We start from the raw sequence: 72,089 nt of genomic DNA on the forward strand, positions 1-72,089 counted from the left end.
GGAAATAGCTACACCGCTATCTGTATGAACATGGAAATAACTACAGAACTATATGTATGAACATGGAAATATCTACACCGCTATCTGTATGAACATGGATATATCTACACAGCCATCTGGATGAACATGGAAATATCTACACCGCTATCTGTAAGAACATGGAAATATCTACACCGCTGTCTGTGTAAACATGCATATATCTTCACAGCTCTCTGTATAAACATGGAAATATCTACACCGCTATCTGTATGAACATGGAAATATCTACACCGCTATCTGTTTGAACATGGAAATATCTAAACCACAATCTGCATGAAAAAGGAAATATCTTCAAAGCTATCTGTATATACTGGAAATATCTACACAGCTAACTCTTTACACATGGAAATAACTACACCGCTATCTGTATGAACATGGAAATATCTACACCGCCATCTGTATGAACATGGAAATATCTACACCGCTACCTGTATAAACATGGAAATATCTACACCGCTATCTGTATGAACATGGAAATATCTACACCGCTATCTGTATGAACTTGGAAATATCTTCTCCGCCATCTGTATGAACATGGATATATCTACAAAGACGTATGGATGAACATGGAAATATCTACACCGCCATCTGTATGAACATGGAAATATCTGCACGGCCATCTGTATGAACATATAAATATCTAAACTGCCATCTGTATCAAGATGGAGATATCTACACCGCTATCTGTATAAACATGGAAATATCTACACCGCTATCAGTATAAACATGGAAATGTCTACACCGCTATCTGTACAAACTTGGAAATATCTACACCACTACCTGTATAAACATGGAAATATCAGCACCGCTATCTATATGAACAGGGAAATATCAGCCCCTCTATCTGTATGAACATGGAAATATCTACACCACTATCTGTATGAACATGGAAATATCTACACCGCGATCTGTATGAACATGGAAATATCTTCACCGCCATCTGTATGAACATGGATATATCTACACAGCCATCTGGATGAACATGGAAATATCTACACCGCTATCTGTATGAACATGGAAATAGCTACACTGCTATCTGTATGAACATGGAAATATCTACACCACTATCTGTATGAACATGGAAATTTCTACACCGCTATCTGTTTGAACATGGAAATATCTACACCGCTATATGCATGAAAATGGAAATATCTACACAGCTATCTGCATATACAGGGAAATACCTACAAAGCTATCTCTTTACACATGGAAATAGCTACACCACTATCTCTATAAACATGGAAATATCTACACCGCCATCTGTATGAACATGGAAATATCTACACCGCCATCTGTATTAAGATGGAGATATCTACACCGCTATCTGTATAAACTTGGAAATATCTACACCGCTATCTGTATAAACATGAAAATATCTACACCGCTATCTGTATAAACATATAAATATCTACACCGCTATGTGTATAAACATGGAAATATCAGCACCGCTATCTGTATGAACATGGAAATATCTTCACCGCTATCTGTACGAACATGGAAATATCTACACCGCTATCTGTATGAACATGGAAATAGCTGCACAGCTATCTGTATGAACATGGAAATATCTACAGCACTATCTGTATGAACATGGAATTATCTACACCGCTATCTGTATGAACATGGATATATCTACACAGCCATCTGGATGAACATGGAAATATCTACACTGCTATCTGTATAAACATGGAAATATCTACACCGCTATCAGTGTAAACATGCATACATCTTCGCCACTATCTGTATAAACATGGATATATCTACAAAGCTATCTGTATGAACATGGAAATATCTACACCACTATCTGTATGAACATGGAAATATCTACACCGCTATCTGTATGAACATGGAAATATCTTCACCGCCATCTGTATGAACATGAATATATCTACACAGCCATCTGGATGAACATGGAAATATCTACACCGCTATCTGTATGAAGATGGAAATATCTACATTGCTATCCTTGTAAACATGCATACATCTTCACCGCTATCTGTATAAACATGGAAATATCTACACCGCTATCTGTATGAACATGGAAATATCTTCACCGCTATCTGTATGAACATGGAAATATCTACACCGCTATCTGTACGAACATGGAGATATCTACACCGCTATCTGTGTAAACATGCATACATCTTCACCGCTATCTGTATAAACATGGAAATATCTACACCGCTATCTGTATGAACATGGAAATATCTACACCGCTATCTGTGTAAACATGCATACATCTTCACCGCTATCTGTATAAACATGGAAATATCTACACCGCTATCTGTTTGAACATGGAAATATCTAAACCGCTATCTGCATGAAAATGGAAATATCTACACAGCTATCTGCATATACATGGAAATATCTACACAGCTATCTTTTTGCACATGGAAATAACTACACCGCTATCTGTATGAACATGGAAATATCTACACCGCTATCTGTATGAACATGGAAATATCTGCACGGCCATCAGTATGAACATATAAATATATACACTGCCATCTGTATTAAGATGGAGATATCTACACCGCTATCTGTATAAACATGGAAATATCTAAACCGCTATCTGTATGAACATGGAAATATCTACACCGCTACCTGTATAAACATGGAAATATCAGCACCGCTATCTGTATGAACATGGAAATATCAGCCCCTCTATCTGTATGAAGATGGAAATATCTACACCACTATCTGTATAAACATGGAAATATCTACACCGCTATCTGTATAAACATGGAAATATCTACACCGCTATCTGTGTAAACATGCATACATCTTCACCGCTATCTGTATAAACATGGAAATATCAGCACCGCTATCTGTATGAACATGGAAATATCTACACCGCTATCTGTTTGAACATGGAAATATCTAAACCGCCATCTGCAAGAAAATGGAAATATCTACCCAGCTATCTGCATATACATGGAAATATCTACACAGCTATCTCTTTGCACATGGAAATAACTACTCCGCTATCTGTATGAACATGGAAATATCTACACCGCTATCTGTATGAACATGGAAATATCTTCACCGCCACCAGTATGAACATGGATATATCTACACAGCCATATGGATGAACATGGAAATATCTACACCGCTATCTGCATGAACATGGAGATAGCTACACCGCTATCTGTATGAACATGGAAATATCTACACCGCTATCTGTATGAACATGGAAATATCTACACCGCTATCTGTATGAACTTGGAAATATCTTCACCGCCATCTGTATGAACATGGATATATCAACACAGCCATATGGATGAACATGGAAATATATACACCGCTATCTGTATGAACATGGAAATAGCTACTCCGCCATCTCTATGAACATGGAAATATCTGCACCGCCATCTGTATGAACGTATAAATATCTACACCGCCATCCGTATTAAGATGGAGATATCTACACTGCTATCTGTATAAACCTGGAAATATCTACACCGCTATCTGTATAAACATGGAAATATCCACACCGCTATCTGTATAAACATGGAAATATCCACACCGCTGCCTGTATAAACATGGAAATATCAGCACCGCTATCTGTATGAACAAGGAAATATCTACACCGCTATCTGTACGAACATGGAAATATCTACACAGCTATCTGAATGAACATGGAAATAGATACACCGCTATCTGTATGAACATGGAAATATCTACACCACTATCTGTATGAACATGGAAATATCTACACCGCTATCTGTATGAACATGGATATATCTACACTGCCATCTGGATGAACATGGAAATATCTACACCGATATCTGCGTAAACATGCATCCATCTTCACCGCTATCTGTATAAACATGGAAATATCTACACCGCTATCTGTATGAACATGGAAATATCTACACCGCTATCTGTTTGAACATGGAAATATCTAAACCGCTATCTGCATGAAAATGGAAATATCTACACAGCTATCTGCATATACATGGAAATATCTACACAGCTATCTCTTTGCACATGGAAATAACTACACCGCTATCTGTATGAACATGGAAATATCTACACCGCTATCTGCATGAACATGGAAATGTCTGCACGGCCATCTGTATGAACATATAAATATCTACACCGCCATATCTATTAAGATGGAGATATCTACACCGCTATCTGTATAAACCTGGAAATATCTACACTGCTATCTGTATAAACATGGAAATATCCACATCGCTATCTGTATAAACATGGAAATATCCACACCGCTGCCTGTATAAACATGGAAATATCAGCACCGCTATCTGTAGGAACATGGAAATATCTACACCACTATCTGTATGAACATGGAAATATCTACACCGCTATCTGTATGAACATGGAAATATCTACACCACTATCTGTATGAACATGGATATATCTACACCGCTATCTGTATGAACATGGAAATAACTACACCGCCATCTGTATGAACATGGATATATCTACACAGCCATCTGTATGAACATGGAAATATCTACACCGCTATCTGTACGAACATGGAAATATCTACATCGCCATCTGTATGAACATGGAAATATCTGCACGGCCATCTGTATGAACATATAAATATCTACACTGCCATCTGTATTAAGATGGAGATATCTACACCGCTATCTGTATAAACATGGAAATATCTACACCGCTATCTGTATAAACATGGAAATATCTACACCGCTACCTGTATAAACATGGAAATATCAGCACCGCTATCTGTATGAACATGGAAAAATCAGCCCCTCTATCTGTATGAAGATAGAAATATCTACACCACTATCTGTATGAACATGGAAATATCTACACCGCTATCTGTATGAACATGGAAATGTCTACACCACTATCTGTATGAACATGGAAATATCTAAACCGCTATCAGTATGAACATGGAAATAACTTCACCGCCTTCTGTATGAACATGGATATATCTACACAGCCATCTGTATGAACATGGAAATATCTACACCGCTATCTGTATAAACATGGAAATATCTACACCGCTATCTGTATAATCATGGAAATATCTACACCGCTACCTGTATAAACATGGAAATATAAGCACCGCTATCTGTTTGAACATGGAAATATCTACACCGCTATCTGTATGAACATGGAAATAGCTATACCGCTATCTGTATGAACATGGAAATAACTACAGCACTATCTGTATGAACATGGAAATATCTACACCGCTATCTGTATGAACATGGATATATCTACACAGCCATCTGGATGAACATGGAAATATCTACACCGCTATCTGTATGAACATGGATATATCTACACCGCTATCTGAGTAAACATGCATACACCTTCACCGCTCTCTGTATAAACATGGAAATATCTACACCGCTATCTGCATGAACATGGAAATATCTACACCGCTATCTGTTTGATCATGGAAATATCTAAACCACAATCTGCATGAAAAAGGAAATATCTTCACAGCTATCTGCATATACTGGAAATATCTACACAGCTATCTCTTTACACATGGAAATAACTACACCGCTATCTGTATGAACATGGAAATATCTACACCGCCATCTGTATGAACATGGAAATATCTACACCACTATCTGTATGAACATGGAAATATCTACACCGCTATCTGTATGAACATGGAAATATCTACACCGCTATCTGTATGAACATGGAAATATCTTCTCCGCCATCTGTATGAACATGGACATATCTACAAAGACGTATGGATGAACATGGAAATATCTACACCGCTATCAGTATAAACATGGAAATGTCTACACCGCTATCTGTACAAACTTGGAAATATCTACACCGCTACCTGTATAAACATGGAAATATCAGCACCGCTATCTGTATGAACAGGGAAATATCAGCCCCTCTATCTGTATGAACATGGAAATATCTACACCACTATCTGTATGAACATGGAAGTATCTACACCGCTATCTGTATGAACATGGAAATATCTACACCGCTATCTGTGTAAACATGCATACATCTTCACCGCTATCTGTATAAACATGGAAATATCTACACCGCTATCTGTATGAACATGGAAATATCTACACCGCTATCTGTGTAAACATGCATACATCTTCACCGCTATCTGTATAAACATGGAAATATCTACACCGCTATCTGTTTGAACATGGAAATATCTAAACCGCTATCTGCATGAAAATGGAAATATCTACACAGCTATCTGCATATACATGGAAATATCTACACAGCTATCTTTTTGCACATGGAAATAACTACACCGCTATCTGTATGAACATGGAAATATCTACACCGCTATCTGTATGAACATGGAAATATCTGCACGGCCATCAGTATGAACATATAAATATATACACTGCCATCTGTATTAAGATGGAGATATCTACACCGCTATCTGTATAAACATGGAAATATCTAAACCGCTATCTGTATGAACATGGAAATATCTACACCGCTACCTGTATAAACATGGAAATATCAGCACCGCTATCTGTATGAACATGGAAATATCAGCCCCTCTATCTGTATGAAGATGGAAATATCTACACCACTATCTGTATAAACATGGAAATATCTACACCGCTATCTGTATAAACATGGAAATATCTACACCGCTATCTTTGTAAACATGCATACATCTTCACCGCTATCTGTATAAACATGGAAATATCAGCACCGCTATCTGTATGAACATGGAAATATCTACACCGCTATCTGTTTGAACATGGAAATATCTAAACCGCCATCTGCAAGAAAATGGAAATATCTACCCAGCTATCTGCATATACATGGAAATATCTACACAGCTATCTCTTTGCACATGGAAATAACTACTCCGCTATCTGTATGAACATGGAAATATCTACACCGCTATCTGTATGAACATGGAAATATCTTCACCGCCACCAGTATGAACATGGATATATCTACACAGCCATATGGATGAACATGGAAATATCTACACCGCTATCTGCATGAACATGGAGATAGCTACACCGCTATCTGTATGAACATGGAAATATCTACACCGCTATCTGTATGAACATGGAAATATCTACACCGCTATCTGTATGAACTTGGAAATATCTTCACCGCCATCTGTATGAACATGGATATATCAACACAGCCATATGGATGAACATGGAAATATATACACCGCTATCTGTATGAACATGGAAATAGCTACTCCGCCATCTCTATGAACATGGAAATATCTGCACCGCCATCTGTATGAACGTATAAATATCTACACCGCCATCCGTATTAAGATGGAGATATCTACACTGCTATCTGTATAAACCTGGAAATATCTACACCGCTATCTGTATAAACATGGAAATATCCACACCGCTATCTGTATAAACATGGAAATATCCACACCGCTGCCTGTATAAACATGGAAATATCAGCACCGCTATCTGTATGAACAAGGAAATATCTACACCGCTATCTGTACGAACATGGAAATATCTACAAAGCTATCTGAATGAACATGGAAATAGATACACCGCTATCTGTATGAACATGGAAATATCTACACCACTATCTGTATGAACATGGAAATATCTACACCGCTATCTGTATGAACATGGATATATCTACACTGCCATCTGGATGAACATGGAAATATCTACACCGCTATCTGTGTAAACATGCATCCATCTTCACCGCTATCTGTATAAACATGGAAATATCTACACCGCTATCTGTATGAACATGGAAATATCTACACCGCTATCTGTTTGAACATGGAAATATCTAAACCGCTATCTGCATGAAAATGGAAATATCTACACAGCTATCTGCATACACATGGAAATATCTACACAGCTATCTCTTTGCACATGGAAATAACTACACCGCTATCTGTATGAACATGGAAATATCTACACCGCTATCTGCATGAACATGGAAATGTCTGCACGGCCATCTGTATGAACATATAAATATCTACACCGCCATATCTATTAAGATGGAGATATCTACACCGCTATCTGTATAAACCTGGAAATATCTACACCGCTATCTGTATAAACATGGAAATATCCACATCGCTATCTGTATAAACATGGAAATATCCACACCGCTGCCTGTATAAACATGGAAATATCAGCACCGCTATCTGTAGGAACATGGAAATATCTACACCACTATCTGTATGAACATGGAAATATCTACACCGCTATCTGTATGAACATGGAAATATCTACACCACTATCTGTATGAACATGGAAATATCTACACCGCTATCTGTATGAACATGGAAATAACTACACCGCCATCTGTATGAACATGGATATATCTACACAGCCATCTGTATGAACATGGAAATATCTACACCGCTATCTGTACGAACATGGAAATATCTACATCGCCATCTGTATGAACATGGAAATATCTGCACGGCCATCTGTATGAACATATAAATATCTACACTGCCATCTGTATTAAGATGGAGATATCTACACCGCTATCTGTATAAACATGGAAATATCTACACCGCTATCTGTATAAACATGGAAATATCTACACCGCTACCTGTATAAACATGGAAATATCAGAACCGCTATCTGTATGAACATGGAAAAATCAGCCCCTCTATCTGTATGAAGATAGAAATATCTACACCACTATCTGTATGAACATGGAAATATCTACACCGCTATCTGTATGAACATGGAAATGTCTACACCACTATCTGTATGAACATGGAAATATCTAAACCGCTATCAGTATGAACATGGAAATAATTTCACCGCCATCTGTATGAACATGGATATATCTTCACAGCCATCTGTATGAACATGGAAATATCTACACCGCTATCTGTTTGATCATGGAAATATCTAAACCACAATCTGCATGAAAAAGGAAATATCTTCACAGCTATCTGCATATACTGGAAATATCTACACAGCTATCTCTTTACACATGGAAATAACTACACCGCTATCTGTATGAACATGGAAATATCTACACCGCCATCTGTATGAACATGGAAATATCTACACCACTATCTGTATGAACATGGAAATATCTACACCGCTATCTGTATGAACATGGAAATATCTACACCGCTATCTGTATGAACATGGAAATATCTTCTCCGCCATCTGTATGAACATGGACATATCTACAAAGACGTATGGATGAACATGGAAATATCTACACCGCTATCAGTATAAACATGGAAATGTCTACACCGCTATCTGTACAAACTTGGAAATATCTACACCGCTACCTGTATAAACATGGAAATATCAGCACCGCTATCTGTATGAACAGGGAAATATCAGCCCCTCTATCTGTATGAACATGGAAATATCTACACCACTATCTGTATGAACATGGAAGTATCTACACCGCTATCTGTATGAACATGGAAATATCTTCACCGCCATCTGTATGAACATGGATATATCTACACAGCCATCTGGATGAACATGGAAATATATACACCGCTATCTGTATGAACATGGAAATAGCTACACTGCTATCTGTATGAACATGGAAATATCTACACCACTATCTGTATGAACATGGAAATTTCTACACCGCTATCTGTTTGAACATGTAAATATCTACACGGCTATATGCATGAAAATGGAAATATCTACACAGCTACCTGCATATACATGGAAATACCTACAAAGCTATCTCTTTACACATGGAAATAACTACACCACTATCTCTATAAACATGGAAATATCTACACCGCCATCTGTATGAACATGGAAATTTCTACACCGCCATCTGTATTAAGATGGAGATATCTACACCGCTATCTGTATAAACTTGGAAATATCTACACCGCTATCTGTATAAACATGGAAATATCTACACCGCTATCTGTATAAACATGGAAATATCTACACCGCTATGTGTATAAACTTGGAAATATCAGCACCGCTATCTGTATGAACATGGAAATATCTTCACAGCTATCTGTACGAACATGGAAATATCTACACCGCTATCTGTATGAACATGGTAATAGCTGCACCGCTATCTGAATGAACATGGAAATATCTACAGCACTATCTGTATGAACATGGAAATATCTACACCGCTATCTGTATGAACATGGATATATCTACACAGCCATCTGGATGAACATGGAAATATCTACACTGCTATCTGTATAAACATGGAAATATCTACACCGCTATCAGTGTAAACATGCATACATCTTCGCCACTATCTGTATAAACATGGATATATCTACAAAGCTATCTGTATGAACATGGAAATATCTACACCACTATCTGTATGAACATGGAAATATCTACACCGCTATCTGTATGAACATGGAAATATCTTCACCGCCATCTGTATGAACATGGATATCTCTACACAGCCATCTGGATTAACATGGAAATATCTACACCGCTATCTCCATGAATAAGGAAATAGCTATACCGCCATCTGTATGAACATGCAAATATCTACACGGCCATCTGTATGAACATGGAAATATCTGCACCGCAATCTGTATGAACATATAAATAACTAAACCGCCATCTGTATTAAGATGGAGATATCTACACCGCTCTCTGTATAAACCTGGAAATATCTACACCGCTATCTGTATAAACATGGAAATATCTACACCGCTATCTGTATAAACATGGAAATATCTGCACCGCTACCTGTATAAACCTGGAAATATCAGCACCGCTATCTGTATGAACATGGAAATATCTACACCGCTATCTGTACGAACATGGAAATATCTACACCGCTATCTGTGTAAACATGCATACATCTTCACCGCTATCTGTATAAACATGGAAATATCTACACCGCTATCTGTATGAACATGGAAATATCTACACCGCTATCTGTGTAAACATGCATACATCTTCACCGCTATCTGTATAAACATGGAAATATCTACACCGCTATCTGTATGAACATGGAAATATCTACACCGCTATCTGTTTGAACATGGAAATATCTAAACCGCTATCTGCATGAAAATGGAAATATCTACACAGCTATCTGCATATACATGGAAATATCTACACAGCTATCTCTTTGCACATGGAAATAACTACACCGCTATCTGTATGAACATGGAAATATCTACACCGCTATCTGTATGAACATGGAAATATCTGCACGGCCATCAGTATGAACATATAAATATATACACTGCCATCTGTATTAAGATGGAGATATCTACACCGCTATCTGTATAAACATGGAAATATCTAAACCGCTATCTGTATGAACATGGAAATATCTACACCGCTACCTGTATAAACATGGAAATATCAGCACCGCTATCTGTATGAACATGGAAATATCAGCCCCTCTATCTGTATGAAGATGGAAATATCTACACCACTATCTGTATAAACATGGAAATATCTACACCGCTATCTGTATAAACATGGAAATATCTACACCGCTATCTGTGTAAACATGCATACATCTTCACCGCTATCTGTATAAACATGGAAATATCAGCACCGCTATCTGTATGAACATGGAAATATCTACACCGCTATCTGTTTGAACATGGAAATATCTAAACCGCCATCTGCAAGAAAATGGAAATATCTACCCAGCTGTCTGCATATACATGGAAATATCTACACAGCTATCTCTTTGCACATGGAAATAACTACTCCGCTATCTGTATGAACATGGAAATATCTACACCGCTATCTGTATGAACATGGAAATATCTTCACCGCCACCAGTATGAACATGGATATATCTACACAGCCATATGGATGAACATGGAAATATCTACACCGCTATCTGCATGAACATGGAGATAGCTACACCGCTATCTGTATGAACATGGAAATATCTACACCACTATCTGTATGAACATGGAAATATCTACACCGCTATCTGAATGAACATGGAAATATCTTCACCGCCATCTGTATGAACATGGATATATCAACACAGCCATATGGATGAACATGGAAATATATACACCGCTATCTGTATGAACATGGAAATAGCTACTCCGCCATCTCTATGAACATGGAAATATCTGCACCGCCATCTGTATGAACGTATAAATATCTACACCGCCATCCGTATTAAGATGGAGATATCTACACTGCTATCTGTATAAACCTGGAAATATCTACACCGCTATCTGTATAAACATGGAAATATCCACACCGCTATCTGTATAAACATGGAAATATCCACACCGCTGCCTGTATAAACATGGAAATATCAGCACCGCTATCTGTATGAACAAGGAAATATCTACACCGCTATCTGTACGAATATGGAAATATCTACACAGCTATCTGAATGAACATGGAAATAGATACACCGCTATCTGTATGAACATGGAAATATCTACACCACTATCTGTATGAACATGGAAATATCTACACCGCTATCTGTATGAACATGGATATATCTACACAGCCATCTGGATGAACATGGAAATATCTACACCGCTATCTGTGTAAACATGCATCCATCTTCACCGCTATCTGTATAAACATGGAAATATCTACACCGCTATCTGTATGAACATGGAAATATCTACACCGCTATCTGTTTGAACATGGAAATATCTAAACCGCTATCTGCATGAAAATGGAAATATCTACACAGCTATCTGCATATACATGGAAATATCTACACAGCTATCTCTTTGCACATGGAAATAACTACACCGCTATCTGTATGAACATGGAAATATCTACACCGCTATCTGTATGAACATGGAAATGTCTGCACGGCCATCAGTATGAACATATAAATATCTACACCGCCATATCTATTAAGATGGAGATATCTACACCGCTATCTGTATAAACCTGGAAATATCTACACCGCTATCTGTATAAACATGGAAATATCCACACCGCTATCTGTATAAACATGGAAATATCCACACCGCTGCCTGTATAAACATGGAAATATCAGCACCGCTATCTGTATGAACAAGGAAATATCTACACCGCTATCTGTACGAATATGGAAATATCTACACAGCTATCTGAATGAACATGGAAATAGATACACCGCTATCTGTATGAACATGGAAATATCTACACCACTATCTGTATGAACATGGAAATATCTACACCGCTATCTGTATGAACATGGATATATCTACACAGCCATCTGTATGAACATGGAAATATCTACACCGCTATCTGTGTAAACATGCATCCATCTTCACCGCTATCTGTATAAACATGGAAATATCTACACCGCTATCTGTATGAACATGGAAATATCTACACCGCTATCTGTTTGAACATGGAAATATCTAAACCGCTATCTGCATGAAAATGGAAATATCTACACAGCTATCTGCATATACATGGAAATATCTACACAGCTATCTCTTTGCACATGGAAATAACTACACCGCTATCTGTATGAACATGGAAATATCTACACCGCTATCTGTATGAACATGGAAATGTCTGCACGGCCATCAGTATGAACATATAAATATCTACACCGCCATATCTATTAAGATGGAGATATCTACACCGCTATCTGTATAAACCTGGAAATATCTACACCGCTATCTGTATAAACATGGAAATATCCACATCGCTATCTGTATAAACATGGAAATATCCACACCGCTGCCTGTATAAACATGGAAATATCAGCACCGCTATCTGTAGGAACATGGAAATATCTACACCACTATCTGTATGAACATGGAAATATCTACACCGCTATCTGTATGAACATGGAAATATCTACACCACTATCTGTATGAACATGGAAATATCTACACCGCTATCTGTATGAACATGGAAATAACTTCACCGCCATCTGTATGAACATGGATATATCTACACAGCCATCTGTATGAACATGGAAATATCTACACCGCTATCTGTACGAACATGGAAATATCTACATCGCCATCTGTATGAACATGGAAATATCTGCACGGCCATCTGTATGAACATATAAATATCTACACTGCCATCTGTATTAAGATGGAGATATCTACACCGCTATCTGTATAAACATGGAAATATCTACACCGCTATCTGTATAAACATGGAAATATCTACACCGCTACCTGTATAAACATGGAAATATCAGCACCGCTATCTGTATGAACATGGAAAAATCAGCCCCTCTATCTGTATGAAGATGGAAATATCTACACCACTATCTGTATGAACATGGAAATATCTACACAGCTATCTGTATGAACATGGAAATGTCTACACCACTATCTGTATGAACATGGAAATATCTACACCGCTATCAGTATGAACATGGAAATAACTTCACCGCCATCTGTATGAACATGGATATATCTACACAGCCATCTGTATGAACATGGAAATATCTACACCGCTATCTGTATAAACATGGAAATATCTACACCGCTATCTGTATAATCATGGAAATATCTACACCGCTACCTGTATAAACATGGAAATATAAGCACCGCTATCTGTTTGAACATGGAAATATCTACACCGCTATCTGTATGAACATGGAAATAGCTATACCGCTATCTGTATGAACATGGAAATAACTACAGCACTATCTGTATGAACATGGAAATATCTACACCGCTATCTGTATGAACATGGATATATCTACACAGCCATCTGGATGAACATGGAAATATCTACACCGCTATCTGTATGAACATGGATATATCTACACCGCTATCTGAGTAAACATGCATACACCTTCACCGCTCTCTGTAGAAACATGGAAATATCTACACCGCTATCTGTATGAACATGGAAATATCTACACCGCTATCTGTATAAACATGGAAATATCCACACCGCTATCTGTATAAACATGGAAATATCCACACCGCTGCCTGTATAAACATGGAAATATCAGCACCGCTATCTGTATGAACAAGGAAATATCTACACCGCTATCTGTACGAACATGGAAATATCTACACAGCTATCTGAATGAACATGGAAATAGATACACCGCTATCTGTATGAACATGGAAATATCTACACCACTATCTGTATGAACATGGAAATATCTACACCGCTATCTGTATGAACATGGATATATCTACACTGCCATCTGGATGAACATGGAAATATCTACACCGCTATCTGTGTAAACATGCATCCATCTTCACCGCTATCTGTATAAACATGGAAATATCTACACCGCTATCTGTATGAACATGGAAATATCTACACCGCTATCTGTTTGAACATGGAAATATCTAAACCGCTATCTGCATGAAAATGGAAATATCTACACAGCTATCTGCATATACATGGAAATATCTACACAGCTATCTCTTTGCACATGGAAATAACTACACCGCTATCTGTATGAACATGGAAATATCTACACCGCTATCTGCATGAACATGGAAATGTCTGCACGGCCATCTGTATGAACATATAAATATCTACACCGCCATATCTATTAAGATGGAGATATCTACACCGCTATCTGTATAAACCTGGAAATATCTACACCGCTATCTGTATAAACATGGAAATATCCACATCGCTATCTGTATAAACATGGAAATATCCACACCGCTGCCTGTATAAACATGGAAATATCAGCACCGCTATCTGTAGGAACATGGAAATATCTACACCACTATCTGTATGAACATGGAAATATCTACACCGCTATCTGTATGAACATGGAAATATCTACACCACTATCTGTATGAACATGGAAATATCTACACCGCTATCTGTATGAACATGGAAATAACTACACCGCCATCTGTATGAACATGGATATATCTACACAGCCATCTGTATGAACATGGAAATATCTACACCGCTATCTGTACGAACATGGAAATATCTACATCGCCATCTGTATGAACATGGAAATATCTGCACGGCCATCTGTATGAACATATAAATATCTACACTGCCATCTGTATTAAGATGGAGATATCTACACCGCTATCTGTATAAACATGGAAATATCTACACCGCTATCTGTATAAACATGGAAATATCTACACCGCTACCTGTATAAACATGGAAATATCAGAACCGCTATCTGTATGAACATGGAAAAATCAGCCCCTCTATCTGTATGAAGATAGAAATATCTACACCACTATCTGTATGAACATGGAAATATCTACACCGCTATCTGTATGAACATGGAAATGTCTACACCACTATCTGTATGAACATGGAAATATCTAAACCGCTATCAGTATGAACATGGAAATAATTTCACCGCCATCTGTATGAACATGGATATATCTACACAGCCATCTGTATGAACATGGAAATATCTACACCGCTATCTGTATAAACATGGAAATATCTACACCGCTATCTGTATAATCATGGAAATATCTACACCGCTACCTGTATAAACATGGAAATATAAGCACCGCTATCTGTTTGAACATGGAAATATCTACACCGCTATCTGTATGAACATGGAAATAGCTATACCGCTATCTGTATGAACATGGAAATAACTATAGCACTATCTGTATGAACATGGAAATATCTACACCGCTATCTGTATGAACATGGATATATCTACACAGCCATCTGGATGAACATGGAAATATCTACACCGCTATCTGTATGAACATGGATATATCTACACCGCTATCTGAGTAAACATGCATACACCTTCACCGCTCTCTGTATAAACATGGAAATATCTACACCGCTATCTGTATGAACATGGAAATATCTACACCGCTATCTGTTTGATCATGGAAATATCTAAACCACAATCTGCATGAAAAAGGAAATATCTTCACAGCTATCTGCATATACTGGAAATATCTACACAGCTATCTCTTTACACATGGAAATAACTACACCGCTATCTGTATGAACATGGAAATATCTACACCGCCATCTGTATGAACATGGAAATATCTACACCACTATCTGTATGAACATGGAAATATCTACACCGCTATCTGTATGAACATGGAAATATCTACACCGCTATCTGTATGAACATGGAAATATCTTCTCCGCCATCTGTATGAACATGGACATATCTACAAAGACGTATGGATGAACATGGAAATATCTACACCGCTATCAGTATAAACATGGAAATGTCTACACCGCTATCTGTACAAACTTGGAAATATCTACACCGCTACCTGTATAAACATGGAAATATCAGCACCGCTATCTGTATGAACAGGGAAATATCAGCCCCTCTATCTGTATGAACATGGAAATATCTACACCACTATCTGTATGAACATGGAAGTATCTACACCGCTATCTGTATGAACATGGAAATATCTTCACCGCCATCTGTATGAACATGGATATATCTACACAGCCATCTGGATGAACATGGAAATATATACACCGCTATCTGTATGAACATGGAAATAGCTACACTGCTATCTGTATGAACATGGAAATATCTACACCACTATCTGTATGAACATGGAAATTTCTACACCGCTATCTGTTTGAACATGTAAATATCTACACGGCTATATGCATGAAAATGGAAATATCTACACAGCTACCTGCATATACATGGAAATACCTACAAAGCTATCTCTTTACACATGGAAATAACTACACCACTATCTCTATAAACATGGAAATATCTACACCGCCATCTGTATGAACATGGAAATTTCTACACCGCCATCTGTATTAAGATGGAGATATCTACACCGCTATCTGTATAAACTTGGAAATATCTACACCGCTATCTGTATAAACATGGAAATATCTACACCGCTATCTGTATAAACATGGAAATATCTACACCGCTATGTGTATAAACTTGGAAATATCAGCACCGCTATCTGTATGAACATGGAAATATCTTCACAGCTATCTGTACGAACATGGAAATATCTACACCGCTATCTGTATGAACATGGTAATAGCTGCACCGCTATCTGAATGAACATGGAAATATCTACAGCACTATCTGTATGAACATGGAAATATCTACACCGCTATCTGTATGAACATGGATATATCTACACAGCCATCTGGATGAACATGGAAATATCTACACTGCTATCTGTATAAACATGGAAATATCTACACCGCTATCAGTGTAAACATGCATACATCTTCGCCACTATCTGTATAAACATGGATATATCTACAAAGCTATCTGTATGAACATGGAAATATCTACACCACTATCTGTATGAACATGGAAATATCTACACCGCTATCTGTATGAACATGGAAATATCTTCACCGCCATCTGTATGAACATGGATATCTCTACACAGCCATCTGGATTAACATGGAAATATCTACACCGCTATCTCCATGAATAAGGAAATAGCTATACCGCCATCTGTATGAACATGCAAATATCTACACGGCCATCTGTATGAACATGGAAATATCTGCACCGCAATCTGTATGAACATATAAATAACTAAACCGCCATCTGTATTAAGATGGAGATATCTACACCGCTCTCTGTATAAACCTGGAAATATCTACACCGCTATCTGTATAAACATGGAAATATCTACACCGCTATCTGTATAAACATGGAAATATCTGCACCGCTACCTGTATAAACTTGGAAATATCAGCACCGCTATCTGTATGAACATGGAAATATCTACACCGCTATCTGTACGAACATGGAAATATCTACACCGCTATCTGTGTAAACATGCATACATCTTCACCGCTATCTGTATAAACATGGAAATATCTACACCGCTATCTGTATGAACATGGAAATATCTACACCGCTATCTGTGTAAACATGCATACATCTTCACCGCTATCTGTATAAACATGGAAATATCTACACCGCTATCTGTATGAACATGGAAATATCTACACCGCTATCTGTTTGAACATGGAAATATCTAAACCGCTATCTGCATGAAAATGGAAATATCTACACAGCTATCTGCATATACATGGAAATATCTACACAGCTATCTCTTTGCACATGGAAATAACTACACCGCTATCTGTATGAACATGGAAATATCTACACCGCTATCTGTATGAACATGGAAATATCTGCACGGCCATCCGTATGAACATATAAATATATACACTGCCATCTGTATTAAGATGGAGATATCTACACCGCTATCTGTATAAACATGGAAATATCTAAACCGCTATCTGTATGAACATGGAAATATCTACACCGCTACCTGTATAAACATGGAAATATCAGCACCGCTATCTGTATGAACATGGAAATATCAGCCCCTCTATCTGTATGAAGATGGAAATATCTACACCACTATCTGTATAAACATGGAAATATCTACACCGCTATCTGTATAAACATGGAAATATCTACACCGCTATCTGTGTAAACATGCATACATCTTCACCGCTATCTGTATAAACATGGAAATATCAGCACCGCTATCTGTATGAACATGGAAATATCTACACCGCTATCTGTTTGAACATGGAAATATCTAAACCGCCATCTGCAAGAAAATGGAAATATCTACCCAGCTGTCTGCATATACATGGAAATATCTACACAGCTATCTCTTTGCACATGGAAATAACTACTCCGCTATCTGTATGAACATGGAAATATCTACACCGCTATCTGTATGAACATGGAAATATCTTCACCGCCACCAGTATGAACATGGATATATCTACACAGCCATATGGATGAACATGGAAATATCTACACCGCTATCTGCATGAACATGGAGATAGCTACACCGCTATCTGTATGAACATGGAAATATCTACACCACTATCTGTATGAACATGGAAATATCTACACCGCTATCTGAATGAACATGGAAATATCTTCACCGCCATCTGTATGAACATGGATATATCAACACAGCCATATGGATGAACATGGAAATATATACACCGCTATCTGTATGAACATGGAAATAGCTACTCCGCCATCTCTATGAACATGGAAATATCTGCACCGCCATCTGTATGAACGTATAAATATCTACACCGCCATCCGTATTAAGATGGAGATATCTACACTGCTATCTGTATAAACCTGGAAATATCTACACCGCTATCTGTATAAACATGGAAATATCCACACCGCTATCTGTATAAACATGGAAATATCCACACCGCTGCCTGTATAAACATGGAAATATCAGCACCGCTATCTGTATGAACAAGGAAATATCTACACCGCTATCTGTACGAATATGGAAATATCTACACAGCTATCTGAATGAACATGGAAATAGATACACCGCTATCTGTATGAACATGGAAATATCTACACCACTATCTGTATGAACATGGAAATATCTACACCGCTATCTGTATGAACATGGATATATCTACACAGCCATCTGGATGAACATGGAAATATCTACACCGCTATCTGTATGAACATGGAAATATCTACACCGCTATCTGTGTAAACATGCATCCATCTTCACCGCTATCTGTATAAACATGGAAATATCTACACCGCTATCTGTATGAACATGGAAATATCTACACCGCTATCTGTTTGAACATGGAAATATCTAAACCGCTATCTGCATGAAAATGGAAATATCTACACAGCTATCTGCATATACATGGAAATATCTACACAGCTATCTCTTTGCACATGGAAATAACTACACCGCTATCTGTATGAACATGGAAATATCTACACCGCTATCTGTATGAACATGGAAATGTCTGCACGGCCATCAGTATGAACATATAAATATCTACACCGCCATATCTATTAAGATGGAGATATCTACACCGCTATCTGTATAAACCTGGAAATATCTACACCGCTATCTGTATAAACATGGAAATATCCACATCGCTATCTGTATAAACATGGAAATATCCACACCGCTGCCTGTATAAACATGGAAATATCAGCACCGCTATCTGTAGGAACATGGAAATATCTACACCACTATCTGTATGAACATGGAAATATCTACACCGCTATCTGTATGAACATGGAAATATCTACACCACTATCTGTATGAACATGGAAATATCTACACCGCTATCTGTATGAACATGGAAATAACTTCACCGCCATCTGTATGAACATGGATATATCTACACAGCCATCTGTATGAACATGGAAATATCTACACCGCTATCTGTACGAACATGGAAATATCTACATCGCCATCTGTATGAACATGGAAATATCTGCACGGCCATCTGTATGAACATATAAATATCTACACTGCCATCTGTATTAAGATGGAGATATCTACACCGCTATCTGTATAAACATGGAAATATCTACACCGCTATCTGTATAAACATGGAAATATCTACACCGCTACCTGTATAAACATGGAAATATCAGCACCGCTATCTGTATGAACATGGAAAAATCAGCCCCTCTATCTGTATGAAGATGGAAATATCTACACCACTATCTGTATGAACATGGAAATATCTACACAGCTATCTGTATGAACATGGAAATGTCTACACCACTATCTGTATGAACATGGAAATATCTACACCGCTATCAGTATGAACATGGAAATAACTTCACCGCCATCTGTATGAACATGGATATATCTACACAGCCATCTGTATGAACACGGAAATATCTACACCGCTATCTGTATAAACATGGAAATATCTACACCGCTATCTGTATAATCATGGAAATATCTACACCGCTACCTGTATAAACATGGAAATATAAGCACCGCTATCTGTTTGAACATGGAAATATCTACACCGCTATCTGTATGAACATGGAAATAGCTATACCGCTATCTGTATGAACATGGAAATAACTACAGCACTATCTGTATGAACATGGAAATATCTACACCGCTATCTGTATGAACATGGATATATCTACACAGCCATCTGGATGAACATGGAAATATCTACACCGCTATCTGTATGAACATGGATATATCTACACCGCTATCTGAGTAAACATGCATACACCTTCACCGCTCTCTGTAGAAACATGGAAATATCTACACCGCTATCTGTATGAACATGGAAATATCTACACCGCTATCTGTTTGATCATGGAAATATCTAAACCACAATCTGCATGAAAAAGGAAATATCTTCACAGCTATCTGCATATACTGGAAATATCTACACAGCTATCTCTTTACACATGGAAATAACTACACCGCTATCTGTATGAACATGGAAATATCTACACCGCCATCTGTATGAACATGGAAATATCTACACCACTATCTGTATGAACATGGAAATATCTACACCGCTATCTGTATGAACATGGAAATATCTACACCGCTATCTGTATGAACATGGAAATATCTTCTCCGCCATCTGTATGAACATGGACATATCTACAAAGACGTATGGATGAACATGGAAATATCTACACCGCTATCAGTATAAACATGGAAATGTCTACACCGCTATCTGTACAAACTTGGAAATATCTACACCGCTACCTGTATAAACATGGAAATATCAGCACCGCTATCTGTATGAACAGGGAAATATCAGCCCCTCTATCTGTATGAACATGGAAATATCTACACCACTATCTGTATGAACATGGAAGTATCTACACCGCTATCTGTATGAACATGGAAATATCTTCACCGCCATCTGTATGAACATGGATATATCTACACAGCCATCTGGATGAACATGGAAATATATACACCGCTATCTGTATGAACATGGAAATAGCTACACTGCTATCTGTATGAACATGGAAATATCTACACCACTATCTGTATGAACATGGAAATTTCTACACCGCTATCTGTTTGAACATGTAAATATCTACACGGCTATATGCATGAAAATGGAAATATCTACACAGCTACCTGCATATACATGGAAATACCTACAAAGCTATCTCTTTACACATGGAAATAACTGCACCACTATCTCTATAAACAAGGAAATATCTACACCGCCATCTGTATGAACATGGAAATTTCTACACCGCCATCTGTATTAAGATGGAGATATCTACACCGCTATCTGTATAAACTTGGAAATATCTACACCGCTATCTGTATAAACATGGAAATATCTACACCGCTATCTGTATAAACATGGAAATATCTACAACGCTATGTGTATAAACTTGGAAATATCAGCACCGCTATCTGTATGAACATGGAAATATCTTCACAGCTATCTGTACGAACATGGAAATATCTACACCGCTATCTGTATGAACATGGTAATAGCTGCACCGCTATCTGTATGAACATGGAAATATCTACAGCACTATCTGTATGAACATGGAAATATCTAAACCGCTATCTGTATGAACATGGATATATCTACACAGCCATCTGGATGAACATGGAAATATCTACACTGCTATCTGTATAAACATGGAAATATCTACACCGCTATCAGTGTAAACATGCATACATCTTCGCCAATATCTGTATAAACATGGATATATCTACAAAGCTATCTGTATGAACATGGAAATATCTACACCACTATCTGTATGAACATGGAAATAGCTACACCGCTATCTGTATGAACATGGAAATATCTACACCGCTATCTGTTTGAACATGGAAATATCTAAACCGCTATCTGCATGAAAATGGAAATAACTACACAGCTATCTGCATATACATGGAAATATCTACACAGCTATCTCTTTGCACATGGAAATAACTACACCGCTATCTGTATGAACATGGAAATATCTACACCGCTATCTGTATGAACATGGAAATGTCTGTACGGCCATAAGTATGAACATATAAATATCTACACCGCCATCTCTATTAAGATGGAGATATCTACACCGCTATCTGTATAAACCTGGAAATATCTACACCGCTATCTGTATAAACATGGAAATATCCACATCGCTATCTGTATAAACATGGAAATATCCACACCGCTGCCTGTATAAACATGGAAATATCAGCACCGCTATCTGTATGAACATGGAAATATATACACCACTATCTGTATGAACATGGAAATATCTACACCGCTATCTGTATGAACATGGAAATATCTACACCACTATCTGTATGAACATGGAAATATCTACACAACTATCTGTATGAACATGGAAATAACTTCACCGCCATCTGTATGAACATGGATATATCTACACAGCCATCTGTATGAACATGGAAATATCTACACCGCTATCTGTACGAACATGGAAATATCTACATCGCCATCTGTATGAACATGGAAATATCTGCACGGCCATCTGTATGAACATATAAATATCTACACTGCCATCTGTATTAAGATGGAGATATCTACACCGCTATCTGTATAAACATGGAAATATCTACACCGCTATCTGTATAAACATGGAAATATCTACACCGCTACCTGTATAAACATGGAAATATCAGCACCGCTATCTGTATGAACATGGAAAAACCAGCCCCTCTATCTGTATGAAGATGGAAATATCTACACCACTATCTGTATGAACATGGAAATATCTACACCGCTATCTGTATGAACATGGAAATATCTACACCGCTATCTGTATGAACATGGAAATATCTAAACCACAATCTGCATGAAAAAGGAAATATCTTCACAGCTATCTGCATATACTGGAAATATCTACACAGCTATGTCTTTACACATGGAAATAACTACACCGCTATCTGTATGAACATGGAAATATCTACACCGCCATCTGTATGAACATGGAAATATCTACACCACTATCTGTATGAACATGGAAATATCTACACCGCTATCTGTATGAACATGGAAATATCTTCACCGCTATCTGTATGAACATGGAAATATCTTCTCCGCCATCTGTATGAACATGGATATATCTACAAAGACGTATGGATGAACATGGAAATATCTACACCGCTATCAGTATAAACATGGAAATGTCTACACCGCTATCTGTACAAACTTGGAAATATCTACACCGCTACCTGTATAAACATGGAAATATCAGCACCGCTATCTGTATGAACAGGGAAATATCAGCCCCTCTATCTGTATGAACATGGAAATATCTACAACACTATCTGTATGAACATGGAAATATCTACACCGCTATCTGTATGAACATGGAAATATCTTCACCGCCATCTGTATGAACATGGATATATCTACACAGCCATCTGGATGAACATGGAAATATCTACACCGCTATCTGTATGAACATGGAAATAGCTACACTGCTATCTGTATGAACATGGAAATATCTACACCACTATCTGTATGAACATGGAAATTTCTACACCGCTATCTGTTTGAACATGGAAATATCTACACGGCTATATGCATGAAAATGGAAATATCTACACAGCTATCTGCATATACATGGAAATACCTACAAAGCTATCTCTTTACACATGGAAATAACTACACCACTATCTCTATAAACATGGAAATATCTACACCGCCATCTGTATGAACATGGAAATATCTACACCGCCATCTGTATTAAGATGGAGATATCTACACCGCTATCTGTATAAACTTGGAAATATCTACACCGCTCTCTGTATAAACATGGAAATATCTACACCGCTATCTGTATAAACATGGAAATATCTACACCGCTATGTGTATAAACATGGAAATATCAGAACCGCTATCTGTATGAACATGGAAATATCTTCACCGCTATCTGTATGAACATGGAAATATCTACACCGCTATCTGTATGAACATGGAAATATCTTCTCCGCCATCTGTATGAACATGGATATATCTACAAAGACGTATGGATGAACATGGAAATATCTACACCGCTATCAGTATAAACATGGAAATGTCTACACCGCTATCTGTACAAACTTGGAAATATCTACACCGCTACCTGTATAAACATGGAAATATCAGCACCGCTATCTGTATGAACAGGGAAATATCAGCCCCTCTATCTGTATGAACATGGAAATATCTACAACACTATCTGTATGAACATGGAAATATCTACACCGCTATCTGTATGAACATGGAAATATCTTCTCCGCCATCTGTATGAACATGGATATATCTACAAAGACGTATGGATGAACATGGAAATATCTACACCGCTATCAGTATAAACATGGAAATGTCTACACCGCTATCTGTACAAACTTGGAAATATCTACACCGCTACCTGTATAAACATGGAAATATCAGCACCGCTATCTGTATGAACAGGGAAATATCAGCCCCTCTATCTGTATGAACATGGAAATATCTACAACACTATCTGTATGAACATGGAAATATCTACACCGCTATCTGTATGAACATGGAAATATCTTCACCGCCATCTGTATGAACATGGATATATCTACACAGCCATCTGGATGAACATGGAAATATCTACACCGCTATCTGTATGAACATGGAAATAGCTACACTGCTATCTGTATGAACATGGAAATATCTACACCACTATCTGTATGAACATGGAAATTTCTACACCGCTATCTGTTTGAACATGGAAATATCTACACGGCTACATGCATGAAAATGGAAATATCTACACAGCTATCTGCATATACATGGAAATACCTACAAAGCTATCTCTTTACACATGGAAATAACTACACCACTATCTCTATAAACATGGAAATATCTACACCGCCATCTGTATGAACATGGAAATATCTACACCGCCATCTGTATTAAGATGGAGATATCTACACCGCTATCTGTATAAACTTGGAAATATCTACACCGCTCTCTGTATAAACATGGAAATATCTACACAGCTATCTGTATAAACATGGAAATATCTACACCGCTATGTGTATAAACATGGAAATATCAGAACCGCTATCTGTATGAACATGGAAATATCTTCACCGCTATCTGTATGAACATGGTAATAGCTGCACCGCTATCTGTATGAACATGGAGATATCTACAGCACTATCTGTATGAACATGGAAATATCTACACCGCTATCTGTATGAACATGGATATATCTACACAGCCATCTGGATGAACATGGAAATATCTACACTGCTATCTGTATAAACATGGAAATATCTACACCGCTATCTCCATGAATATGGAAATAGCTATACCACCATCTGTAAGAACATGCAAATATCTACACGGCCATCTGTATGAACATGGAAATATCTGCACCGCAATCTGTATGAACATATAAATAACTACACCGCCATCTGTATTAAGATGGAGATATCTACACCGCTCTCTGTATAAACCTGGAAATATCTACACCGCTATCTGTATAAACATGGAAATATCTACACCGCTATCTGTATAAACATGGAAATATCTGCACCGCTACCCGTATAAACATGGAAATACCAGCACCGCTATCTGTATGAACATGGAAATATCTACACCGCTATTTGTACGAACATGGAAATATCTACACCGCTATCTGTGTAAACATGCATACATCTTCACCGCTATCTGTATAAACATGGAAATATCTACACCGCTATCTGTATGAACATGGAAATATCTACACCGCTATCTGTGTAAACATGCATACATCTTCACCGCTATCTGTATAAACATGGAAATATCTACACCGCTATCTGTATGAACATGGAAATATCTACACCGCTATCTGTTTGAACATGGAAATATCTAAACCGCTATCTGCATGAAAATGGAAATATCTACACAGCTATCTGCATATACATGGAAATATCTACACAGCTATCTCTTTGCACATGGAAATAACTACACCGCTATCTGTATGAACATGGAAATATCTACACCGCTATCTGTATGAACATGGAAATGTCTGCACGGCCATCTGTATGAACATATAAATATCTACACCGCCATCTCTATTAAGATGGAGATATCTACACCGCTATCTGTATAAACCTGGAAATATCTACACCGCTATCTGTATAAACATGGAAATATCCACATCGCTATCTGTATAAACATGGAAATATCCACACCGCTGCCTGTATAAACATGGAAATATCAGCACCGCTATCTGTATGAACATGGAAATATCTACACCACTATCTGTATGAACATGGAAATATCTACACCGCTATCTGTATGAACATGGAAATATCTACACCACTATCTGTATGAACATGGAAATATCTACACCGCTATCTGTATAAACATGGAAATAACTTCACCGCCATCTGTATGAACATGGATATATCTACTCAGCCATCTGTATGAGCATGGAAATATCTACACCGCTATCTGTACGAACATGGAAATATCTACATCGCCATCTGTATGAACATGGAAATATCTGCACGGCCATCTGTATGAACATATAAACATCTACAATGCCATCTGTATTAAGATGGAGATATCTACACCGCTATCTGTATAAACATGGAAATATCTACACCGCTATCTGTATAAACATGGAAATATCTACACCGCTACCTGTATAAACATGGAAATATCAGCACCGCTATCTGTATGAACATGGAAAAATCAGCCCCTCTATCTGTATGAAGATGGAAATATCTACACCACTATCTGTATGAACATGGAAATATCTACACCGCTATCTGAATGAACATGGAAATATCTACACCACTATCTGTATGAACATGGAAATATCTACACCGCTATCAGTATGAACATGGAAATAACTTCACCGCCATCTGTATGAACATGGATATATCTACACAGCCATCTGTATGAACATGGAAATATCTACACCGCTATCTGTATAAACATGGAAATATCTACACCGCTATCTGTATAATCATGGAAATATCTACACCGCTACCTGTATAAACATGGAAATATAAGCACCGCTATCTGTATGAACATGGAAATATCTACACCGCTATCTGTTTGAACATGGAAATATCTACACCGCTATCTGTATGAACATGGAAATAGCTACACCGCTATCTGTATGAACATGGAAATAACTACAGCACTATCTGTATGAACATGGAAATATCTACACCGCTATCTGTATGAACATGGATATATCTACACAGCCATCTGGATGAACATGGAAATATATACACCGCTATCTGTATGAACATGGAAATATCTACACCGCTATCTGTGTAAACATGCATACATCTTCACCGCTCTCTGTATAAACATGGAAATATCTACACCGCTATCTGTATGAACATGGAAATATCTACACCGCTATCTGTTTGAACATGGAAATATCTAAACCACAATCTGCATGAGAAAGGAAATATCTTCACAGCTATCTGCATATACTGGAAATATCTACACAGCTATCTCTTTACACATGGAAATAACTATACCGCTATCTGTATGAACATGGAAATATCTACACCGCCATCTGTATGAACATGGAAATATCTACACCGCTACCTGTATAAACATGGAAATATCTACACCGCTATCTGTATGAACATGGAAATATCTACACCACTATCTGTATGAACATGGAAATATCTTCTCCGCCATCTGTATGAACATGGATATATCTACAAAGACGTATGGATGAACATGGAAATATCTACACCGCCATCTGTATGAACATGGAAATATCTGCACGGCCATCTGTATGAACATATAAATATCTAAACTGCCATCTGTATCAAGATGGAGATATCTACACCGCTATCTGTATAAACATGGAAATATCTACACCGCTATCAGTATAAACATGGAAATGTCTACACCGCTATCTGTACAAACTTGGAAATATCTACACCGCTACCTGTATAAACATGGAAATATCTACACCGCTGTCTGCATAAACATGGAAATATCTGCACCGCTACATGTATAAACAGGGAAATATCAGCACCGCTATCTGTACGAACATGGAAATATCTACACCGCTATCGGTACGAATATGGAAATATCTACACCGCTATCTGTATGAACATGGAAATAGCTACACCGCTATCTCTATCAACATGGAAATATCTACACCACTATCTGTATGAACATGGAAATATCTACACCGCTATCCGTATGAACATGGAAATATCTGCACGGCCATCTGTATGAATATACAAATATCTACACCGCCATCTGTATTAAGACGGAGATATCTACACCGCTATCTGTATAAACCTGGAAATATCTACACCGCTACCTGAATACACATGGAAATATCCACACCGCTATCTCTATAAACATGGAAATATCTACACCACTATCTGTATGAACATGGAAATATCTACACCGCTATCTGTATGAACATGGAAATATCTACACCACTATCTGTATGAACATGGAAATATCTACACCGCTATCTGTATGAACATGGAAATAACTTCACCGCCATCAGTATGAACATGGATATATCTACACAGCCATCTGTATGAACATGGAAATATCTACACCGCTATCTGTACGAACATGGAAATATCTACATCGCCATCTGTATGAACATGGAAATATCTGCACGGCCATCTGTATGAACATATAAATATATACACTGCCATCTGTATTAAGATGGAGATATCTACACCGCTATCTGTATAAACATGGAAATATCTACACCGCTATCTGTATAAACATGGAAATATCTACACCGCTACCTGTATAAACATGGAAATATCAGCACCGCTATCTGTATGAACATGGAAATATCAGCCCCTCTATCTGTATGAAGATGGAAATATCTACACCACTCTCTGTATGAACATGGAAATATCTACACCGCTATCTGTATGAACATGGAAATATCTACACCACTATCTGTATGAACATGGAAATATCTACACCGCTATCAGTATAAACATGGAAATAACTTCACCGCCATCTGTATGAACATGGATATATCTACACAGCCATCTGTATGAACATGGAAATACCTACACCGCTATCTGTATAAACATGGAAATATCTACACCGCTATCTGTATAATCATGGAAATATCTACACCGCTACCTGTATAAACATGGAAACATAAGCACCGCTATCTGTATGAACATGGAAATATCTACACCGCTTTCTGTTTGAACATGGAAATATCTACACCGCTATCTGTATGAACATGGAAATAGCAACACCGCTATCTGTATGAACATGGATATATCTACACAGCCATCTGGATGAACATGGAAATATCTACACCGCTATCTGTATGAACATGGAAATATCTACACCGCTATCTGGGTAAAGATGCAGACATCTTCACCGCTCTCTGTATAAACATGGAAATATCTACACCGCTATCTGTATGAACATGGAAATATCTACATCGCTATCTGTTTGAACATGGAAATATCTAAACCGCTATCTGCAAGAAAATGGAAATATCTACCCAGCTATCTGCATATACATGGAAATATCTACACAGCTATCTCTTTGCACATGGAAATAACTACACCGCTATCTGTATGAACATGGAAATATCTACACCGCCATCTGTATGAACATGGAAATATCTGCACGGCCATCTGTATGAACATATAAATATCTACACTGCCATCTGTATTTAGATGGAGATATCTACACCGCTATCTGTATAAACATGGAAATATCTACACCGCTATCTGTATAAACATGGAAATATATACACCGCTACCTGTATAAACATGGAAATATCAGCACCGCTATCTGTATGAACATGGAAATATCAGCCCCTCTATCTGTGTGAACATGGAAATAGCTACACAACTATCTGTATGAACATGGAAATATCTACACCGCTATCTGTATGAACATGGAAATATCTACACCGCTATCTGTGTAAACATGCATACAACTTCACCGCTATCTGTATAAACATGGAAATATCTACACCGCTATCTGTATGAACATGGAAATATCTACACCGCTATCTGTTTGAACATGGAAATATCTAAACCACAATCATCATGGAAATGGAAATATCTTCACAGCTATCTGCATATACATGGAAATATCTACACAGCTATCTCTTTACACATGGAAATAACTACACCGCTATCTGTATGAACATGGAAATATCTACACCGCTATCTGTACGAACATGGAAATATCTACACCGCTATCTGTATGAACATGGAAATAGCTGCACCCCTATCTGTATGAACATGGAAATATCTACAGCACTATCTGTATGAACATGGAAATATCTACACCGCTATCTGTATGAACATGGATATATCTACACGGCCAACTGGATGAACATGGAAATATCTACACCGCTACCTGTATAAACATGGAAATATCAGCACCGCTATCTGTATGAACATGGAAATATTAGCCCCTCTATCTGTGTGAACATGGAAATATCTACACCACTATCTGTATGAACATGGAAATATCTACACCGCTATCAGTATGAACATGGAATTATCTTCACCGCCATCTGTATGAACATGGATATGTCTACACAGCCATCTGGATGAACATGGAAATATCTACACCGCTATCTGTATAAACATGGAAATATCTACACCGCTATCTGTATAAACATGGAAATATCTACACCGCTACCTGTATAAACATGGAAATATAAGCACCGCTATCTGTATGAACATGGAAATATCTACACCGCTATCTGTATGAACATGGAAATATCTACACCGCTATCTGTGAAACATGCATACATCTTCACCGCTATCTGTATAAACATGGAAATATCTACACCGCTATCTGTATGAACATGGAAATATCTACACCACTATCTGTATGAACATGGAAATATCTACACCGCTATCTGGATGAACATGGAAATATCTTCACCGCCATCTGTATGAAAATGGATATCTCTACACAGCCATCTGGATTAACATGGAAATATCTACACCGCTATCTCCATGAATATGGAAATAGCTATACCGCCATCTGTATGAACATGCAAATATCTACACCGCCATCTGTATGAACATGGAAATATCTGCACCGCAATCTGTATGAACATATAAATAACTACACCGCCATCTGTATTAAGATGGAGATATCTACACCGCTCTCTGTATAAACCTGGAAATATCTACACCGCTATCTGTATAAACATGGAAATATCTACACCGCTATCTGTATAAACATGGAAATATCTGCACCGCTACCTGTATAAACATGGAAATATCAGCACCGCTATCTGTATGAACATGGAAATATCTACACCGCTATCTGGGTAAAGATGCAGACATCTTCACCGCTCTCTGTATAAACATGGAAATATCTACACCGCTATCTGTATGAACATGGAAATATCTACATCGCTATCTGTTTGAACATGGAAATATCTAAACCGCTATCTGCAAGAAAATGGAAATATCTACCCAGCTATCTGCATATACATGGAAATATCTACACAGCTATCTCTTTGCACATGGAAATAACTACACCGCTATCTGTATGAACATGGAAATATCTACACCGCCATCTGTATGAACATGGAAATATCTGCACGGCCATCTGTATGAACATATAAATATCTACACTGCCATCTGTATTTAGATGGAGATATCTACACCGCTATCTGTATAAACATGGAAATATCTACACCGCTATCTGCATAAACATGGAAATATATACACCGCTACCTGTATAAACATGGAAATATCAGCACCGCTATCTGTATGAACATGGAAATATCAGCCCCTCTATCTGTGTGAACATGGAAATAGCTACACAACTATCTGTATGAACATGGAAATATCTACACCGCTATCTGTATGAACATGGAAATATCTACACCGCTATCTGTGTAAACATGCATACAACTTCACCGCTATCTGTATAAACATGGAAATATCTACACCGCTATCTGTATGAACATGGAAATATCTACACCGCTATCTGTTTGAACATGGAAATATCTAAACCACAATCATCATGGAAATGGAAATATCTTCACAGCTATCTGCATATACATGGAAATATCTACACAGCTATCTCTTTACACATGGAAATAACTACACCGCTATCTGTATGAACATGGAAATATCTACACCGCTATCTGTACGAACATGGAAATATCTACACCGCTATCTGTATGAACATGGAAATAGCTGCACCCCTATCTGTATGAACATGGAAATATCTACAGCACTATCTGTATGAACATGGAAATATCTACACCGCTATCTGTATGAACATGGATATATCTACACGGCCAACTGGATGAACATGGAAATATCTACACCGCTACCTGTATAAACATGGAAATATCAGCACCGCTATCTGTATGAACATGGAAATATCAGCCCCTCTATCTGTGTGAACATGGAAATATCTACACCACTATCTGTATGAACATGGAAATATCTACACCGCTATCAGTATGAACATGGAATTATCTTCACCGCCATCTGTATGAACATGGATATGTCTACACAGCCATCTGGATGAACATGGAAATATCTACACCGCTATCTGTATAAACATGGAAATATCTACACCGCTATCTGTATAAACATGGAAATATCTACACCGCTACCTGTATAAACATGGAAATATAAGCACCGCTATCTGTATGAACATGGAAATATCTACACCGCTATCTGTATGAACATGGAAATATCTACACCGCTATCTGTGAAACATGCATACATCTTCACCGCTATCTGTATAAACATGGAAATATCTACACCGCTATCTGTATGAACATGGAAATATCTACACCACTATCTGTATGAACATGGAAATATCTACACCGCTATCTGGATGAACATGGAAATATCTTCACCGCCATCTGTATGAAAATGGATATCTCTACACAGCCATCTGGATTAACATGGAAATATCTACACCGCTATCTCCATGAATATGGAAATAGCTATACCGCCATCTGTATGAACATGCAAATATCTACACCGCCATCTGTATGAACATGGAAATATCTGCACCGCAATCTGTATGAACATATAAATAACTACACCGCCATCTGTATTAAGATGGAGATATCTACACCGCTCTCTGTATAAACCTGGAAATATCTACACCGCTATCTGTATAAACATGGAAATATCTACACCGCTATCTGTATAAACATGGAAATATCTGCACCGCTACCTGTATAAACATGGAAATATCAGCACCGCTATCTGTATGAACATGGAAATATCTACACCGCTATCTGTACGAACATGGAAATATCTACACCGCTATCGGTATGAACATGGAAATAGCTACAACGCTATCTGTATGAGCATTGAAATATCTACAGCACTATCTGTATGAAGATGGAAATATCTACACCGCTATCTGTATGAACATGGATATATCTACACAGCCAACTGGATGAACATGGAAATATCTACACCGCTATCTGTATGAACATGGAAATGTCTACACCGCTATCTGTGTAAACATGCATACATCTTCACCGCTATCTGTATAAACATGGAAATATCTACACCGCTATCTGTATGAACATGGAAATATCTACACCGCTATCTGTTTGAACATGGAAATATCTTAACCGCAATCTGCATGAAAATGGAAATATCTTCACTGCTATCTGCATATACATGGAAATATCTACACAGCTATCTCTTTACACATGGAAATAACTACACCGCTATCTGTATGAACATGGAAATATCTACACTGCCATCTGTATGAACATGGAAATATCTGCACTGCCATCTGTATGAACATATAAATATCTACAAAGCCATCTGTATTAAGATGGAGAAACCTACACCGCTATCTGTATGAACATGGAAATATCTACACCGCTATATGTATGAACATGGAATTATCTTCACCGCCATCTGTATGAACATGGATATGTCTACACAGCCATCTGGATGAACATGGAAATATCTACACCGCTATCTCTATGAACATGGAAATAGCTAAACCGCTATCTGTATGAAAATGGAAATATCTACATCACTATCTGTATGAACATGGAAATATCTACACCGCTATCTGTATGAACATGGAAATATCTTCACCGCCATCTGTATGAACATGGATATATCTACACAGCCATCTGGATGAACATGGAAATATCTACACCGCTATCTGTATAAACATGGAAATATCTACACCGCTATCTGTATAAACATGGAAATATCTACACCGCTACCTGTATAAACATGGAAATATAAGCACCGCTATCTGTATGAACATGGAAATATCTACACCGCTATCTGTTTGAACATGGAAATATCTACACCGCTATCTGTATGAACATGGAAATAGCTACACCGCTATCTGTATGAACATGGAAATATCTACAGCGCTATCTGTATGAACATGGAAATATCTACACCGCTATCTGTATGAACATGGATATATCTACACAGCCATCTGGATGAACATGGAAATATCTACACCGCTATCTGTATGAACATGGAAATATCTACACCGCTATCTGTGTAAACATGCATACAACTTCACCGCTATCTGTATAAACATGGAAATATCTACACCGCTATCTGTATGAACATGGAAATATCTGCACCGCTATCTGTTTGAACATGGAAATATCTAAACCACAATCATCATGGAAATGGAAATATCTTCACAGCTATCTGCATATACATGGAAATATCTACACAGCTATCTCTTTACACATGGAAATAACTACACCACTATCTGTATGAACATGGAAATATCTACACCGCTATCTGTACGAACATGGAAATATCTACACCGCTATCTGTATGAACATGGAAATAGCTACACCGCTATCTGTACGAACATGGAAATATCTACAGCACTATCTGTATGAACATGGAAATATCTACACCGCTATCTGTGTGAACATGGATATATCTACACAGCCAACTGGATGAACATGGAAATATCTACACCGCTATCTGTATGAACATGGAAATATCTACACCGCTATCTGTGTAAACATGCATACAACTTCACCGCTATCTGTATAAACATGGAAATATCTACACCGCTATCTGTATGAACATGGAAATATCTACACCGCTATCTGTTTGAACATGGAAATATCTACACCACAATCATCATGGAAATGGAAATATCTTCACAGCTATCTGCATATACATGGAAATATCTACACAGCTATCTCTTCACACATGGAAATAACTACACCGCTATCTGTATGAACATGGAAATATCTACACCGCTATGTGTACGAACATGGAAATATCTACACCGCTATCTGTATGAACATGGAAATAGCTACACCGCTATCTGTATGAACATGGAAATATCTACAGCACTATCTGTATGAACATGGAAATATCTACACCGCTATCTGTATGAACATGGAAATATCTACACCGCTATCTGTGAAACATGCATACATCTTCACCGCTATCTGTATAAACATGGAAATATCTACACCGCTATCTGTATGAACATGGAAATATCTACACCGCTATCTGTTTGAACATGGATATATCTACACAGCCATCTGGATGAACATGGAAATATCTACACCGCTATCTGTATAAACATGGAAATATCTACACCGCTATCAGTGTAAACATGCATACATCTTCGCCACTATCTGTATAAACATGGATATATCTACAAAGCTATCTGTATGAACATGGAAATATCTACACCACTATCTGTATGAACATGGAAATATCTACACCGCTATCTGTATGAAGATGGAAATATCTTCACCGCCATCTGTATGAACATGGATATCCCTACACAGCCATCTGGATTAACATGGAAATATCTACACCGCTATCTCCATGAATATGGAAATAGCTATACCGCCATCTGTATGAACATGCAAATATCTACACCGCCATCTGTATGAACATGGAAATATCTGCACCGCAATCTGTATGAACATATAAATAACTACACCGCCATCTGTATTAAGATGGAGATATCTACACCGCTCTCTGTATAAACCTGGAAATACCTACACCGCTATCTGTATAAACATGGAAATATCTACACCGCTATCTGTATAAACATGGAAATATCTGCACCGCTACCTGTATAAACATGGAAATATCAGCACCGCTATCTGTATGAACATGGAAATATCTACACCGCTATCTGTACGAACATGGAAATATCTACACCGCTATCTGTATGAACATGGAAATAGCTACACCGCTATCTGTATGAACGTGGAAATATCTACAGCACTATCTGTATGAACATGGAAATATCTACACCGCTATCTGTATGAACATGGATATATCTACACAGCCAACTGGATGAACATGGAAATATCTACACCACTATCTGTTTAAACATGCATACATCTTCACCGCTATCTGTATAAAAATGGAAATATCAGCACCGCTATCTGTATGAACATGGAAATATCTACACCGCTATCTGTTTGAACATGGAAATATCTAAACCGCTATCTGCAAGAAAATGGAAATATCTACCCAGGTATCTGCATTTACATGGAAATATCTACACAGCTATCTCTTTACACATGGAAATAACTACACCGCTATCTGTATGAACATGGAAATATCTACACCGCCATCTGTATGAACATGGAAATATCTGCACGGCCATCTGTATGAACATGTAAATATCTACACCGCCATCTGCATTAAAATGGAGAAATCTACACCGCTATCTGTATAAACATGGAAGTATCAGCACCGCTATCTGTATGAACATGGAAATATCTACACCGCTATCTGTATGAACATGGAAATATCTACACCACTATCTGTATGAACATGGAAATATCTACACCGCTATCTGTATGAACATGGATATATCTACACAGCCATCTGGATGAACATGGAAATATCTACACCGCTATCTGTATGAACATGGAAATATCTACACCGCTATCTGTGTAAACATGCATACATATTCACCGCTATCTGTATAAACATGGAAATATCTACACCGCTATCTGTATGAACATGGAAATATCTACACCGCTATCTGTTTGAACATGGAAATATCTAAACCGCTATCTGCATGAAAATGGAAATATCTACACAGCTATCTGCATATACATAGAAATATCTACACAGCTATCTCTTTGCACATGGAAATAACTACACCGCTATCTGTATGAACATGGAAATATCTACACCGCTATCTGTATGAACATGGAAATATCTGCACGGCCATCTGTATGAATATACAAATATCTACACCGCCATCTGTATTAAGATGGAGATATCTACACCGCTATCTGTATAAACCTGGAAATATCTACACCGCTACCTGAATAAACATGGAAATATACACACCGCTATCTGTATAAACATGGAAATATCTACACCACTATCTGTATGAACATGGAAATATCTACACCGCTATCTGTATGAACATGGAAATATCTACACCGCTATCTGTATGAACATGGAAATATCTACACCGCTATCTTTATGAACATGGAAATAACTTCACCGCCATCTGTATGAACATGGATATATCTACACAGCCATCTGTATGAACATGGAAATATCTACACCGCTATCTGTACGAACATGGAAATATCTACATCGCCATCTGTATGAACATGGAAATATCTGCACGGCCATCTGTATGAACATATAAATATATACACTGCCATCTGTATTAAGATGGAGATATCTACACCGCTATCTGTATAAACATGGAAATATCTACACCGCTATCTGTGTAAACATGGAAATATCTACACCGCTACCTGTATAAACATGGAAATATCAGCACCGCTATCTGTATGAACATGGAAATATCAGCCCCTCTATCTGTATGAAGATGGAAATATCTACACCACTCTCTGTATGAACATGGAAATATCTACACCGCTATCTGTATGAACATGGAAATATCTACACCACTATCTGTATGAACATGGAAATATCTACACCGCTATCAGTATAAACATGGAAATAACTTCACCGCCATCTGTATGAACATGGATATATCTACACAGCCATCCGTATGAACATGGAAATACCTACACCGCTATCTGTATAAACATGGAAATATCTACACCGCTATCTGTATAATCATGGAAATATCTACACCGCTACCTGTATAAACATGGAAATATAAGCACCGCTATCTGTATGAACATGGAAATATCTACACCGCTTTCTGTTTGAACATGGAAATATCTACACCGCTATCTGTATGAACATGGAAATAGCTACACCGCTATCTGTATGAAGATGGATATATCTACACAGCCATCTGGATGAACATGGAAATATCTACACCGCTATCTGTATGAACATGGAAATATCTACACCGCTATCTGGGTAAAGATGCAGACATCTTCACCGCTCTCTGTATAAACATGGAAATATCTACACCGCTATCTGTATGAACATGGAAATATCTACATCGCTATCTGTTTGAACATGGAAATATCTAAACCGCTATCTGCAAGAAAATGGAAATATCTACCCAGCTATCTGCATATACATGGAAATATCTACACAGCTATCTCTTTGCACATGGAAATAACTACACCGCTATCTGTATGAACATGGAAATATCTACACCGCCATCTGTATGAACATGGAAATATCTGCACGGCCATCTGTATGAACATATAAATATCTACACTGCCATCTGTATTTAGATGGAGATATCTACACCGCTATCTGTATAAACATGGAAATATCTACACCGCTATCTGTATAAACATGGAAATATATACACCGCTACCTGTATAAACATGGAAATATCAGCACCGCTATCTGTATGAACATGGAAATATGAGCCCCTCTATCTGTGTGAACATGGAAATATCTACACAACTATCTGTATGAACATGGAAATATCTACACCGCTATCTGTATGAACATGGAAATATCTACACCGCTATCTGTGTAAACATGCATACAACTTCACCGCTATCTGTATAAACATGGAAATATCTACACCGCTATCTGTATGAACATGGAAATATCTACACCGCTATCTGTTTGAACATGGAAATATCTAAACCACAATCATCATGGAAATGGAAATATCTTCACAGCTATCTGCATATACATGGAAATACCTACACAGCTATCTCTTTACACATGGAAATAACTACACCGCTACCTGTATAAACATGGAAATATCAGCACCGCTATCTGTATGAACATGGAAATATCAGCCCCTCTATCTGTGTGAACATGGAAATATCTACACCACAATCTGTATGAACATGGAAATATCTACACCGCTATCTGTATGAACATGGAATTATCTTCACCGCCATCTGTATGAACATGGATATGTCTACACAGCCATCTGGATGAACATGGAAATATCTACACCGCTATCTGTATAAACATGGAAATATCTACACCGCTATCTGTATAAACATGGAAATATCTACACCGCTACCTGTATAAACATGGAAATATAAGCACCGCTATCTGTATGAACATGGAAATATCTACACCGCTATCTGTTTGAACATGGAAATATCTACACCGCTATCTGTATGAACATGGAAATAGCTACACCGCTATCTGTATGAACATGGAAATATCTACATCGCTATCTGTATGAACATGGAAATATCTACACCGCTATCTGTATGAACATGGATATATATACACAGCCATCTGGATGAACATGGAAATATCTACACCGCTATCTGTATGAACATGGAAATATCTACACCGCTATCTGTGTAAACATGCATACAACTTCACCGCTATATGTATAAACATGGAAATATCTACACCGCTATCTGTATTAACATGGAAATATCTACACCGCTATCTGTTTGAACATGGAAATATCTAAACCACAATCGTCATGGAAATGGAAATATCTTCACAGCTATCTGCATATACATGGAAATATCTACACAGCTATCTCTTTACACATGGAAATAACTACACCGCTATCTGTATGAACATGGAAATATCTACACCGCTATCTGTACGAACATGGAAATATCTACACCGCTATCTGTATGAACATGGAAATAGCTACACCGCTATCTGTATGAACATGGAAATAGCTACAGCACTATCTGTATGAACATGGAAATATCTACACCGCTATCTGTATGAACATGGATATATCTACACAGCCAACTGGATGAACATGGAAATATCTACACCGCTATCTGTATGAACATGGAAATATCTACACCGCTATCTGTGAAACATGCATACATCTTCACCGCTATCTGTATAAACATGGAAATATCTACACCGCTATCTGTATGAACATGGAAATATCTACACCGCTATCTGTTTGAACATGGATATATCTACACAGCCATCTGGATGAACATGGAAATATCTACACCGCTATCTGTATGAACATGGAAATATCTACACTGCTATCAGTGTAAACATGCATACATCTTCGCCACTATCTGTATAAACATGGATATATCTGCAAAGCTATCTGTATGAACATGGAAATATCTACACCACTATCTGTATGAACATGGAAATATCTACACCGCTATCTGGATGAACATGGAAATATCTTCACCGCCATCTGTATGAAAATGGATATCTCTACACAGCCATCTGGATTAACATGGAAATATCTACACCGCTATCTCCATGAATATGGAAATAGCTATACCGCCATCTGTATGAACATGCAAATATCTACACCGCCATCTGTATGAACATGGAAATATCTGCACCGCAATCTGTATGAACATATAAATAACTGCACCGCCATCCGTATTAAGATGGAGATATGTACACCGCTCTCTGTATAAACCTGGAAATATCTACACCGCTATCTGTATAAACATGGAAATATCTACACCGCTATCTGTATAAACATGGAAATATCTGCACCGCTACCTGTATAAACATGGAAATATCAGCACCGCTATCTGTATGAACATGGAAATATCTACACCGCTATCTGTACGAACATGGAAATATCTACACCGCTATCGGTATGAACATGGAAATAGCTACAACGCTATCTGTATGAGCATTGAAATATCTACAGCACTATCTGTATGAAGATGGAAATATCTACACCGCTATCTGTATGAACATGGATATATCTACACAGCCAACTGGATGAACATGGAAATATCTACACCGCTATCTGTATGAACATGGAAATGTCTACACCGCTATCTGTGTAAACATGCATACATCTTCACCGCTATCTGTATAAACATGGAAATATCTACACCGCTATCTGTATGAACATGGAAATATCTACACCGCTATCTGTTTGAACATGGAAATATCTTAACCGCAATCTGCATGAAAATGGAAATATCTTCACTGCTAAATGCATATACATGGAAATATCTACACAGTTATCTCTTTACACATGGAAATAACTACACCGCTATCTGTATGAACATGGAAATATCTACACTGCCATCTGTATGAACATGGAAATATCTGCACGGCCATCTGTATGAACATATAAATATCTACAAAGCCATCTGTATTAAGATGGAGAAATCTACACCGCTATCTGTATAAACATGGAAATATCTACACCGCTATCTGTATAAACATGGAAATATCTACACCGCTATCTGTGTAAACATGCATACATCTTCACCGCTATCTGTATAAACATGGAAATATCAGCACCGCTATCTGTATGAACATGGAAATATCTACACCGCTATCTGTTTGAACATGGAAATATCTAAACCGCTATCTGCATGAAAATGGAAATATCTACCCAGCTATCTGCATATACATGGAAATATCTACACAGCTATCTCTTTGCACATGGAAATAACTACACCGCGATCTGTATGAACATGGAAATATCTACACCGCCATCTGTATGTACATGGAAATATCTGCACGGCCATCTGTATGAACATATAAATATCTACACTGCCATCTGTATTTAGATGGAGATATCTACACCGCTATCTGTATAAACATGGAAATATCTACACCGCTATCTGTATAAACATGGAAATATCTACACCGCTACCTGTATAAACATGGAAATATCAGCACCGCTATCTGTATGAACATGGAAATATCAGCCCCTCTATCTGTATGAACATGGAAATATCTACACCACTATCTGTATGAACATGGAAATATCTACACCGCTATCTGTATGAACATGGAATTATCTTCACCGCCATCTGTATGAACATGGATATGTCTACACAGCCATCTGGATGAACATGGAAATATCTACACCGCTATCTGTATGAACATGGAAATAGCTACACCGCTATCTGTATGAACATGGAAATATCTACATCACTATCTGTATGAACATGGAAATATCTACACCGCTATCTGTATGAACATGGAAATATCTTCACCGCCATCTGTATGAACATGGATATATCTACACAGCCATCTGGATGAACATGGAAATATCTACACCGCTATCTGTATAAACATGGAAATATCTACACCGCTATCTGTATAAACATGGAAATATCTACACCGCTACCTGTATAAACATGGAAATATAAGCACCGATATCTGTATGAACATGGAAATATCTACACCGCTATCTGTTTGAACATGGAAATATCTACACCGCTATCTGTATGAACATGGAAATAGCTACACCGCTATCTGTATGAACATGGAAATATCTACAGCGCTATCTGTATGAACATGGAAATATCTACACCGCTATCTGTATGAACATGGATATATCTACACAGCCATCTGGATGAACATGGAAATATCTACACCGCTATCTGTATGAACATGGAAATATCTACACCGCTATCTGTGTAAACATGCATACAACTTCACCGCTATCTGTATAAACATGGAAATATCTACACCGCTATCTGTATGAACATGGAAATATCTGCACCGCTATCTGTTGGAACATGGAAATATCTAAACCACAATCATCATGGAAATGGAAATATCTTCACAGCTATCTGCATATACATGGAAATATCTACACAGCTATCTCTTTACACATGGAAATAACTACACCGCTATCTGTATGAACATGGAAATATCTACACCGCTATCTGTACGAACATGGAAATATCTACACCGCTATCTGTATGAACATGGAAATAGCTACACCGCTATCTGTATGAACATGGAAATATCTACAGCACTATCTGTATGAACATGGAAATATCTACACCGCTATCTGTATGAACATGGATATATCTACACAGCCAACTGGATGAACATGGAAATATCTACACCGCTATCTGTATGAACATGGAAATATCTACACCGCTATCTGTGAAACATGCATACATCTTCACCGCTATCTGTATAAACATGGAAATATCTACACCGCTATCTGTATGAACATGGAAATATCTACACCGCTATCTGTTTGAACATGGATATATCTACACAGCCATCTGGATGAACATGGAAATATCTACACCGCTATCTGTATGAACATGGAAATATCTACACCGCTATCAGTGTAAACATGCATACATCTTCGCCACTATCTGTATAAACATGGATATATCTGCAAAGCTATCTGTATGAACATGGAAATATCTACACCACTATCTGTATGAACATGGAAATATCTACACCGCTATCTGGATGAACATGGAAATATCTTCACCGCCATCTGTATGAAAATGGATATCTCTACACAGCCATCTGGATTAACATGGAAATATCTACACCGCTATCTCCATGAATATGGAAATAGCTATACCGCCATCTGTATGAACATGCAAATATCTACACCGCCATCTGTATGAACATGGAAATATCTGCACCGCAATCTGTATGAACATATAAATAACTACACCGCCATCTGTATTAAGATGGAGATATCTACACCGCTCTCTGTATAAACCTGGAAATATCTACACCGCTATCTGTATAAACATGGAAATATCTACACCGCTATCTGTATAAACATGGAAATATCTGCACCGCTACCTGTATAAACATGGAAATATCAGCACCGCTATCTGTATGAACATGGAAATATCTACACCGCTATCTGTACGAACATGGAAATATCTACACCGCTATCGGTATGAACATGGAAATAGCTACAACGCTATCTGTATGAGCATTGAAATATCTACAGCACTATCTGTATTAAGATGGAAATATCTACACCGCTATCTGTATGAACATGGATATATCTACACAGCCAACTGGATGAACATGGAAATATCTACACCGCTATCTGTATGAACATGGAAATGTCTACACCGCTATCTGTGTAAACATGCATACATCTTCACCGCTATCTGTATAAACATGGAAATATCTACACCGCTATCTGTATGAACATGGAAATATCTACACCGCTATCTGTTTGAACATGGAAATATCTTAACCGCAATCTGCATGAAAATGGAAATATCTTCACTGCTATCTGCATATACATGGAAATATCTACACAGCTATCTCTTTACACATGGAAATAACTACACCGCTATCTGTATGAACATGGAAATATCTACACTGCCATCTGTATGAACATGGAAATATCTGCACGGTCATCTGTATGAGCATATAAATATCTACAAAGCCATCTGTATTAAGATGGAGAAATCTACACCGCTATCTGTATAAACATGGAAATATCTACACCGCTATCTGTATAAACATGGAAATATCTACACCGCTATCTGTGTAAACATGCATACATCTTCACCGCTATCTGTATAAACATGGAAATATCAGCACCGCTATCTGTATGAACATGGAAATATCTACACCGCTATCTGTTTGAACATGGAAATATCTAAACCGCTATCTGCATGAAAATGGAAATATCTACCCAGCTATCTGCATATACATGGAAATATCTACACAGCTATCTCTTTGCACATGGAAATAACTACACCGCGATCTGTATGAACATGGAAATATCTACACCGCCATCTGTATGTACATGGAAATATCTGCACGGCCATCTGTATGAACATATAAATATCTACACTGCCATCTGTATTTAGATGGAGATATCTACACCGCTATCTGTATAAACATGGAAATATCTACACCGCTATCTGTATAAACATGGAAATATCTACACCGCTACCTGTATAAACATGGAAATATCAGCACCGCTATCTGTATGAACATGGAAATATCAGCCCCTCTATCTGTATGAACATGGAAATATCTACACCACTATCTGTATGAACATGGAAATATCTACACCGCTATCTGTATGAACATGGAATTATCTTCACCGCCATCTGTATGAACATGGATATGTCTACACAGCCATCTGGATGAACATGGAAATATCTACACCGCTATCTGTATGAACATGGAAATAGCTACACCGCTATCTGTATGAACATGGAAATATCTACATCACTATCTGTATGAACATGGAAATATCTACACCGCTATCTATATGAACATGGAAATATCTTCACCGCCATCTGTATGAACATGGATATATCTACACAGCCATCTGGATGAACATGGAAATATCTACACCGCTATCTGTATAAACATGGAAATATCTACACCGCTATCTGTATAAACATGGAAATATCTACACCGCTACCTGTATAAACATGGAAATATAAGCACCGCTATCTGTATGAACATGGAAATATCTACACCGCTATCTGTTTGAACATGGAAATATCTACACCGCTATCTGTATGAACATGGAAATAGCTACACCGCTATCTGTATGAACATGGAAATATCTACAGCGCTATCTGTATGAACATGGAAATATCTACACCGCTATCTGTATGAACATGGATATATCTACACAGCCATCTGGATGAACATGGAAATATCTACACCGCTATCTGTATGAACATGGAAATATCTACACCGCTATCTGTGTAAACATGCATACAACTTCACCGCTATCTGTATAAACATGGAAATATCTACACCGCTATCTGTATGAACATGGAAATATCTGCACCGCTATCTGTTTGAACATGGAAATATCTAAACCACAATCATCATGGAAATGGAAATATCTTCACAGCTATCTGCATATACATGGAAATATCTACACAGCTATCTCTTTACACATGGAAATAACTACACAGCTATCTGTATGAACATGGTAATATCTACACCGCTATCTGTACGAACATGGAAATATCTACACCGCTATCTGTATGAACATGGAAATAGCTACACCGCTATCTGTATGAACATGGAAATATCTACAGCACTATCTGTATGAACATGGAAATATCTACTCCGCTATCTGTATGAACATGGATATATCTACACAGCCAACTGGATGAACATGGAAATATCTACACCGCTATCTGTATGAACATGGAAATATCTACACCGCTATCTGTTTGAACATGGATATATCTACACAGCCATCTGGATGAACATGGAAATATCTACACCGCTATCTGTATGAACATGGAAATATCTACACCGCTATCAGTGTAAACATGCATACATCTTCGCCACTATCTGTATAAACATGGATATATCTGCAAAGCTATCTGTATGAACATGGAAATATCTACACCACTATCTGTATGAACATGGAAATATCTACACCGCTATCTGGATGAACATGGAAATATCTTCACCGCCATCTGTATGAAAATGGATATCTCTACACAGCCATCTGGATTAACATGGAAATATCTACACCGCTATCTCCATGAATATGGAAATAGCTATACCGCCATCTGTATGAACATGCAAATATCTACACCGCCATCTGTATGAACATGGAAATATCTGCACCGCAATCTGTATGAACATATAAATAACTACACCGCCATCTGTATTAAGATGGAGATATCTACACCGCTCTCTGTATAAACCTGGAAATATCTACACCGCTATCTGTATAAACATGGAAATATCTACACCGCTATCTGTATAAACATGGAAATATCTGCACCGCTACCTGTATAAACATGGAAATATCAGCACCGCTATCTGTATGAACATGGAAATATCTACACCGCTATCTGTATGAACATGGAAATATCTACACCGCTATCGGTATGAACATGGAAATAGCTACAACGCTATCTGTATGAGCATTGAAATATCTACAGCACTATCTGTATTAAGATGGAAATATCTACACCGCTATCTGTATGAACATGGATATATCTACACAGCCAACTGGATGAACATGGAAATATCTACACCGCTATCTGTATGAACATGGAAATGTCTACACCGCTATCTGTGTAAACATGCATACATCTTCACCGCTATCTGTATAAACATGGAAATATCTACACCGCTATCTGTATGAACATGGAAATATCTACACCGCTATCTGTTTGAACATGGAAATATCTTAACCGCAATCTGCATGAAAATGGAAATATCTTCACTGCTATCTGCATATACATGGAAATATCTACACAGCTATCTCTTTACACATGGAAATAACTACACCGCTATCTGTATGAACATGGAAATATCTACACTGCCATCTGTATGAACATGGAAATATCTGCACGGTCATCTGTATGAACATATAAATATCTACAAAGCCATCTGTATTAAGATGGAGAAATCTACACCGCTATCTGTATAAACATGGAAATATCTACACCGCTATCTGTATAAACATGGAAATATCTACACCGCTATCTGTGTAAACATGCATACATCTTCACCGCTATCTGTATAAACATGGAAATATCAGCACCGCTATCTGTATGAACATGGAAATATCTACACCGCTATCTGTTTGAACATGGAAATATCTAAACCGCTATCTGCATGAAAATGGTAATATCTACCCAGCTATCTGCATATACATGGAAATATCTACACAGCTATCTCTTTGCACATGGAAATAACTACACCGCGATCTGTATGAACATGGAAATATCTACACCGCCATCTGTATGTACATGGAAATATCTGCACGGCCATCTGTATGAACATATAAATATCTACACTGCCATCTGTATTTAGATGGAGATATCTACACCGCTATCTGTATAAACATGGAAATATCTACACCGCTATCTGTATAAACATGGAAATATCTACACCGCTACCTGTATAAACATGGAAATATCAGCACCGCTATCTGTATGAACATGGAAATATCAGCCCCTCTATCTGTATGAACATGGAAATATCTACACCACTATCTGTATGAACATGGAAATATCTACACCACTATCTGTATGAACATGGAATTATCTTCACCGCCATCTGTATGAACATGGATATGTCTACACAGCCATCTGGATGAACATGGAAATATCTACACCGCTATCTGTATGAACATGGAAATAGCTACACCGCTATCTGTATGAACATGGAAATATCTACATCACTATCTGTATGAACATGGAAATATCTACACCGCTATCTATATGAACATGGAAATATCTTCACCGCCATCTGTATGAACATGGATATATCTACACAGCCATCTGGATGAACATGGAAATATCTACACCGCTATCTGTATAAACATGGAAATATCTACACCGCTATCTGTATAAACATGGAAATATCTACACCGCTACCTGTATAAACATGGAAATATAAGCACCGCTATCTGTATGAACATGGAAATATCTACACCGCTATCTGTTTGAACATGGAAATATCTACACCGCTATCTGTATGAACATGGAAATAGCTACACCGCTATCTGTATGAACATGGAAATATCTACAGCGCTATCTGTATGAACATGGAAATATCTACACCGCTATCTGTATGAACATGGATATATCTACACAGCCATCTGGATGAACATGGAAATATCTACACCGCTATCTGTATGAACATGGAAATATCTACACCGCTATCTGTGTAAACATGCATACAACTTCACCGCTATCTGTATAAACATGGAAATATCTACACCGCTATCTGTATGAACATGGAAATATCTGCACCGCTATCTGTTTGAACATGGAAATATCTAAACCACAATCATCATGGAAATGGAAATATCTTCACAGCTATCTGCATATACATGGAAATATCTACACAGCTATCTCTTTACACATGGAAATAACTACACAGCTATCTGTATGAACATGGAAATATCTACACCGCTATCTGTACGAACATGGAAATATCTACACCGCTATCTGTATGAACATGGAAATAGCTTCACCGCTATCTGTATGAACATGGAAATATCTACAGCACTATCTGTATGAACATGGAAATATCTACACCGCTATCTGTATGAACATGGATATATCTACACAGCCAACTGGATGAACATGGAAATATCTACACCGCTATCTGTATGAACATGGAAATATCTACACCGCTATCTGTGAAACATGCATACATCTTCACCGCTATCTGTATAAACATGGAAATATCTACACCGCTATCTGTATGAACATGGAAATATCTAAACCGCTATCTGCAAGAAAATGGAAATATCTACCCAGCTATCTGCTTATACATGGAAATATCTACACAGCTATCTCTTTGCACATGGAAATAACTACACCGCTATCTGTATGAACATGGAAATATCTACACCGCCATCTGTATGAACATGGAAATATCTGCACGGCCATCTGTATGAACATATAAATATCTACACTGCCATCTGTATTTAGATGGAGATATCTACATCGCTATCTGTACGAACATGGAAATATCTACACCGCTATCTGAATGAACATGGAAATATCTACACCGCTATCTGTATGAACATGGAAATATCTACACCGCTATCTGTATGAACATGGAAATATCTACACCGCTATCTGTGTAAACATGCATACATCTTCACCGCTATCTGTATAAACATGGAAATAACTACACCGCTGTCTGTATGAACATGGAAATATCTACACCGCTATCTGTTTGAACATGGAAATATCTAAACCGCTACCTGCATGAAAATGGAAATATCTACACAGCTATCTGCATATACATGGAAATATCTACACAGCTATCTCTTTACACATGGAAATAACTACACCGCTATCTGTATGAACATGGAAATATCTACACCAGCATCTGTATGAACATGGAAATATCTGCACGGCCATCTGTATGAACATATAAATATCTACACCGCCATCTGTATTAAGATGGAGAAATCCACACCGCTATCTGTATAAACATGGAAATATCTACACCGCTATCTGTATAAACATGGAAATATCTACACCGCTATCTGTGTAAACATGCATACATCTTCACCGCTGTCTGTATAAACATGGAAATATCAGCACCGCTATCTGTATGAACATGGAAATATCTACATCGCTATCTGTTTGAACATGGAAATATCTAAACCGCTATCTGCAAGAAAATGGAAATATCTACCCAGCTATCTGCATATACATGGAAATATCTACACAGCTATCTCTTTGCACATGGAAATAACTACACCGCTATCTGTATGAACATGGAAATATCTACACCGCCATCTGTATGAACATGGAAATATCTGCACGGCCATCTGTATGAACATATAAATATCTACACTGCCATCTGTATTTAGATGGAGATATCTACACCGCTATCTGTATAAACATGGAAATATCTACACCGCTATCTGTATAAACATGGAAATATATACACCGCTACCTGTATAAACATGGAAATATCAGCACCGCTATCTGTATGAACATGGAAATATCAGCCCCTCTATCTGTGTGAACATGGAAATATCTACACAACTATCTGTATGAACATGGAAATATCTACACCGCTATCTGTATGAACATGGAAATATCTACACCGCTATCTGTGTAAACATGCATACAACTTCACCGCTATCTGTAAAAGCATGGAAATATCTACACCACTATCTGTATGAACATGGAAATATCTACACGGCTATCTGTTTGAACATGGAAATATCTAAACCACAATCATCATGGAAATGGAAATATCTTCACAGCTATCTGCATATACATGGAAATATCTACACAGCTATCTCTTTACACATGGAAATAACTACACCGCTATCTGTATGAACATGGAAATATCTACACCGCTATCTGTACGAACATGGAAATATCTACACCGCGATCTGTATGAACATGGAAATAGCTGCACCCCTATCTGTATGAACATGGAAATATCTACAGCACTATCTGTATGAACATGGAAATATCTACACCGCTATCTGTATGAACATGGATATATCTACACGGCCAACTGGATGAACATGGAAATATCTACACCGCTACCTGTATAAACATGGAAATATCAGCACCGCTATCTGTATGAACATGGAAATATCAGCCCCTCTATCTGTGTGAACATGGAAATATCTACACCACTATCTGTATGAACATGGAAATATCTACACCGCTATCTGTATGAACATGGAATTATCTTCACCGCCATCTGTATGATCATGGATATGTCTACACAGCCATCTGGATGAACATGGAAATATCTACACCGCTATCTGTATAAACATGGAAATATCTACACCGCTATCTGTATAAACATGGAAATATCTACACCGCTACCTGTATAAACATGGAAATATAAGCACCGCTATCTGTATGAACATGGAAATATCTACACCGCTATCTGTTTGAACATGGAAATATCTACACCGCTATCTGTATGAACATGGTAATAGCTACACCGCTATCTGTATGAACATGGAAATATCTACAGCGCTATCTGTATGAACATGGAAATATCTACACCGCTATCTGTATGAACATGGATATATCTACACTGCCATCTGGATGAACATGGAAATATCTACACCGCTATCTGTATGAACATGGAAATATCTACACCGCTATCTGTGTAAACATGCATACAACTTCACCGCTATCTGTATAAACATGGAAATATCTACACCGCTATCTGTATGAACATGGAAATATCTACACCGCTATCTGTTTGAACATGGAAATATCTAAACCACAATCATCATGGAAATGGAAATATCTTCACAGCTATCTGCATATACATGGAAATATCTACACAGCTATCTCTTTACACATGGAAATAACTACACCGCTATCTGTATGAACATGGAAATATCTACACCGCTATCTGTACGAACATGGAAATATCTACACCGCTATCTGTATGAACATGGAAATAGCTACAGCACTATCTGTATGAACATGGAAATATCTACACCACTATCTGTATGAACATGGATATATCTACACAGCCAACTGGATGAACATGGAAATATCTACACCGCTATCTGTATGAACATGGAAATATCTACACCGCTATCTGTGAAACATGCATACATCTTCACCGCTATCTGTATAAACATGGAAATATCTACACCGCTATCTGTATGAACATGGAAATATCTACACCGCTATCTGTTTGAACATGGATATGTCTACACAGCCATCTGGATGAACATGGAAATGTCTACACCGCTATCTGTATGAACATGGAAATATCTACACCGCTATCAGTGTAAACATGCATACATCTTCGCCACTATCTGTATAAACATGGATATATCTACAAAGCTATCTGTATGAACATGGAAATATCTACACCACTATCTGTATGAAGATGGAAATATCTACACCGCTATCTGGATGAACATGGAAATATCTTCACCGCCATCTGTATGAAAATGGATATCTCTACACAGCCATCTGGATTAACATGGAAATATCTACACCGCTATCTCCATGAATATGGAAATAGCTATACCGCCATCTGTATGAACATGCAAATATCTACACCGCCATCTGTATGAACATGGAAATATCTGCACCGCAATCTGTATGAACATATAAATAAATACACCGCCATCTGTATTAAGATGGAGATATCTACACCGCTCTCTGTATAAACCTGGAAATATCTACACCGCTATCTGTATAAACATGGAAATATCTACACCGCTATCTGTATAAACATGGAAATATCTGCACCGCTACCTGTATAAACATGGAAATATCAGCACCGCTATCTGTATGAACATGGAAATATCTACACCGCTATCTGTACGAACATGGAAATATCTACACCGCTATCGGTATGAACATGGAAATAGCTACACCGCTATCTGTATGAGCATTGAAATATCTACAGCACTATCTGTATGAAGATGGAAATATCTACACCGCTATCTCTATGAACATGGATATATCTACACAGCCAACTGGATGAACATGGAAATATCTACACCGCTATCTGTATGAACATGGAAATGTCTACACCGCTATCTGTGTAAACATGCATACATCTTCACCGCTATCTGTATAAACATGGAAATATCTACACCGCTATCTGTATGAACATGGAAATATCTACACCGCTATCTGTTTGAACATGGAAATATCTTAACCGCAATCTGCATGAAAATGGAAATATCTTCACTGCTATCTGCATATACATGGAAATATCTACACAGCTATCTCTTTACACATGGAAATAACAACACCGCTATCTGTATGAACATGGAAATATCTACACCGCCATCTGTATGAACATGGAAATATCTGCACGGCCATCTGTATGAACATATAAATATCTACAAAGCCATCTGTATTAAGATGGAGAAATCTACACCGCTATCTGTATAAACATGGAAATATCTACACCGCTATCTGTATAAACATGGAAATATCTACACCGCTATCTGTGTAAACATGCATACATCTTCACCGCTATCTGTATAAACATGGAAATATCAGCACCGCTATCTGTATGAACATGGAAATATCTACACCGCTATCTGTTTGAACATGGAAATATCTAAACCGCTATCTGCATGAAAATGGAAATATCTACCCAGCTATCTGCATATACATGGAAATATCTACACAGCTATCTCTTTGCACATGGAAATAACTACACCGCGATCTGTATGATCATGGAAATATCTACACCGCCATCTGTATGTACATGGAAATATCTGCACGGCCATCTGTATGAACATATAAATATCTACACTGCCATCTGTATTTAGATGGAGATATCTACACCGCTATCTGTATAAACATGGAAATATCTACACCGCTATCTGTATAAACATGGAAATATCTACACCGCTACCTGTATAAACATGGAAATATCAGCACCGCTATCTGTATGAGCATGGAAATATCAGCCCCTCTATCTGTATGAACATGGAAATATCTACACCACTATCTGTATGAACATGGAAATATCTACACCGCTATCTGTATGAACATGGAATTATCTTCACCGCCATCTGTATGAACATGGATATGTCTACACAGCCATCTGGATGAACATGGAAATATCTACACCGCTATCTGTATGAACATGGAAATAGCTACACCGCTATCTGTATGAACATGGAAATATCTACATCACTATCTGTATGAACATGGAAATATCTACACCGCTATCTGTATGAACATGGAAATATCTTCACCGCCATCTGTATGAACATGGATATATCTACACAGCCATCTGGATGAACATGGAAATATCTACACCGCTATCTGTATAAACATGGAAATATCTACACCGCTATCTGTATAAACATGGAAATATCTACACCGCTACCTGTATAAACATGGAAATATAAGCACCGCTATCTGTATGAACATGGAAATATCTACACCGCTATCTGTTTGAACATGGAAATATCTACACCGCTATCTGTATGAACATGGAAATAGCTACACCGCTATCTGTATGAACATGGAAATATCTACAGCGCTATCTGTATGAACATGGAAATATCTACACCGCTATCTGTATGAACATGGATATATCTACACAGCCATCTGGATGAACATGGAAATATCTACACCGCTATCTGTATGAACATGGAAATATCTACACCGCTATCTGTGTAAACATGCATACAACTTCACCGCTATCTGTATAAACATGGAAATATCTACACCGCTATCTGTATGAACATGGAAATATCTGCTTCGCTATCTGTTTGAACATGGAAATATCTAAACCACAATCATCATGGAAATGAAAATATCTTCACAGCTATCTGCATATACATGGAAATATCTACACAGCTTTCTCTTTACACATGGAAATAACTACACCGCTATCTGTATGAACATGGAAATATCTACACCGCTATCTGTACGAACATGGAAATATCTACACCGCTATCTGTATGAACATGGAAATAGCTACACCGCTATCTGTATGAACATGGAAATATCTACAGCACTATCTGTATGAACATGGAAATATCTACACCGCTATCTGTATGAACATGGATATATCTACACAGCCAACTGGATGAACATGGAAATATCTACACCGCTATCTGTATGAACATGGAAATATCTACACCGCTATCTGTGAAACATGCATACATCTTCACCGCTATCTGTATAAACATGGAAATATCTACACCGCTATCTGTATGAACATGGAAATATCTAAACCGCTATCTGCAAGAAAATGGAAATATCTACCCAGCTATCTGCTTATACATGGAAATATCTACACAGCTATCTCTTTGCACATGGAAATAACTACACCGCTATCTGTATGAACATGGAAATATCTACACCGCCATCTGTATGAACATGGAAATATCTGCACGGCCATCTGTATGAACATATAAATATCTACACTGCCATCTGTATTTAGATGGAGATATCTACACCGCTATCTGTACGAACATGGAAATATCTACACCGCTATCTGAATGAACATGGAAATATCTACACCGCTATCTGTATGAACATGGAAATATCTACACCGCTATCTGTATGAACATGGAAATATCTACACCGCTATCTGTGTAAACATGCATACATCTTCACCGCTATCTGTATAAACATGGAAATAACTACACCGCTGTCTGTATGAACATGGAAATATCTACACCGCTATCTGTTTGAACATGGAAATATCTAAACCGCTACCTGCATGAAAATGGAAATATCTACACAGCTATCTGCATATACATGGAAATATCTACACAGCTATCTCTTTACACATGGAAATAACTACACCGCTATCTGTATGAACATGGAAATATCTACACCAGCATCTGTATGAACATGGAAATATCTGCACGGCCATCTGTATGAACATATAAATATTTACTCCGCCATCTGTATTAAGATGGAGATATCTACACCGCTATCTGTATAAACATGGAAATATCTACACCGCTATCTGTATAAACATGGAAATATCTACACTGCTATCTTTATAAACATGGAAATATCTACACCGCTACCTGTATAAACATGGAAATATCAGCACCGCTATCTGTATGAACATGGAAATATCAGCCCCTCTATCTGTATGAACATGGAAATATCTACACCAGTATCTGTATGAACATGGAAATATCTACACTGCTATCTGTATGAGCATGGAAATATCTTCACCGACATCTGTATGAACATGGATATATCTACACAGCCATCTGAATGAACATGGAAATATCTACACCGCTATCTGCATGAACATGGAAATAGCTACACCGCTATCTGTATGAACATGGAAATATCTACACCAATATTTGTATGAACATGGAAATAACTACACTGCTATCTGTACGAACATGGAAATACCTTCACCGCCATCTGTATGAACATGGATATATCTACACAGCCATCTGGATGAACATGGAAATATCTACACCGCTATCTCTATGAACATGGAAATATCTACACCGCTATCTGTGTAAACATGCAAACATCTTCACCGCTATTTGTATAAACATGGAAATATCTACACCGCTATCTGTATGAACATGGAAATATCTACACCGCTATCTGTTTGAACATGGAAATATCTACACCGCTATCAGCATGAAAATGGAAATATCTACAAAGCTATCTGCATATACATGGAAATATCTACAAAGCTATCTCTTTACACATGGAAATAACTACACCACTATCTCTATAAACATGGAAATATCTACACCGCCATCTGTATGAACATGGAAATATCTGCACACCCATCTGTATGAACATATAAATATCTACACCGCCATCTGTATTAAGATGGAGATATCTACACCGCTATCTGTATAAACTTGGAAATATCTACACCGCTATCTGTATAAACATGGAAATATCTACACCGCTATCTGCATAAACATAGAAATATTCTCACCGCTAGCTGTGTAAACATGGAAATATAAGCACCGCTATCTGTATGAACATGGAAATATCTACACCGCTATCTGTACGAACATGGAAATATCTACACCGCTACCTGTATGAACATGGAAATAGCTGCACCGCTATCTGTATGAACATGGAAATATCTACAGCACTATCTGTATGAACATGGAAATATCTACACCGCTATCTGTATGAACATGGATATATCTACACAGCCATCAGGATGAATATGGAAATATCTACACCGCTATCTGTATGAACACGGAAATATCTACACCGCTATCTGTGTAACCAGGCATACATCTTCACCGCTATCTGTATGAATATGGATATGTCTACACAGCCATCTGGATGAACATGGAAATATCTACACCGCTATCTGTATGAACATGGAAATAGCTACACCGCTATCTGTATGAACATGGAAATATCTACACCACTATCTGTATGAACAAGGAAATATATACACCGCTATCTGTTTGAACATGGAAATATCTACACCGCTATCTGCATGAAAATGGAAATATCTACACAGCTATCTGCATATACATGGAAATATCTACACAGCTATCTCTTTACAGATGGAAATAACTACACCGCTATCTGTATGAACATGGATATATCTACACCGCCATCTGTATGAACATGGAAATATCTGCATGGCCACCTGTATGAACATACAAATATCTACACCGCCATCTGTATTAAGATAGAGATATCTACACCGCTATCTGTATAAACATGGAAATATCTACACCGCTATCTGTATAAACATGGAAATGTCTACACCGCTATCTGTATAAACCTGGAAATATCTACACCGCTACCTGTATAAACATGGAAATATCAGCACCGCTATCTGTATGAACATGGAAATATCAGCCCCCCTATCTGTATGAACATGGAAATATCTACACCACTGTCTGTATGAACATGGAAATATCTACACCGCTATCTGTATGAACATGGAAATAACTTCACCGCCATCTTTCTGAACATGGATATCTCTACACAGCCATCTGGATGAACATGGAAATATCTACACCGCTCTCTCCATGAACATGGAAATAGCTACACCGCCATCTGTATGAAAATGCAAATATCTACACCGCCATCTGTATGAACATGGAAACATCTGCACCGCCATCTCTATGAACATATAAATAACTACACCGCCATCTGTATTAAGATGGAGATATCTACACCGCTATCTGTATAAACCTGGAAATATCTACACCGCTATCTGTATAAACATGGAAATATCTACACCGCTATCTGTATAAACATGGAAATATCTGCACCGCTACCTGTATAAACATGGAAATATCAGCACCGCTATCTGTATGAACATGGAAATATCTACACCGCTATCTGTACGGATATGGAAATATCTACACTGCTATCTGTATGAACATGGAAATAGCTACACCGCTATCTGTATGAACATGGAAATATCTACACCACTATCTGTATGAACATGGAAATATCTACACCGCTATCTCTATGAACATGTATATACCTACACAGCCATCTGGATGAACATGGAAATATCTACACCGCTATCTGTATGAACATGGAAATATCTACTCCGCTATTTGTGTAAACATGCATACATCTTCACCGCTATCTGTATAAACATGGAAATATCTACACCGCTATCTGTATGAACATGGAAATATCTTCAACGCTATCTGTTTGAACATGGAAATATCTAAACCGCTATCTGCATGAAAATGGAAATATCTACACTGCTATCTGCATATACATGGAAATATCTCCACAGCTATCTCTTTGCGCATGGAAATAACTACACCGCTATCTGTATGAACATAGAAATATCTACACCGCTATTTGTATGATCATGGAAATATATGCATGGCCATCTGTATGAACATATAAATATCTACAACGCCATCTGTATTAAGATGGAGATATCTGCACCGCTATCTGTATAAACCTGGAAATATCTACACCGCTATCTGTATAAACATGGAAATATCCACACCGCTATCTGTATAAACATGGAAATATCCACACCGCTGCCTGTATAAACATGGAAATATCAGCACCGCTATCTGTATGAACATGGAAATATCTACACCGCTATCTGTACGAACATGGAAATATCTATATCGCCCTCTGTATGAACATGGAAATATCTGCACGGCCATCTGTATGAACATATAAATATCTACACTGCCATCTGTATTATGATGGAGATATCTACACCGCTATCTGTATAAACATGGAAATATCTACACCGCTATCTGTATAAACATGGAAATATCTACACCGCTACCTGTATAAACATGGAAATATCAGCACCGCTATCTGTATGAACATGGAAATATCAGCCCCTCTATCTGTATGAACATGGAAATATCTACACCACTATCTGTATGAACATGGAAATATCTACACTGCCATCTGTATGAACATGGAATTATCTTCACCGCCATCTGTATGAACATGGATATGTCTACACAGCCATCTGGATGAACATGGAAATATCTACACCGCTATCTCTATGAACATGGAAATATCTGCACCGCTATCTGTATGAACATGGAAATATCTACAACGCTATCTGTATGAACATGGAAATATCTACACCGCTATCTGTATGAACATGGAAATAACTTCACCGCCATCTGTATGAACATGGATATATCTACACAGCCATCTGTATGAACATGGAAATATCTACACCGCTATCTGTATAAACATGGAAATATCTACACCGCTACCTGTATAAACATGGAAATATCTACACCGCTACCTGTATAAACATGGAAATATAAGCACCGCTATCTGTTTGAACATGGAAATATCTACACCGCTATCTGTTTGAACATGGAAATATCTACACCGCTATCTGTATGAACATGGAAATAGCTACACCGCTATCTGTATGAACATGGAAATATCTACAGCACTATCTATATGAACATGGAAATATCTACACCGCTATCTGTATGAACATGGATATATCTAAACAGCCATCTGGATGAACATGGAAATATCTACACCGCTATCTGTATGAACATGGAAATATCTACACCGCTATCTGTGTAAACATGCATACATCTTCACCGCTCTCTGTATAAACATGGAAATATCTACACCGCTATATGTATGAACATGGAAATATCTACACCGCTATCTGTTTGAACATGGAAATATCTAAACCGCAATCTGCATGAAAATGGAAATATCTTCACAGCTATCTGCATATACTGGAAATATCTACACAGCTATCTCTTTACACATGGAAATATCTACACCGCTATCTGTATAAACATGGAAATATCTACACCGCTATCTGTATAAACATGGAAATGTCTACACCGCTATCTGTATAAACTTGGAAATATCTACACTGCTACCTGTATAAACATGGAAATATCAGCACCGCTATCTGTATGAACATGGAAATAACAGCCCCTCTATCTGTAAGAACATGGAAATATCTACACAGCCATCTGTATGAACATGGAAATATCTACACCGCTATCTGTATGAACATGGAAATATCTTCACCGCCATCTGTATGAAAATGGATATATCTACACAGCCATCTGGATGAACATGGAAATATCTACACTGCTATCTGTATGAACATGGAAATAGCTACAGTGCTATCTGTATGAACATGGAAATATCTACACCACTATCTGTATGAACATGGAAATTTCTACACCGCTATCTGTTTCAACATGGAAATATCTACACCGCTATATGCATGAAAATGGAAATATCTACACAGCTGTCTGCATGAACATGGAAATATCTACACCGCTATCTGTATAAACATGGAAATATCTGCACCGATACCTGTATAAACATGGAAATATCAGCACCGCTATCTGTATGAACATGGAAATATCTACACCGCTATCTGTACGTATATGGAAATATCTACACTGCTATCTGTATGAACATGGAAATAGCTACACCGCTATCTGTATGAACATGGAAATATCTACACCACTATCTGTATGAATATGGAAATATCAACACCGCTATCTGTATGAACATGGAAATAGCTACACCGCTATCTGTATGAACATGGAAATATCTACAGCACTATCTGTATGAACATGGAAATATCTACACCGCTATCTGTATGAACATGGATATATCTACACAGCCATCTGGATGAACATGGAAATATCTACACCGCTATCTGCATGAAAATGGAAATATCTACACAGCTATCTGCATATACATGGAAATATCTACACAGCTATCTCTTTACAGATGGAAATAACTACACCGCTATCTGTATGAACATGGATATATCTACACCGCCATCTGTATGAACATGGAAATATCTGCATGGCCATCTGTATGAACATATAAATATCTACACCGCCATCTGTATTAAGATAGAGATATCTACACCGCTATCTGTATAAACATGGAAATATCTACACCGCTATCTGTATAAACATGGAAATGTCTACACCGCTATCTGTATAAACCTGGAAATATCTACACCGCTACCTGTATAAACATGGAAATATCAGCACCGCTATCTGTATGAACATGGAAATACCAGCCCCCCTATCTGTATGAACATGGAAATATCTACACCACTGTCTGTATGAACATGGAAATATCTACACCGCTATCTGTATGAACATGGAAATAACTTCACCGCCATCTGTATGAACATGGATATCTCTACACAGCCATCTGGATGAACATGGAAATATCTACACCGCTCTCTCCATGAACATGGAAATAGCTACACCGCCATCTGTATGAACATGCAAATATCTACACCGCCATCTGTATGAACATGGAAACATCTGCACCGCCATCTCTATGAACATATAAATAACTACACCGCCATCTGTATTAAGATGGAGATATCTACACCGCTATCTGTATAAACCTGGAAATATTTACACCGCTATCTGTATAAACATGGAAATATCTACACCGCTATCTGTATAAACATGGAAATATCTGCACCGCTACCTGTATAAACATGGAAATATCAGCACCGCTATCTGTATGAACATGGAAATATCTACACCGCTATCTGTACGAATATGGAAATATCTACACTGCTATTTGTATGAACATGGAAATAGCTACACAGCTATCTGTATGAACATGGAAATATCTACACCACTATCTGTATGAACATTGAAATATCTACAACGCTATCTCTATGAACATGGATATACCTACACAGCCATCTGGATGAACATGGAAATATCTACACCGCTATCTGTATGAACATGGAAATATCTACACCGCTATCTGTGTAAACATGCATACATCTTCACCGCTATCTGTATAAACATGGAAATATCTACACCGCTATCTTTATGAACATGGAAATATCTACACCGCTATCTGTTTGAACATGGAAATATCTAAACCGCTATCTGCATGAAAATGGAAATATCTACACTGCTATCTGCATATACATGGAAATATCTCCACAGCTATCTCTTTGCGCATGGAAATAACTACACCGCTATCTGTATGAACATAGAAATATCTACACCGCCGTCTGTATGAACCTGGAAATATCGGCACGGCCATCTGTATGAACATATAAATATCTACACTGCCATCTGTATTAAGATGGAGATATCTACACCGCTATCTGTATAAACATGGAAATATCTACACCGCTATCTCTATAAACATCAAAATATCTACACCGCTACCTGTATAAACATGGAAATATCAGCACCACTATTTGTATGAACATGGAAATATCAGCCCCTCTATCTGTATGAACATGGAAATATCTACACCACTATCTGTATGAACATGGATATATCTACACCGCTAACTGTATGAACATGGAATTATCTTCACCGCCATCTGTATGAACATGGTTATGTCTACACAGCCATCTGGATGAACATGGAAATATCTACACCGCTATTTGTATGATCATGGAAATATCTGCATGGCCATCTGTAAGAACATATAAATATCTACACCTCCATCTGTATTAAGATGGAGATATCTGCACCGCTATCTGTATAAACCTGGAAATCTCTACACCGCTATCTGTATAAACATGGAAATATCCACACCGCTATCTGTATAAACATGGAAATATCCACACCGCTGCCTGTATAAACATGGAAATATCAGCACCGCTATCTGTATGAACATGGAAATATCTACACCGCTATCTGTACGAACATGGAAATATCTATATCGCCATCTGTATGAACATGGAAATATCTGCACGGCCATCTGTATGAACATATAAATATCTACACTGCCATCTGTATTATGATGGAGATATCTAAACCGCTATCTGTATAAACATGGAAATATCTACACTGCTATCAGTATAAACATGGAAATATCTACACCGCTACCTGTGTAAACATGGAAATATCAGCACCGCTATCTGTATGAACATGGAAATATCAGTCCCTCTATCTGTATGAACATGGAAATATCTACACCACTATCTGTATGAACATGGAAATATCTACACTGCCATCTGTATGAACATGGAATTATCTTCACCGCCATCTGTATGAACATGGATATGTCTACACAGCCATCTGGATGAACATGGAAATATCTACACCGCTATCTCTATGAACATGGAAATATCTGCACCGCTATCTGTATGAACATGGAAATATCTACACCACTATCTGTATGAACATGGAAATATCTACACCGCTATCTGTAGGAACATGGAAATAACTTCACCGCCATCTGTATGAACATGGATATATCTACACAGCCATCTGTATGAACATGGAAATATCTACACCGCTATCTGTATAAACATGGAAATATCTACACCGCTATCTGTATAAACATGGAAATATCTACACCGCTACCTGTATAAACATGGAAATATAAGCACCGCTATCTGTATGAACATGGAAATATCTACACCGCTATCTGTTTGAACATGGAAATATCTACACCGCTATCTGTTTGAACATGGAAATATCTACACCGCTATCTGTATGAACATGGAAATAGCTACACCGCTATCTGTATGAACATGGAAATATCTACAGCACTATCTATATGAACATGGAAATATCTACACCGCTATCTGTATGAACATGGATATATCTAAACAGCCATCTGGATGAACATGGAAATATCTACACCGCTATCTGTATGAACATGGAAATATCTACACCGCTATCTGTGTAAACATGCATACATCTTCACCGCTCTCTGTATAAACATGGAAATATCTACACCGCTATCTGTATGAACATGGAAATATCTACACCGCTATCTGTTTGAACATGGAAATATCTAAACCGCAATCTGCATGAAAATGGAAATATCTTCACAGCTATCTGCATATACTGGAAATATCTACACAGCTATCTCTTTACACATGGAAATATCTACACCGCTATCTGTATAAACATGGAAATATCTACACCGCTATCTGTATAAACATGGAAATGTCTACACCGCTATCTGTATAAACTTGGAAATATCTACACCGCTACCTGTATAAACATGGAAATATCAGCACCGCTATCTGTATGAACATGGAAATAACAGCCCCTCTATCTGTATGAACATGGAAATATCTACACCACTATCTGTATGAACATGGAAATATCTACACCGCTATCTGTATGAACATGGAAATACCTTCACCGCCATCTGTATGAAAATGGATATATCTACACAGCCATCTGGATGAACATGGAAATATCTACACCGCTATCTGTATGAACATGGAAATAGCTACAGTACTATCTGTATGAACATGGAAATATCTACACCACTATCTGTATGAACATGGAAATTTCTACACCGCTATCTGTTTCAACATGGAAATATCTACACCGCTATATGCATGAAAATGGAAATATCTACACAGCTGTCTGCATAAACATGGAAATATCTACACCACTATCTGTATATACATGGAAATATCTGCACCGATACCTGTATAAACATGGAAATATCAGCACCGCTATCTGTATGAACATGGAAATATCTACACAGCTATCTGTACGTATATGGAAATATCTACACTGCTATCTGTATGAACATGGAAATAGCTACACCGCTATCTGTATGAACATGGAAATATCTACACCACTATCTGTATGAATATGGAAATATCTACAACGCTATCTCTATCAACATGGATATATCTACACAGCCATCTGGATGAACATGGAAATATCTACACCGCTATCTGTATGAACATGGAAATATCTACACCGCTATCTGTGTAAACATGCATACATCTTCACCGCTATCTGTATAAACATGGAAATATCTACACCGCTATCTGTATGAACATGGAAATATCTACACCGCTATCTGTTTGAACATGGAAATATCTACACCGCTATCTGCATGAAAATGGAAATATCTACACTGCTATCTGCATATACATGGAAATATCTCCACAGCTATCTCTTAGCGCATGGAAATAACTACACCGCTATCTGTATGAACATAGAAATATCTACACCGCCATCTGTATGAACCTGGAAATATCGGCACGGCCATCTGTATGAACATATAACTATCTACACTGCCATCTGTATTAAGATGGAGATATCTACACCGCTATCTGTATAAACATGGAAATATCTACACCGCTATCTGTATAAACATCTAAATATCTACACCGCTACCTGTATAAACATGGAAATATCAGCACCGCTATCTGTATGAACATGGAAATATCAGCCCCTCTATCTGTATGAACATGGAAATATCTACACCACTATCTGTATGAACATGGATATATCTACACCGCTAACTGTATGAACATGGAATTATCTTCACCACCATCTGTATGAACATGGTTATGTCTACACAGCCATCTGGATGAACATGGAAATATCTACACCGCTATTTGTATGATCATGGAAATATCTGCATGGCCATCTGCATGAACATATAAATATCTACACCTCCATCTGTATTAAGATGGAGATATCTGCACCGCTATCTGTATAAACCTGGAAATATCTACACTGCTATCTGTATAAACATGGAAATATCCACACCGCTATCTGTATAAACATGGAAATATCCACACCGCTGCCTGTATAAACATGGAAATATCAGCACCGCTATCTGTATGAACATGGAAATACCTACACCTCTATCTGTACAAACATGGAAATATCTATATCGCCATCTGTATGAACATGGAAATATCTGCACGGCCATCTGTATGAACATATAAATATCTACACTGCCATCTGTATTAAGATGGAGATATCTACACCTCTATCTGTATAAACATGGAAATATCTACACTGCTATCTGTATAAAGATGGAAATATCTACACCGCTACGTGTATAAACATGGAAATATCAGCACCGCTATCTGTATGAACATGGAAATATCAGCCCCTCTATCTGTATGAACATGGAAATATCTACACCACTATCTGTATGAACATGGAAATATCTACACCGCCATCTGTATGAACATGGAATTATCTTCACCGCCATCTGTATGAACATGGATATGTCTACACAGCCATCTGGATGAACATGGAAATATCTACACCGCTATCTGTATGAAAATGGAAATAATTACACCGCTATCTGTATGAACATGGAAATATCTACACCACTATCTGTATGAACATGGAAATATCTACACCGCTATCTGTATGAACATGGAAATAACTTCACCGCCATCTGTATGAACACGGATATATCTACACAGCCATCTGTATGAACATGGAAATATCTACACCGCTATCTGTATAAACATGGAAATATCTACACCGCTATCTGTATAAACATGGAAATATCTACACCGCTACCTGTATAAACATGGAAATATAAGCACCGCTATCTGTATGAACATGGAAATATCTACACCGCTATCTGTTTGAAAATGGAAATATCTACACCTCTATCTGTTTGAACATGGAAATATCTACACCGCTATCTGTATGAACATGGAAATAGCTACACCGCTATCTGTATGAACATGGAAATATCTACAGCACTATCTATATGAACATGGAAATATCTACACCGCTATCTGTATGAACATGGATATATCTACACAGCCATCTGGTTGAACATGGAAATATCTACACCGCTATCTGTATGAACTTGGAAATATCTACACCGCTATCTGTGTAAACATGAATACATCTTCACCGCTCTCTGTATAAACATGGAAATATCTACACCGCTATCTGTATGAACATGGAAATATCTACACCGCTATCTGTTTGAACATGGAAATATCTAAACCGCAATCTGCATGAAAATGGAAATATCTTCACAGCTATCTGCATATACTGGAAATATCTACACAGCTATCTCTTTACACATGGAAATATCTACACTGCTATCTGTATAAACATGGAAATATCTACACCGCTATCTGTATAAACATGGAAATGTCTACACCGCTATCTGTATAAACTTGGAAATATCTACACCGCTACCTGTATAAACATGGAAATATCAGCACCGCTATCTGTATGAACATGGAAATAACAGCCCCTCTATCTGTATGAACATGGAAATATCTACACCGCTATCTGTATAAACATGGAAATATCAGCACCGCTATCTGTATGAACATGGAAATATCTACACCGCTATCTGTACGAACATGGAAATATCTGTATCGCCATCTGTATGAACATGGAAATATCTGCACGGCCATCTGTATGAACATATAAATATCTACACTGCCGTCTGTATTAAGATGGAGATATCTACTCCTCTATCTGTATAAACATGGAAATATCTACACCGCTATCTGTATAAAGATGGAAATATCTACACCGCTACGTGTATAAACATGGAAATATCAGCACCGCTATCTGTATGAACATGGAAATATCAGCCCCTCTATCTGTATGAACATGGAAATATCTACACCACTATCTGTATGAACACGGAAATATCTACACCGCTATCTGTATGAACATGGAAATATCTTCACCGCCATCTGTATGAACATGGATATATCTACACAGCCATCTGGATGAACATGGAAATATCTACACCTCTATCTGTATGAACATGGAAATAGCTACACTGCTATCTGTATGAACATGGAAATATCTACACCACTATCTGTATGAACATGGAAATTTCTACACCGCTATCTGTTTGAACATGGAAATATCTACACCGCTATATGCATGAAAATGGAAATATCTACACAGCTATCTGCATATACATGGAAATACCTACAAAGCTATCTCTTTACACATGGAAATAACTACACCACTATCTCTATAAACATGGAAATACCTACACCGCCATCTGTATGAACATGGAAATATCTACACCGCCATCTGTATTTAGATGGAGATATCTACACCGCTATCTGTATAAACTTGGAAATATCTACACCGCTATCTGTATAAACATGGAAATATCTACACCGCTATCTGTATAAACATGGAAATATCTACACCGCTATGTGTATAAACATGGAAATATCAGCACCGCTATCTGTATGAACATGGAAATATCTTCACCGCTATCTGTACGAACATGGAAATATCTACACCGCTATCTGTATGAACATGGTAATAGCTGCACCGCTATCTGTATGAACATGGAAATATCTACAGCACTATCTGTATGAACATGGAAATATCTACACCGCTATCTGTATGAACATGGATATATCTACACAGCCATCTGGATGAACATGGAAATATCTACACTGCTATCTGTATAAACATGGAAATATCTACACCGCTATCAGTGTAAACATGCATACATCTTCGCCACTATCTGTATAAACATGGATATATCTACAAAGCTATCTGTATGAACATGGAAATATCTACACCACTATCTGTATGAACATGGAAATATCTACACCGCTATCTGTATGAACATGGAAATATCTTCACCGCCATCTGTATGAACATGGACATCTCTACACAGCCATCTGGATTAACATGGAAATATCTACACCGCTATCTCCATGAATATGGAAATAGCTATACCGCCATCTGTATGAACATGCAAATATCTACACCGCAATATGTATGAACATGGAAATATCTGCACCGCAATCTGCATGAACATATAAATAACTACACCGCCATCTGTATTAAGATGGAGATATCTACACCGCTCTCTGTATAAACCTGGAAATAACTACACCGCTATCTGTATAAACATGGAAATATCTACACTGCTATCTGTATAAACATGGAAATATCTGCACCGCTACCTGTATAAACATGGAAATATCAGCACCGCTATCTGTATGAACATGGAAATATCTACACCGCTATCTGTACAAACATGAAAATATGTACACCGCTATCTGTGTAAACATGCATACATCTTCACCGCTATCTGTATAAACATGGAAATATCTACACCGCTATCTGTATGAACATGGACATATCTACACCGCTATCTGTGTAAACATGCATACATCTTCACCGCTATCTGTATAAACATGGAAATATCTACACCGCTATCTGTATGAACATGGAAATATCTACACCGCTATCTGTTTGAACATGGAAATATCTAAACCGCTATCTGCATGAAAATGGAAATATCTACACAGCTATCTGCATATACATGGAAATATATACACAGCTATCTCTTTGCACATGGAAATAACTACACCGCTATCTATATGAACATGGAAATATCTACACCGCTATCTGTATGAACATGGAAATGTCTGCACGGCCATCTGTATGAACATATAAATATCTACACCGCCATCTGTATAAACATGGAAATATCCACACCGCTGCCTGTATAAACATGGAAATATCAGCACCGTTATCTGTATGAACATGGAAATATCTACACCACTATCTGTATGAACATGGAAATATCTACACCGCTATCTGTATGAACATGGAAATATCTACACCACTATCTGTATGAACATGGAAATATCTACACCGCTATCTGTATGAACATGGAAATAACTTCACCGCCATCTGTATGAACATGGATATATCTACTCAGCCATCTGTATGAACATGGAAATATCTACACCGCTATCTGTACGAACATGGAAATATCTACATCGCCATCTGTATGAACATGGAAATATCTGCACGGCCATCTGTATGAACATATAAATATCTACACTGCCGTCTGTATTAAGATGGAGATATCTACACCGCTATCTGTATAAACATGGAAATATCTACACCGCTATCTGTATAAACATGGAAATATCTACACCGCTACCTGTATAAACATGGAAATATCAGCACCGCTATCTGTATGAACATGGAAAAATCAGCCGCTCTATCTGTATGAAGATGGAAATATCTACACCACTATCTGTATGAACATGGAAATATCTACACCGCTATCTGTATGAACATGGAAATATCTACACCACTATCTGTATGAACATGGAAATATCTACACCGATATCAGTATGAACATGGAAATAACTTCACCGCCATCTGTATGAACATGGATATATCTACACAGCCATCTGTATGAACATGGAAATATCTACACCGCTATCTGTATAAACATGGAAATATCTACACCGCTATCTGTATAATCATGGAAATATCTACACCGCTACCTGTATAAACATGGAAATATAAGCACCGCTATCTGTATGAACATGGAAATATCTA

This window comes from Gorilla gorilla, chromosome 6 (assembly GCF_029281585.2).
Source record: "Gorilla gorilla gorilla isolate KB3781 chromosome 6, NHGRI_mGorGor1-v2.1_pri, whole genome shotgun sequence".
Classification (NCBI taxonomy): Eukaryota; Metazoa; Chordata; class Mammalia; order Primates; family Hominidae; genus Gorilla; species Gorilla gorilla.